The sequence below is a fragment of the Phyllostomus hastatus genome, unplaced genomic scaffold (assembly GCF_019186645.2).
Source record: "Phyllostomus hastatus isolate PE091 unplaced genomic scaffold, TTU_PhHast_1.1 phas_contig_80, whole genome shotgun sequence".
NCBI classification, from domain to species: domain Eukaryota; kingdom Metazoa; phylum Chordata; class Mammalia; order Chiroptera; family Phyllostomidae; genus Phyllostomus; species Phyllostomus hastatus.
In genome coordinates, this window is record NW_025333960.1 from 41,042,711 (window position 1) to 41,114,799 (window position 72,089).

The 72,089-nt window shown below is 41.3% G+C and overlaps 2 protein-coding genes across 2 annotated transcripts in view; both read left to right on the plus strand.

Moving 5' to 3' along the window:
* Positions 1-8,484: 8,484 nt before the first annotated feature.
* On the plus strand, positions 8,485-54,973 carry ME2 (malic enzyme 2). The gene is made up of 16 exons (XM_045850308.1): positions 8,485-8,959; positions 20,993-21,112; positions 23,644-23,777; positions 25,930-26,079; positions 28,627-28,702; positions 29,830-29,991; positions 30,303-30,406; positions 33,072-33,181; positions 33,281-33,378; positions 33,671-33,784; positions 36,860-36,974; positions 39,530-39,672; positions 45,604-45,706; positions 48,373-48,443; positions 49,095-49,193; positions 54,117-54,973. The coding sequence occupies exons 2-16, from the start codon at positions 21,005-21,007 to the stop codon at positions 54,279-54,281; spliced, it is 1,752 nt and encodes a 583-aa protein (XP_045706264.1). The 5' UTR covers positions 8,485-8,959; positions 20,993-21,004; the 3' UTR covers positions 54,282-54,973.
* A 7,490-nt stretch (positions 54,974-62,463) lies between these two features.
* ELAC1 (elaC ribonuclease Z 1) overlaps positions 62,464-72,089 on the plus strand; it is a 13,206-nt gene continuing 3,580 nt past the window's right edge. The window contains exons 1-3 of the mRNA XM_045850226.1: positions 62,464-62,560; positions 66,543-66,707; positions 71,555-72,022. Coding sequence (XP_045706182.1) covers positions 66,551-66,707; positions 71,555-72,022 — 625 coding nt within the window. The 5' untranslated portion in view covers positions 62,464-62,560; positions 66,543-66,550. The remainder of the gene's footprint in view (positions 62,561-66,542; positions 66,708-71,554; positions 72,023-72,089) is intronic.

The window sequence follows — 72,089 nt, forward strand, 5'->3', positions numbered from 1 at the left end:
CATTTAATGCCTGTTTCTCCCGTGCAGTAGACTGTAAGCTCCGTGGAGGCAAGAACAAGGCCCCTCTAGGCACTCTTACAGTCTTAGAGCCTGGCTTAAAACTAGTACATAATAATAGGTCCTCGCTACTGTTTGTTGCATGAACATTAATTAATGTTTGTTGAATTAAAGTTAATGAGTTTCCCCACTCCCAACCCAGATCAGTTTGGTGTCTCTTCTCTACAGCCCCATAATGCATTGCAGTTCTCACCTCTGTTGTTGCACTGACTTAATCGTTTGTAGAAGCATCTGCCTCCCACCACTCTTCACTCCTTTACCTGCAGCCTCTCCACCACCCGAACATTCCTTGAGTGCAGTATGTTGTGCCAGTCTCTTTCTATAAATAACCAATGTGGCTGGACCAGCCCTGGTGGTTCGCATTAAGATTGTGAAATGCCCTTCAGCATTCACCATATAGAAACTTTGAATAAATAAAGAGGTTGGGAGCCTATGATTTCCCAGGCTCACTCTTTACTGATGCATTTAAAACACAAGAGTGGGTATGTCAAGTGTGGCAGGCGGATAAATGGCCCAAATGGCCAGTTACTGAAATCAACCAAGATCTCTAAAACAGAGCAGCCTCGGTGGGAGAGGCGGCCTTGGCTCTTTACCTGGCTGTGCCGCTGGTGATGTGTTTATCCAGGTAGCCACCCTTGAAGTGGATGCCACAGCTTAAGTCAGGCACTTGCATTACAAAAAAAGAAAAAAAACCGTCAGGGTTTACAGCACAGGCAGAGACTATCAAACGTTTCAGAGGATCACGTCTAGGGCTGGACCGTGGGGCTCGCCCTTCATTATGGGGCAGGAGGGAGAGGAGATGTCCCAGGCGAGGACAGGGATCCGGAGAAGTGTGCAGGGACACGGCAGGAAGCATTTCAGGGAGCAGGAGAAGGTCAGTTGTGGCAAATTTTGCTCAAAGAATAAGGAAGTTGGGGACTGACAAAAGGTTTAAATTCCACCAACAAAGAGGAAGGTTTGCACAGTTTTGATGAGGTTGTGGAGTTGGAAGCCAAGTCGGACAAGAGGAGGGAGGGGCTGGTTTCCCGGCAGAGACCCAGCTGCAGGCTCTGTGTCCGAAGCGCGTGTAAACTGGGAGGTGAGTCAAGCTCTCCCGTTGGGCAGAGTGAAAAGAGCTCCAGAATGTTCCTTCTCGTATTTTCTGCTCACTTCTCCTCTCTGCCCTAATAAAAACAAAATGGGCTAAAATTGTGACGGAACACTTCAATTGTCATTTTCTCACTGTTAGCATAATGCTTTTTGAATGTAATTTCACAGCTGGCATGAAATAAAACTCCATTCCTTCCTCAAACTTACACAAAGATCACTGTTGCTTTTCATGCCTATTCAGAGAATGTAAATGAAATATAAAAATACAAAGGCATTTTTCTTCATGAGTTAAAATACAGGGTCGGGCAGAAGTTAAGTCCTGCTGGAGCGTGGTTGGTAGGGTAATAGCATGGGTATAATAGTTTATAGTTTTAACTTGAACATTTCACCTAAAATGTCATATGGTGTGCTTGAGTGTGATATTGCTATGTTACAGCATTACATGCTTATGATTTTGTAATAAAAGATTTTGTAATAAAAAGGGCCGTTATTTGTACCAGACCTTGTACATTATTCTACCAAGAAAAAGTATAAAATAACTTAAAAAAATCCTCATGGTAAGCTTTCAAAATGTATTCTACAGCAAATACTTCAAGAGTCAGAATGCTGTGTAAGACACTGCTTTCCTACCATGTCTAACAGTATCTGCCCCTGGCACAAGGAAAGTCACCAACGAATTCCTCTTAACAAGGAACTGAGGTAAAGAAGAGAGATTTCCTGAATCATAAACCTTGGAGGCTGGGAAATCTGGCCCACTGTCAATTTGAAAGCAACCTCTGCAATGCTAACCCGCAAACTTGCATTTGTGTCAGAACACTGAGTCACCGGGTGACAGGAAAGCCCAGGTAACGCTGCCCCAAGCAAAGCTCCGTTAAGTTGAAGCCGAGTAGAATTTACTGGGAGTCGCAAAAGACCTGATGCCAGAGAATGTCTCCACCTAACCTTAAATATAGAGATCTGACCAAACGTTTCAGTATCAAAAGCTGAACTCATAAATTGCTGATAGGTAGACCCAGGTTCTTATCTGAACTTAGATAAAAACAGATAGCCTAGGACAGGGAGTAGGTGAACTTGGATTGAGAAAAACATATTTATATTCATTAATCCCTAAAGGGAATTTAGCATTTTTCTTTGATCATGAATGTAGGCAACAAATCTCTAGAATTAACTGAAATCACGAATTTTTCTTATCACCTCATGGTGGTGGCAGAAACTTTGAAATAGCGTTTATGCTTATCATTGCTAGTTAGTGTATCCACCATTAGAATTTGATTTCATGCATTGCAAAGTAGCACGTGCATTAGTATAGCAGATGTTTGGGGTTCAAAAATATTTGGATAACATCATTTCATTACAATTGGATTCATCGGGTATTCTGTGTATGCTGTTCTATGCCCTTAAAAAGCCAGCCCGTAGTCTTTACCAGACTGTCAATGGTGTCCATCGCACAAAAAAGATGAAGGAGCCTCGATCTGGTATTTTATAAACAAAGCTCATGGTTATCATTTCTACTTGCAGGCATAAAGATATGCATATAGATAACAGATTCTGTCTGCACCATTTGGTACCTTTAATAAGTTGGAATCCATATGTAATTTTTGAAAGGTTGTGTTGTTTAGGACTAATCATTTACTCCACGTGTGTGCAGTATAATTTTGTTTCAGGTGTAAGGAAGTAAAGGTATTCTACTTCCTTTTGGGTGCCTCTTAACACAGAATGTTCCTGATTAATCGCTGTAGCTGGTGCAGACTCCAAGATGGCCAGGTCCTCATGTGAACCACTGGAGCTGAGTCAAACTTCCAGGGGGGCCCTAGCTGTGTAGCTGAGTTGGTTAGATTGTCGTCCCAATGTGCTAAGGTTGGGTTCAGTCCTGGTCAGGCCACATAGAAGAATCAACCAAAGAATGCATGAATGAGTGGAACAACAATTTGATGTTTCTCTCTCTTCCTTTCTCTCTAAAACAAACAAACAAACAAAGAAACCCACCTGGTAGGGGCTGGAGGTCCCTAGACATTCCTAAGGAAACCAATGGCCACAGAAAGCATATCTGGAAGAATTCCCAGCCCAGAGGTGCAGCTTGGTGTGGGACATGATTCACTTTGGAAAGTGTTTCAGGATGCTAGCAAGTCTAAAGTCAAACAGTATTGGGAGGAAAAGCACATCTGTGAGATTTCCTTTGTGGTTAGACCATGTCTCCTTGATGTAAAGGATCTGAAATTTTCAACTAAAGCTCTTTTTAGGATTCGGATACCTCATGTATACCAGAGAACCTCTCATGTATTGCTCAGTAGGAAAATATGTTGGATAACCTAAGCCAATGTTTCAACTTAGTTCCCTTAAATTACTGTATCAATTATAGCTATTCTCTTGGCAGAGAAATCTTGAACACTTTATAGAAAAATGCCCTTGTACTTCCCCCAAGAGACAGAATCTCAGGGGTAGCTTACACAGTCTTAGAAACATGTGGTCTGAGAACTAGGGAGCCCGCAGGGTCTATTAAGGGCCTATATGTTCAGTTCTGCTCAAGATAGCAGAAACTCTAGTTGGATGATCAAGGCAAACATTCTTGGGAGTTTTTCTTCCCCAGGCATCAGCCAGAGACTTTGCATCCATTCCATTTGGTGCAGACGTTCTATCCGGTGTCTAAATCATAATGACACATGCAGTGAATGAATGATAAAATTATTGCTCATGGTTTAAGCATAACATTCTCAGTGTGGAAAGGAAGGAACAATTGTGTTTGCCTTGGCACAGGGATTTTTTGAAAGTAAATAAAGTATCATGGGATTCCTATTATTCTATATCTATATGCAAAAACCCATTCTCAGAAGCATGAGTTCACAGCATCTAGAACTTTAGGGTTCCTCCAAGCTTCTCAAAAGTTTATGGGCATGGAACCCCTGGGTATGGTGGATTCTAATGTAGTAGGTCTGGAGTTGGGATCCAGATTTCATTTTTCTAACAAGCTCCCAGGTAATGCTGAGGTGGGACAGTAAGAAGCTAGGAAAATTCCTTGGCAAGTGGAGGGAGGAAACAGACAGGTGGCTGATTCAAACTGGCCCCATCCAGCACGCTGTGTCACCTGCCTCTTCTCTCGTGCAAGACCCCCTCCCTTAAGCATTAAGACAAAGGACCTAGTGTACATTCTCCCTGGAACACACCTAGCCCCTGCTACAACCCCCCCGCCCCCACCCCCTGTGCGTATCTTTGCTTTTCTTTCTCCTAAGCTCTAACAGTTCCTAGACTTAAAGCCAGGGGAGCGGCTCATCCTGGGCCAACCCCTAGAACCTATCTCCATGGGCCCTCCTGTTGCCTCTGTAAGTTGTTTCCTGAGTTCACGCAGCCCAGCTGACTCATGGCTTCTGCCTCTGTGACCTTCTTTTTAAAGAGCCGAGGCAGCATGCCTAAGCTCAACTCTTCCTCAGGTCTCTAAAAGGCCAAGACAGCTCTCCAAGCAGCCCACTCAAATACTCTCTTTGAGTGTACTTTTGCTTTTCTTGCTACATAAACTTCCTCTTGCGCTAGAGTTCTTGGCTCTAAATTCTTTCTTTGCCAAACTCTTGAACCAAAGTCCAACATTGCTGCTAACGATGCCAATGCTGATGTTCCTTGAGTCTTCTCTTAAAGATAAGAGTCTTCTCTTATCGATAACGATGGAGCCAGAACTAAGATTTAAAATGACCAACACCGCCTTGGCTGGTGTGGCTCGGTGGTTGGGTGCTGTTCGCCTTAACTCTTTCCAGGTTACCTAAAAGTCCTGCAGAAAAATCAAGTGTGGTATACAGTAAGATCTACAAATACCAAAGTGTTAGTTTCCCCTGGGGAGTCAATGTTCTACTGTTAACAAATCTATGAAATTAACTTCTTTGTTCTTCACAAAAATTTCTAGAACTTTCCTTAAAATACTTGCCAATGAAGACATGGCTTATTGTGGTATTAGTTTACACTGTTAGATAGCCTGAAAAGTTATATTTATTTTAATTATATAAGGAATTGTTAGTACTTTTTGGATGTAATTATCATTATTAGCGCTTCATTGTATTTCGGGAAGAACGAAAACATTATTGTTTCTTAATGATAGTACTAACCTACACCAGATGCCTTTATGTGTCACTTGCACATGAGGCTGACAGGAAGTTTGCTTCTGCAGCTCAGCACAAATGCCCTTAGATATACTGTTTCCTTTCTCCTGTATTTTTAAAGAGTTTGCATTTTTAACGACCCTAACTTATTGGAGGGCAATTCCCAGCGGCGCAGTCAGCATGCATTATTGATGTTTTCTATTCTCAGGCAGATGGAGTTGTATAAATCTAAGCATGCGATTAGCACAACCTCTCTGCTTTTGCTATAGATGATGTGTGGGCCTCAAGCCAGTGATCCTACTTACTCATGGGCACTCTCATTAGAAAGAGAATGACCTCCCACAATTCTCTGAAGCTCAATAATATGGACTTTCCTTAAGGAAACATTGTGGTGTTTGGATGGTATAAAGCTGCTCTATTTTCATGGCAACTGATATGAAAGTTTTTCCAAGTATCTTCCTTTGAGTTCGAGAAAGGTGCGTGAACGTGTGCCCATCGGAGCTAACTGGCATACACATCACTTTAAACTCTGCTCATTGAAGAGTTTTACAGGGAAGTCACGTGGCCAGGTGTGCGCCAGCAGCACTCCATTCAAGGATCCTCCCACTTCACAGGTGAGCCAGCCAAAATGTAGACAAAACCTGAGATGGCAGCCTCAACTCTCAACAGTGCAGGACTCACACAAACTGATCCATACTGACATCCTTCCCCAGAGCTCCCAGCATTAGTCAGTAAAGTAATTAGTTAAGGGGGAACGGGTGGGTAAAAAGAGGCACAAGGAATTTTTTGTATCTCCCTCTGGGCAATGACTACACAGGTGTGTGCGTATGTAAAATATCATCAAGCTGAATGAGGTACTTTGCACATCTCTCTGCATGAATTCATCCATCCCAATCCATTTATAAAATAAACTGTTTGCATTGTGCATTGCTAGTGTTTTTGTTGTTGTTTTGTTTGTTTGGGTTTTTTTTTTTTTTTTCAGTAAATGGCCCTGAAACAGTTGTAGATCCAATGACTTCCTTATAGGCTTCTCCCTTAATGCCCTCCTTTGGACCAGCTCAGAAAAAGGGGGACCATTCCTGGCTGCCCAGAATGCATAATAGCTCCCCAGGCCAGGCAGACAATACAAACAATGCTGAGCCAGAAAGAAGACCCAAGCTCTTCCTGAAAGGATGAACTACATGGAAGGGATCATGTAAAACAAGGTATCAAGGTCAAATCACCAGAAAACTGGGGTGGGGGGAGAAAGAGGCATCAGGTTTGGTCACTGAACCAATCAGACCGACCACCAAAGTGACTAAGAATAAAGTGAATGGGGTGGATCAGCCAAATAGCAGCATCTGCCCCTTTGACATTAACAGATACTTCATTTAAGGAATGAATTGACCTCAATTTCACCAAAATAAATCCCATCCACCATAGCTCTCTACAACCCTTCAAGCTGGAATTATTCTAATGTAGGATAAACTGTCTTTCAAAGGCAAAATACTTTTACCTCTATTAATGATGCATTTATAGTGTAGTATTTGAAGTCTCCTTCACTCAGCCTGCTGCATCTTGACAATTTCTAGCCTGCAAGGTTATTGTAGGTCACGCTTATTTATAGTCCCTCTTTTACTGCAGTGGTTATAGCGGCCATACCTATCATTTATCATCTAATTACAGTGTTCACCAACATGCCCTGCCCTTCCATTCTCAGGCCAGCACTGTTGCTTCAGATTTTACATAATTGTCAAAGTGTTTAGGAGGGGGCAATTCCCTTTTCTCTACCTCCACTTGATTTTATCTTATATTTTCATCACTTTCAATTTTCTTATTCCATTTACTTTACCTCTCTTTTATCCTTTACATGTTCATATTTAAATTATCATCACCATACATTAAGAGTATACAAACTTGGTTAAAGAATTTTCGGTGATAATATTTTTCTGAAAAAAAAAAAAAAAAAAAGCAAAGAAATAGCCTCCAATATCATAACCGTGGGTGGGTATAAATGTATTATATTGGGTTGGCCAAAAAGTCTGTTCAGTTTTGTCCATAAAATGAAAGACACATTTTTCGCCCTGGCTGGTGTGGCTCCGTGGATTGATTGCCAGGTTGCAAACCAAAGGGTCACTGGTTTGACTCCCAGTCAGGGCACACACCTGGGTTACAGGCTATGTTCCCAGTGGGGGATGTGTGAGAGGCAACCACACACCGATGTTTCTCTCCCTCTCTTTCTCCTTCCCTTCCCCCCTCTCTAAAAATAAATAAATAAAATATTTTTTTAAAGTTTTCATTTTCACCAGTAACTTTATTGATCTGGATATTTTGAGTGTGTTGGCTAACTCCCACTATTGGCTTCTAGTGGGTGGAGGCCAGGGGTGCTGCTAAACATCTTCCACACATAAGACAGCCCCACAGCAAAGAATTACTTGGCCAAAATGTCAATGGTACCAAGAAACTTCACAAACCACTTTTGACACATTTGATCAGTTACAGCACAGTCTCCATACACCGCACAAATCTTTCTGTGTTTCCATTACATTTTTACCTTTCTTGAAATACTCAAGCATAATACACCAATGATGTCGCATTTCTTCCATCTTAAATATTAGAATGGCTGCACAAAAGTCCACCAATTTTGATATTTTTTAAATGCGCGCAGATATAACAGCTGTCACAATATAATCTAACAAAATTGTTTCAGATGAAGTTAATGACAACTAAGCACTACTAGACCATCATCCAGAAAACACTAAACAAACTTTTTTCAACCAAATGTTGTTACGGTCCCTGCTTCTTTGAAGATGACAATTTAGTGTTCTATTGCTTCCCTGAGAGAGACCACTGAATGCCTATTCATGGTGGCTGTGATGGTAGGGATCATTAGTGAATTCCCTGCCGGCCATTAACTGTGCCAGCAACAGTGGAGGTTGGCGAAGGATTATGCAGAAGAGCAATCCTAGACACAAAAATAGCTCAGGAGCAGAAAGCGTTCCTAAAGGGCGGAAGCCTCGCATTTCCGGGGTCCTCCCTCTTCTGCCTCTCCATTCTCTGACCTTATCCAGCTGCTAAATCTGTCCGCCATCCTCTCCCAACCTCTACTGGCTGTCCAGGATGGTCCCAAACTCCCAGCCCTACTCCCGCTGGGCTGGGAGACTGGTACCCGCCACCGCCTTCTCTCCCGCCCCACCCGCGCCTGCGCAGAACTTCTCGCGCGAATGTGCAGCCATCACCAGCGACAACCCCTCCAGTCCCAGGGAGGCGAGGTCCGCTGTAAGCCAACTCTGGTTCTACATGACCCCTCTCACATTCCTGGGGATCGCGTACACAGGGGAGCGTGTTGGCCCTGCAAACAGTAACTTGAACGATCCGGACGGAAGAAAGGTCTGCGATTCAGGACTAGAACACGCGGGCTGGAAGCTCAGAGGTGGAGCCCCGCCCCTCAGGGCCAACTTCCTGCCTCCGTATTGGCTCGCGTGCCCGTCAGTCTCCGCCCCTGGGTCCTGCCGGGTTTCCTCGCGACCCCTCTGCCCTCGGATCCCACCCTCTCACTACGTTGCTTTACTGCCAGCGTCGCTGGCGACTAGCTAGCTGCTCCTGCTAGTCCGATCCTGAGCTGGCGCTGGCTCCGAGAAGCTCCAACAAGGGGAGGGCCGGGCCGGACGAGAGCTGATCATTGCCTGGTAGAACGGCAGGTCCTCGGCTTCTTTGCCAGCAGCACCACCTGTCGCGGAGTGAGACCTGGGGTAAGGCTCCTTGCAGCGGGGCCCGAACGGGAGCCCTGGAAAGAGAGCGGGAGTCGGCCTTCTGCCACTTGGCCCCGGGCACCGAGCGCAGACCTGCTGCGGGAGTCCGCGCGTGCGGCCGGGCAGCTCCTCGCTTGATGGATGCGGCAACGGAGTGAAGGGAAGGGGCTCACTGAGGGTGGGGAGCTGGACACGTCGTGGAACCCCATTTCGACCGTTCGAGGCTCTACCCCGGCGACCGGTTTGGGGCGCGACTTCTCCGTTTGTCCTCTCGCTTGTCCCAGGGCAACCCCTTTCCAGTCCCGTATGGAGGCCCTGTGGCCTCCGAAATGCGAGCACCTCTTCTTTCCCCCTTTTCCCTCCCCTTTACAGACTGATTTTGTGGCTCCAAACCCCTTTGGCAAACAGATCTCCTTTTCTGCAGGGATGAATTGATCATGAGAGGCATTTGGTGTGTTTGTGTTCATTCTCGCTTAAAAGAAGTTTGTTGCAGGCTAGAAAGTTCTAAGATGGGAACGGTTCTGCCCTTTCATATGAAATGGCATCTGTGGACCAGGATTGGCAGGTGTTTGACGCTGATGGTAACCGTGCATCTCTGCTTGTGTGTTGTCGCACTCGAGGTCTTGAATTTGACTTTTTTTTCTTGGTTCCGAATATAATTCTAGAAAATATGTATTGCTCTTTGATGAGAAGCTTATTAAAATATTAAATCTCAGCAGAAGTGCCTTCTTATGGAAATTATTTCATGTCTGATTTATACCTTTCTAATACTTGGGACAGTCACTTTTAAGCAGAGAATTTAACAGCATTGTTACTTCTAGTGTTGCAGTTGATGATGATAACAATTAGAAGCGCATATTGTTAATTATGGGCCGGGTACTGTTCAATGCATAAATTGTCTCCAAGTTATGCTTGGAGATAGTACTGTTATTCTATCCAGTTTACAAATGAAGAAACTAAAGCTTAGAAAGGTTAAGTGACTTGTCCAAGATCACAGGTTTTAAATGGCAAAGCCTGCATTCAGACCCAGCCCCCTCTTAACCCCATAAAGCTAACAGCAATGTTGTACTCATAAGTTTTGCTCTTTAGTTGCCAAGCGTTCTGGAAGTTAGAGAAAACATTCATATATATATATATGGTTTCATATACACACACACATACACACACACTAGTTATAGTAGTTACACAAAAGGTAGATAAACATTATTTATTGTGTAACTACTTGAGTTTCATGTTGCTATGTTACATGGTTTTCAGGAATACATAAAGAAAACAGTTTAACTATATTTTCTAATACTGGACATTTAAAAATCAGTGAGCTTTGATTTGTGACCTGTATCTGACAGTTTTCTGGTAGTCAAAGACTTCGGAGTTAGACTTAAAGACCAGAAATGCTGATAGAACCTTTGTCATGAGTTAGTAGGAAATGTTGGGCTATGCTTTCATAGAAGTTCTTCATTCTTTTGAGAATTAAAACATACTTTGCTCAATAGTTATTCCTGAGAAAGAACTGCTTATGGATTTCACCCATAGAAGGTGTTTATGTATAATGTCTTTGTTTAAATATTTGTTATGAAAGCACATTAACATTCATAAAGGAAAATGTCATTTATTATTTGAGAATTTTTTTTGTAAATTAACTCTTATTATATAAACTAAAATCAACTCTATGTTGGTGAATTTCAGAAAAACTTAACAGCCATAGTTTAAAACATAATTAACACTAAAACCTATAGTTTGTTTACTAAGGATCAGTGTTGGAGGAATAAATTGATACTAAATACAAAAATTACATTTGATTTTATAAAAGGTAACTTTTTAATTTGAAAGTCACTATTTTGATTATATGACTGTATATCATACCTCCTTTCATCAATATGTACAGATTTCAAAAGTAATGAAAAACATCGATATTGTTTAGGATGACATTTGATGGTGCCTGGATCGGTATGTCATCCAAATTTTCATTCTTGACTTACCGATTTAATTTGAAATAGTTTGAATAAATCCTCATAGCCTCCTAATAAGTATTTTGCATTAAAAGGTGTTAATGCAGAAAGTAACAGGCATTGAATGCACTTCTGACCACCTTAGTCTATTACTAATAACAATAGTGCTTAGATAACATTTATAGAGCACTTAGAGCATGCCTTGATAAGTATTTTACATATGTAATCTAGTTTAAATCCTAAAAAAGCCATAGTTAATCGGTTCTGTCATTTATCATCCTCAAATGAGCGATGAGATTGTGACTGACTCTGATTTACTCAAGCTCACCGAGCTAGCAGTGGCAAAGCCAGGGTTTAAATAGATCAGTCTGATTCCATAGCTTGCTTTTAATGATTGTGCTAAACTGCCTGGATATGGATTTTATTGAATGCATCTTCAAGTCAAGTGGTCAGGCTTCCTATCATGATGACAAAGCTGTAAGCAGGGGTGTCCAACCTACAGCCCACAGGCCGTGTGCAGCCCAGGATGGCTGTGAATGCAGCCAACACAAAATCGTAAATTTACTTAAAAACATTATGAGATTTTTTTGTGACTATGTGTCGCAATGTATTTAATATGTGGCCCAAGACAACTCTTGTTCTTCCAGTGTGGCCCAGGGGCACCAGAAATATGGACACCCCTGCAAGGCTTGAGGCTTTATATGTATCATCGGCACTACACACCAACTCTGCAAAAGAGTTTCCCCTCTCCTGTTTTATTGATGAGAAAAATGAAACTTCTGAGTCAGTAGTGCCCAGACTTTTGGACTTCATGGGCAAGTTAAAAGAAAAAAGTCTGTGTATAGGGAGCTGTTGTGACCAGACATAAGACTACTAACTTAATTCTATTAAAATTTTTAAAACAACTAACAATTTATCACCCCCATCGTTTTGTAAAAGAAGGGACATTTTTACCACCCAAAAAAGTAGGAACATCATAATTACAACATGAAAACAAAGGCATATTTAGTCTTATGAAAAACTATATTCTATTGTCCTAGCTTTTCTCATTTGGTCACAGACCAGTAAAACACGTATTCCAGATGCACACCAATTCAGAAAGTGTTTGGGAATGCCTGGGTGGCACCGCTGATTCCAGACTGGCAATTACCTGAGTGCAGATTCAAATTCAGGTCTTTCTGACTGCAGAGTTTGTGCTCATTGGAACAGTTCATGACCTCTCTCTAAGTTGGCTTTCCAGTGCATTGACCTTCTTCCTTCACCCTCAGGTAGGGGGCAGGGAGATAGCCTCCCGCAGACAGTGGCCTAGCAGAGTCAGTCCCAGTCCCATTCATAAACAGCACCTGGAGAGTAAGTTCTGCTGCTTCCCAGGGCAAGGCACCCGGAGTCACTACAGGTGGGGGGAGAAACTACAGGTATGTCTCAACATCCAACACATGCTCAAGGAAGCAGCTAGACTTTACTTACTTATTCAAAATTAGAAGCCCCGCCTTCTTTTGTTTCTTGTGCTTACATCATTTATTTTCACAGTTCTTTTTACATCATATATCTGTATAACATAAGGAATTAGGTGTAGTTTCCTGCCTCCCCCCCCCGCCGCCCCATTTTATCTTTTATCTTATTCCTCTATCTAGTCTTAAGCCTGTCTGTCTCAGTTGTTGGTTCTGATTTTGGCAGGGATTGGCTTTTGCCTTAAGTTATTTGTTTTTGGTTATGCCTGCTTGTTTTAAAGACACATAAAATTACAGTTGACCCTGCCGTGGCTGGGTGGATCAGTTGGAGCGTCGTCCCGTACACCAAAAAGGTGCCAAGTTCGATTCCTGGTGAGGGCACATGCCTAGATGGTGGGTTCGATCCCTGGTCATAGTGCTTATGAGAGGCAACCGATAGGTAGATATTTCTCTCACCTTGATGCCTGTCTGTCTCTCTCTCCTCCCTCCCTCTCTCTTCCTTCCTCTGTAAAAATCAGTGAACATGTCCTCTGGTGAGGATAAAAAGTAATAATAAGTTTTTAAAATTATAGTTGATTCTTGAATGACTTGGGGGGGTGGACCACCCACACAGCTGAGTATCCATGTGTAACTTAAACTTCACAGAAGCAGGTTTTCAACCACAAGTCAAAAATAACAGTTGACCCTTGCTTGAACAACTCAGGTTTCAACCATGTGGGTCCAGTTATAAAAGCCATCATGGATTTAGATAAGTTTGTTCAAGCATCATCTGTACTTTTATATGTTATTTTGCTTTCTATCACTTACTAATAAAGTAATAATTTGAACGATATAACAGTGCTCTTTGCCTTTAATTCTGTTACTTTTTTGCATATATTCTTTCATTCTATCATTACAGTTATGAGGTAGATTTGACAGGTAGGGTTATCTTTATTTTACAGGCTAAATTCAGTATTCGATAGAAACAAAATTTTAAGCAGAGCTGAAAATGGAAGATTTCATATCTCAGAATGGTGATTTAATTTACTTAAATTCTCCCTACCCACCACATATGGGTGTTTTCCCCACATCTAATAACTCTTTAGTTCTCAGCAGACACTGGCAGGGTGTGCTACAATTTAACTTAATTCCAACACTTTCTATCTGGAGATAGCTTCAGATTCTACAGGTTAAGAGCTCAGTCTCCACAGATTCCCTCACTTCAGATGCCAATCGCAAGTCCCTGCTCGCGGTCGATGCTTCCAGCCCACCAGCTCTGAGTCAGGGCTTCCCACCGCACCCTCCTCAGCTGGGGTAATTTGCTAACATGGCTTCCAGAATGCAGGGATACACTTTACTTATGGTACCAGTTTATTCTAAAAGAACAACTGTTAATCTAAAACTAAAAGGCCATTTTAAAATAGCCCCTAGAATTATAAATGAAAACATTATATCAGGACATTTTGGATTTTCAGAAATTATATGTAATTTCTGAAAGATTTATTGTAATAACAGTAATTTCCCCTTAGGGAGAGGGGGAGAGAGATCTCTTTTGAAATGGGGCAGGAGTTAAGAAAAAGACTAATTTTTGAATTTGTTGAACATATAAAAGTTTTAGGAAACTTGATCAAGTAGCATCATAGGTTACTGTGAAACAGTACTTAATTATCATGATGACAAAGACCTCACTGGCAAATATAGAAAGTTAAATAGTTGTAAGCAGTTTTACTCTTTTGATTTAAGACTTGGTTTACCTAAGCAATCAAAGATTTGATGATAAAAGCACGGGAAATCATTTTTATAAAACAAAATTTTTGCTTTCTCTTTTTAGTCTCTTATTAATAGCATATCAGTTGTACAGGAAAACTTTGTCCTTTTTAGCAGATGAAATAATATTGAGGTTTGATTTTATGTGTTATAAAATAGTAGGTCAGAGTCCTGAGGGGTCTCCTGCAGTGGCCAAGCTGATGGCAGGAGGAGGTTCTCAACACTGAGCGTGGGAAAACCTAGCAAGATGATTGATAGACCCCCTCTGCCTCGCCAGATTACCAGATGGGGGTGGAACCGGGGGAGGCAGGCACAGGCACCATAGAAGTGAAAATGGTGTGGAGGGGCAGGAGGGAAAGAGAAGCATCATTTGGTTGCCTCCTGTACCCACCCCAACTGGGAATTAAACCCACAACCTTTTTGGTGAACAGGATGACATTCCAGCCAAGCTGAGCCACGCAACCAGGGCGACTCGACTAGCAAAAATTCCTAGTATTTTTAATTGGCGATTCAATATAGAAATTTTTAACTCTCAAAAGTCTCCATTTCTTTTGAAAAGTAAGTAATTATAAACTGTTATATCAGAATTTTTTTAGATTGGCAAGTTAATACATTTCAGAACCTCTAGAAACATGGGTTCTTTTACTGCAAATATGTTTCATAATTTTCAGAAACATGTTCCCTTTTTAATAGTCCAGGCTTTCAATCCAAATTTATCTTTTAGATTGTCTAAGAAGCCAAACAGTAGGTAGACTTTATTGCGCAATTAATGTTTCAGGACTTTATTTTATTTGGAAATGATCTAAATATTCAGTAAATTTCCATTGTTCAATTTAGCCAGTAAACTTGAAAGTTTCAAGTCACCAAAAAATTCTAGGAAACTAGTTCTGAGCAGCAACATTTATTTGAGATCCAGAAGAAATACAGCTGCATTACCAAGGCTTTGACTGAAACGGTATCGCAGGTAAAATCTGGTGGCCAGTCATTGACTTTAAGAGTTCACTGAGATTCCTTATGAAAGGATCCAGAAAGCAGTCTCAGGAAGAGATTACTGTATTTTGCTGTGTATAATGTTTACTTTTTTGCCCAAATTTTTGAAAGAAAAATAAGGATGCATATTATATGTGGGTATAATGATTACATGCCATGGGTATAATAATCCTGTGTATAATGGGCACAAAACCTTGGGTGCGCATTGTACACAGGAGTGCAATATACACGGCAAAATACAGTATATGGTCAATCACTATTTTTGCTGCACTTATATTAACTATTTAAGCCAAGTTTAATGCACGCAAATTAGTTTTATTGTGATTATCATTGCTAAAAAATGGGGGTGCTTGTAGAAAGAAAAATTATGTTTGCACCTTTGTAGATACTAGTTTCTAATCGCGTTGATTATCTTTGAGGTTTTGTTATATACCTGCAAACTGGGCTGTATCCTGAATTCTCCTGGTTTCATCTGGCTGTGATGTGGCTCCAAAGTGCACTCCAGAGAGCGGGAGCTACTCTGCTCCTAGTAACCATCCTGGCACTCTGCATTCCTGCAAAGGCTTTACTGCATGTTCTCAGAGGCTCACCACCAAGCAGGTGATCTTCCTAAGACTGTAGCATCAGAAAAGGATTGAAGAGAATGACTGACTTAAAAATCATGAACCTGAAGTCATGAGCGTGACCCTGGATGTGAAACTCATTTTCACTGGGGGCCACATCAGCCTCGAGGTTGCCTTTAAAGAGCCCAATGTAATTTTAGGGCTGTATAGGCGCTGCTGCCAGGTAGAAACAAGGTATCAGGCTGGATAAAACAAGGTGGAGGTCCGGATTCGGCCTGCGGGCCTTGTGTTTGCCACCCGTGCTAGAGAATCAGCAAAAAAAGAAAAGAACACACACACACACAAAGAACCAGTAAAAGCTTTGAGAACTCTCAGAGTGGTCACTGAGAGTGGGGCAAGTGCCTTACATTTTTTAAAAATATATTTTATTGATTATGCTATTACACTTGTCCCATCTTCCCTTCATTCCCCTCTGCCCTGCACAGCCCCCCCACCCACATTTCTCCCCTTTAGTTCATGTCCATGGGTTGTACATATAAGTTCTTTGGCTTCTACATTTCCTGTACTATTCGTAGCCCCTGCTTTCTATTTTCTACCTATCATGTATGTTACTTATTCTCTGTACCTTTTCCTCCTCTCTCCCCAATCCATTCCCCTGTTATTAACCTCCATGTGATCTCCATTTCTGTGGTCCCTTTCCTGTTCTATTTGTTTGATTAGTTTGGTTTTGTTTTTGTTTTAGGTGTGGTTGTTAATGATTGTGAGTTTGTTGTCATTTTACTGTTCATATTTTTTATCTTCTTTTTCTTAGATAAATCCCTTTAACATTTCATATAATAAGGGCTTGGTGATGATGAACTCCTTTAACTTGACCTTATCTGAGAAGCACTTTATCTGCCCTTCCATTCTAAATGAGAGCTTTGCTGGATAGAGCAATCTTGGATGGAGGTCCTTGCTTTTCATGACTTGGAATACTTCTTTCCAGCCCCTTCTTGCCTGCAAGATTTCTTTTGAGAAATCAGCTGACAGTCTGATGGGAACTCCTTTGTAGGTAACTGTCCCCTGATTCTCTCCTTCATTTTCATCTTGGCTAATGTAATTATGATGTGCCTTGGTGTGTTCCTCCATGGGTCCAACTTCTTTGGGACTCTCTGAGCTTCCTGGACTTCCTGGAAGTCTATTTCCTTTGCCAGATTGGGGAAGTTCTCCTTTATTATTTGTTCAAATAACTTTTCCACTTGTTGCTCTTCCTCTTCTCCTTCTGGTACCCCTATAATTTGGATGTTGGTACGTTTAAAGATATCCTGGAGGTCCCTAAGCCTCTCCTCATTTTTTTGAATTCTTGTTTCTTCATTCTTTTCTGATTGGATGTTTTTCCTTCCTTCTGGTCCACACTGTTGATCTGAGTCCCAGCTTCCTTCCCCTCACTGTTGGTTTCCTGTACATTTTCCTTTATTTCACTTAGCATAGCCTTCATTTTTTCATCTAATTTTCGACCAAATTCAGCCAGTTCTGTGAGCATCCTGATCACCAGTGCTTTGAACTGTGCATCTGATAGGTTGGCTATGTCTTTGTTGCTTAGTTGTATTTTTTCTGGAGCTTTGATCTGTTCTTCCATTTGAGCCATTTTTTTTTTTTTGGTCTTGTCTTGCCTGTTATGTATGAGGGGCAGAGCCTTAGGTGTTCACCAGGGTGGGGTAACCCAAGTAGCTGGGTTGTGACTCTGTATGTGGGGGCAGGGTCTGAGAGGGAACGATGGTGTTTGCTCTGCTTTCTGCGAGATTTCAGTCACTTCCCCCACTTCCCACAAGCAAGTTGGGCCCTTCTGGTGCTGATTCCCATGTGGGTGGGCTTGTGCATGTTCTAGGACCCTGTGGGTCTCTCCAATGAACTCTCCTGTGAGACTGGGAGTCTCTCCCGACACCTCAGCCCCCACAGGTGTTTTCAGTTGGTGGTTTGAGCCTTTATTTACCTGAGATGGGGCCCTGGGTTGTGTAGTCCGTCCCAGTTTTCCTTCCTGGTTTATCTGCACTCGAATGTGGGACTGCTGGGTCCGCAGTGCTGCCTTGCTGACCAGCTGCAGCCTTGTGCGCCCTGCTCCACCATCTGCCACCTCGCTGGGTCCGCCAGCCACCGCCCTGCCATGAGTCCTCTCTGCCCGGCTGCCTGGCTCCACCCCCCCTACCGGTCTGGATGAATGTGTCTTCTTTGACTCCTTGGTTGTCGGACTTCATACAGTTTAATTTTCTGTCAATTCTGGGTTTTTTTGTTTGTAAATTGTTGTTGTTTTTCTTTGGGTTGTTCGAGGAGCAAAGTGTGTCTACCTATGCCTCCATCTTGGCCAGAAATCTCCAAATGCCTTAAATTTTAATCACATTTCTCAGGCTGAGACTCTGATCAGAATGGGAGAAATTGTTAAAAAATACATAAACAAAGAGACCCTTACATAAGCAAAGTGACTCCATTCACTTGCCCCCAGGACAACAAACTAAGATTTAGTTGCAGTTTCAGTCTTTTCTGGGAACATGACCTCTAATTAGTCAATATGGCATTTCCCAATTCGCATTAGTGAGGTGGTCTGCATGGTAGACCTCCTGCCCTTTCCCCAAAGGAAGGTGACCTTGCCTAAAGTAATCCTTTCTTTTCTTATTTAGATTATATTTATTTATTTTTAGAGAGGGGTGGCGAGGGAAGAGGAGAGGGAGAGAAATACTCATGGGATAGAGAAACACCAATCAGTTGCCTGTTGTATGCGCCCCAACCTGAATGAACCCACGAAGAAGGCACGTGCCCTGAACTCGGAATTGAACCGGTGACCTTTCACTTTGAGGAACAGTGCCCAACCCGCTGAGCCACACCAGTCAGCGCCCTTTCTCTACCACTTCCTTGTCCCACCCGCTTTCTGCCTCAAACTCCCCCCACCCCCCACAGCTTTGTACACTCCTCAGAACCTTTCTGTTTGCTGGCTGAGATGCTGCCTGATTATTGAAGCAATTACTGAAGCCATTCGGAATCTTCAGATTTACTCTGTTGAATTTTTGTTTTTTTAGCATGTCCTTCATGACATTAACATTTTTTGAAGAAAGGCAGTTATTTTGTGGTATGTCTCATGACTCTTTTATTGTTACTATTGAAATAATATTTGACAAACAACATTGTGTAAATATAAAGTGTGCTACCTGTTAATTTAATACATTTATATAATATGATTACAATTATAGCAATAATTAGTATCTCTGTCACATTGCATAAATACCATTTCATTTTAGTGGTTGGAATAATTAAGTTATAGTGTTTTTGCAAGTTTGATGATTGCAATACAGTATTGTTGTCTGTATTCACTGTACTGTGCATTAGCTCTCTGGTTTACTGCTTGTTGCAAGTTTCTACCCTTAAACCACATCTGACCTATTCCTTACCCCCCTGTCCCCATTTCTTGTGATTCTTTGTGTGCTTATGATTACTTGCTTTTGTGGCCATATTTGGGTATCACATTTACATGAAATATCCAGCATGGTTAAATCCATAAAGACAGAAAGAAGATTGGTGGTCACCGGTGCTGGGGGAGGGAGAAAAACTGTTTAATGGGTAGGGTGTGTGCTCCTGGGATGATGAAAATATTTTGGAACTACATAGAAGTGGCGGTTGTGGAACCGTGCATCCTGGGCTTTGTCGCCCTTCTATATGACCTGACAATTTGTGTTAAAGGAAACAGGTTTTTATTAACAGGGTTCCAACCTTCAGGGGGCTGAGAGCACTCCTGCTCAGAGCCCTTCTCTCCCACAAGACCCAGAACTTCCCCTTGCTTCTCAAAAGACTGCAAGCTGAAACCAGGCCCAGAAGTTCCCCATTTCCTAATCTGTCTTTAAGCTGGTCATGCAAACAGATCCTCATCCTCTCTGGCACGTGCACTTGTGGGTTTCAGAGCTGACATCCTCTCTCAGCAGCTCTCTTTCAGGACCTGGGTGTGCCGCTCCCAGTCTTCATGTAGTATTGCAAAAACCATGTGCCCTGCACAGTACCCCAGAGGCTGGGGCCCAGGGAGGCACGTGTCCCAGCGTGGGACCCTGCCTTCAGGGGTGGGCTCCCATCTATGCGGGGTCTGAGCTCCTGGGGGGCCCGGCGTCTGCCTGGTCTGCTCTGCTCCGACCTACCCCATTACAGTTGCACAGCCTTACAGATTTTCTAGATGCCTCTGAATTCTTCACTTCAAACTGGTTATTTTTATGTTATATGAATTTCACCTAATAATTAACTTAGGAAAATCCCAGTGTTTAAATGGCTTTGCTTGCTGCACCCCCACATACAGACCATAGATTTCTCAGCAGATAGAAATTCCATTTAAAAACTTATTGCACTGTGGCTGGTGTAGCTCAGTGGATTGAGTGCTAGCCTATGCAGACTGAAGGGTCGCTGGTTCGATTCCCAGTCAGGGCACATGCCTGGGTTGCAGGCCAGGTCCCCAGTTGCGGGTGTGGGAGAGACAACCACACATTGATATTTCTCCCCCTCTCTTTCTCCTTTCCTTCCCCTCTCTCTAAAAATAAATAAAATCTTTAAAAATAAACTTATTGTATGACAATTGCAATGATTTCTAAGGAATTGCAGATTGATTTTTGATGGGAGAATTGATATGACAGAAAACCTATATATTCCCATCAGTGAATATTTAAGGTTTAATGTATTATGTACAGTTTTCTATTTTGAAAAATTCCCAAGTTTGGGATGGATGTGAAAAGACAAAAATATGTTTTCTATCAAGTTTGGATGATTTTTTTGAATACTAAAAAAGTTTTCTAAAAACAGGAGAACTTCACTACGTTACATTTGGACATGAACTACAGCATGTTAAAATTCTAAGTCTAGGGGAAATCTAGATAGCTTGTCTCCCTCTGCACAGGCAGATTCCAGGTTTTCCTGTTGTTTACTTTGCCAGCTTCAAGCTGAACTCCCACAGTCACTTACCCGGAACTCACGTCACTCTTTACTAGACGTTGCCTTTCTCGATTCCTTTCCTGCATCGGTGGGAGATGCACATCCTGCCACACTCCCGCGGATTAGAAAAAGGGAAGTGTTCGTTGAGTGCGCTGCAGCAGAGACCTCAGAGAGGCAGTGGTGGTCACCAAGGACCTAGAGTCTGGTCAGGAAAAGTCAGTCTTTGCCTTTGCTTCGTTGTCACCCTTCAGTCACTGTCACAGTCTGCAGAACACGGATGTGCTTTGAAAAGATTTCTCATGTGTGCGAAATGAAGCTTTCTAAATCTGCCTTTGGCAGCTGACATCCGATGTGCATGCAGTTCTCTCAGCAGTGGTTTCTTTGCTTCGCTCCTCCCAGGCGAGAGGAAAGATGCTGTCCCGGCTAAGAGCGGTCGCCGCTCCCTGCGCTCTGGCGCGCCGCCACGTCCACACGAGGGAGAAGGGCAAGCCGCTCATGTTGAACCCACGCACAAACAAGGTGAGTGACATTACAGCCAACACGCCTTTTCTCTTGCCCTGGTAGTGGTTTGGTTTGATGTATTTTAGGCTGATGAAGTGAACTTTCCTGTTTTGTGGCTTTATACTAAAACTATTCACTGGTGTTTGCTTTTTCTGCATGAACTTGTCACTTTTCTCCATATGGCGAGAGTCATGGCTGCTTTATAGCTCTCAAATTTTGCCCCTGACAATTGTCTGCCACCAGGAAGGGGCTGGCTGTGTTTCCTAGTTCTAGCTCAGGAAAATCCACAGGATAGCGGTCTGGCCAGGACTTCTGGCCAGGACTTCTGGCCAGGTGTGGAGTATTTCGATTGGCCCTGCTCAGATCAGCTGCTCAGCGCGGACCAATCAGTTGGGCCCTTGGAAGATGAGGTCAAAAGTGTAAAATGACAGTTAATCTGAGGCCCACCCCAGCTCCGCGCAGCTTTTTGGGCACAAATCAATACATGCAGTTAATTGTGCCCATTAATCACACTACTGCTTCAGAAGAGAGAGACCTCTGACCCTTGGTGCAGTCTTGGGGCAGAGGCGATGGACAACACTGAGCCTTTATTCCTGTGCCTTTATTACTTGTGCCTTTACTCTCCTTGTCCGTGCCGGGTTCAGTGGGCAGTCCATCTGTGTTCTTTAGGAGCAGCAGTAAGTAAACACAGTTGTGGAAAGAGATTTCTTACAGGAAGCTTGCAAGAGGATACTCAGGTTTATTACAATACATGAAGTTTACCTTTTGAGAATGGTGCATTCAGGTGAAGGTGTAGCTTATTTTAAAACCACAGTAAAAAATGTGCCAATCCCATTTATTTATCCCATTATGGGGTGGGGGGATAAATACAGGAGTTGGATAACGTGATATGTTTTGAGGGGTTTCAGGCCTAGAAAGGGGAACTGGACCGAGGGTCACATGGAGCACCCTGTCTTTGCACTTTTGGTACCTGGTCGGAATGGGAATTCAGCAAGCAGTCGGTGAGGGAGATGAAGCTGAATGAGGGGATATTCTCACTCTCTCTTATTTCTACCTCGTCTCCATAAATCTTACCTGCTCTTCAAGGTGCAGCTCACTCAAACTCCAGTTCTATAGAGCCTTTTCACACCACCATTGACGGGAATAATTGCTCCCTTCTCCGAAAGCCTGTAGCAGCTTTTATCTTCCTCTCCCTGTGGCAGGTAGTCTGTGTTGCTTCATGCTTCTTTTTTCCTGTCTTCAGCTGCCATTGAAATAATGGCATTTACATTTTCATGACTTGATATTTCTTTTAACTGTATTTCCAGTTCCTTTTGGGCAGGGACCATTAAAAATTTCTTTGTCTCTTTTATAATGCCATGGGTATAGTAAACCTTTGATAAAAATATGTTGGTTTTATTTTATTATAGAAACTGTATAAAACCTACTTTGTGGGGGTTATAAGAAATTTATAAAGTATATTGTGGGAAATGAACTTTAAGGAGGAGGATAGTCTAGATGCATTACAGTATTTTTTTTTAATAAAAATCTAATGCCCGGCCTTCCGAAATCTCTAAGGTTGAAGAGCATCTGTTTGGCTACCTCACTGAAGGACCACTGTTGGAAATCCCTTAAGCATTTTGCTGTGGTTGTATGTTTAAGGAGGAACACAGACTAGTGATTCCCAGTTGCAGGGTCATGAACTCCTTGGGGACTTTCATGTAAAGAAGTCAGGTTTGTCGTGTTCCAAACATTGTAGACTAAATTAACAATTTTTTAAATGTTTATAAATACTGTTTTAAGAGTATGCTGCTGCTGTTATTAATAAAATAGTGATTAAAGGTAGTAAAGAATTCCTAATTCTTTTAAATGTTATGTCTGTAATCACCATCTACTCAAGGCATACCTGTTACTCTGTCTGTGAGGAGGCCCTGGGATCCTCCTGAACCCTTTTCCCTTGCCACAGTCCCTACTCTCCAGGTGTGACGGTCAAAGCCAACTCCTTCCACGGCAAGTTCAGAGCTCCAAGAGAGGCCAGGGTGGGGTCCTGCCTTTTTTTTCTTAACTGCGTGTCTGGGAGATCTTTCTGTGACACACAGATGTTTAGCTGTGATGGTATTTCATGGTATAGAGATACCATAGATTCCTAAACTGTTCCATAAGTGAAGGAGTGGTAGTTTGTAATAGCCAGGAGAACCGGAAACAGTGCTGGAACAAATTTCTCTGTATACGTGTCTTTACTCTGTGTATGAATATTTATCTAGGATGGCTCTCTAGGGTAGAATTGCTTTATTATAGAGTAGGTAAATTTAAAAGGTTAAGATTACTTTAGAATTGCCTTCCCAAAAGCCTAAATCTGCTTACATTTCCAGAAATGGTATGTGAAAGTAACTCTTGACCGCGTCTTCTCCAATACTAGACATGATCAGTCTTACAAGTTTTTGACAGTGTGGGCGAAAGTGATACCTCACTGGTTTTTTAAAACATGTATATGTTTAAGTTACATCTTCTGGGACGTCCCTCCTGCTACCCTAGTAACACTTTTTCATCTTTTTAACCCTCCTTTTTAGGGAATGGCATTTACATTACAAGAACGACAGATGCTTGGTCTTCAAGGACTTCTGCCTCCCAAAATCGAGACCCAAGACATTCAAGCCTTACGGTTCCATCGAAACATGAAAAAATTAAGTTCCCCTTTGGAAAAGTAAGGATTAATTAGATGTGTACTTTTCACTGGTGTTCTGACCAGGAAAATGGGGAGCGTGTGGTTATTACAACCTGAGAATCTTACAGCCTCGTAATGAAGTTTGTGCTGCAGTCAGCCAGCTGTTACTTTTGTAGTGATGATGCCTTCTTCACCACAGGGAATACTTCGCTTGTTTCCCCTGTTGTAAAGTTTAGCGGAAATCAGGTTGTTATGCTTAAAATCACAGAGCATTTCAGGTTTGATTGGAGTGTTAGAAGGAAAAGCTGTCATCTAATTTGCACCCATTCACTTCAACAGCTTTTATGGGTCACTTACTTTGTGTGTGCCGCCATCCTAGCCACTGAGGATGGAAAGTGGATAATAGGGTGGCCATATACTGGGTGGCCATATACTGTATCATTTAGTCCAGGGCACTTTGGGAAGTGAAAGAGGAGTAGCTGAACCTGGCCCAGGCACACTGGAGTGTGCTGTGTCCATTGTTGCACTGAATCCTGCAGTATGCAGGGCGGTGAGCCAAAGCTACATGCAGAGGATATTGTGAAAGCTCAAAGATGGGCACCGAATCCAACTTGGAGAATCAGTGACAGCTTCCCGGAGGACGTGATGCCTAGCTGAGTTTTAATAATATGTTACAGCTTTCCAGCAAACTGAGAAAGAGGGGCAAGGTCTTGAGGGTAGAAGGATCAGTTTAAGTATAGGCTTTAAAATGTCTGTTGGGAGTGAGGACAGAAGCATGGCCCTGTGAGAGGCGCCCCCGGTCTCTCCCCTTGTAGTTACAAATTGAGCATCTGCAATTCAACAAACTTTCCTACTCAGCACAAACACATCTGGCAGATCTGCACATTGTAACATCTGAAGGTGGGCCATCAGAGTGAGGGTGGGCTGGGGAGCCCTGGAGGCAGCCCAGGGCTCACTGGGGGTTTTGGGAGAGGGGAGAAATCAGGTAGCAGCAAGCACTCTGTGCAGCCCTGAGTAGAGAAGTAAGAGCAGCGTTCCTGCCTGAGTGTGAACCCAGTGACGGGGCAGAGACAGAGAGCATTCTACCCTGGCTGCTTTTAGAGAGCATGAAAGTAGGACTGTGTGTGACTACAGGGTGTGACTCCAGGCAACTGCGAAGCAGGAGTTGTGATGCACTGAGGACCTGAAGTAAATTCATTATGAAAATAAGGGTGAAAAGTAGAGATCTCAATAACTATTTTAGGAGCCTAAGCCTATTTAACTAATGTTCAGAAATTATTCAAGGAGAATAGAAATGGTTAGAATTATGTTACAGTAGACTGGGGAAGAATAGATTGTGTGTATAAAGAAAGTTCCTGTGGCAGTCTAGGTGAGAAATGGCGGTGGCTTGGACTGGGTGGGATTGGAGGAAGGAAATAGATATGTTTGAAAGATCTTTAGCCGGTAGACTCTGTAGGACTAGATGGTTTACTAGATGGAGTAGGGAGGGGGGGCAGGGAGGAAACCGAATGGACTTTGCAATTCCCATTTGTTCAGATGACAACAGTAGGAGAATCCGGTTGGGGGAAAAGAGTAATGAGTCAGTTATAGACATATTTAACTCAAGATAATTACTGATTTTTCAAGCCGACATTTCCCCGTTTTCTAAGCTTTATTCTTTAGAAGCTGTCATTTCAATATTTATGAATTGACCGCTGTCTCCTTCGTGCTCTATCTAGACCTGATAATGTTGGAATTCCCTGGGGACAGGGGTCCCTTCCTGCATGCCTGGCGTTAAAATAGTGCCTGACGCATAGTTAGTGTTTAGTAAATACCCGAGTGGATGCCACTTTATTTTGCTTCCTTATTTACATGTCAGTCACCTCCCAGGTTAGTTCCTTGAGGTTGGGTGCTGGTGGTGATCTTTGCGCTGCCAGTGCCTGGCCCAGAGCCTCACTCGCGGCAAGGACTCAGCAAAAGTTAGCCACAGTTTCTATAGTTACTCTCTCAATCGTTGTCGTTATCATCTACCATTTAAGTACATTTCAATTTGTTACTTTTTACCCCTAAGTATTATTAAATAATGGTAATTTAGGGTTTTGCTTTCCAGGAGGGGGTAGTCCTCAATTTTAGATAGTTACATTTAACTTTTGAAGGACAAAACTTTGTGATCCTGGCTGATGCAGACATTGCTTACTGTGCTTAATTTCAGATTCATCTATGTAATGGGAATACAAGAAAGAAATGAAAAACTGTTTTATAGAATACTGCAAGACGATATCGAAAACCTGTTGCCAATCGTGTACACACCCACAGTTGGTCTTGCCTGCTCCCAGTATGGACATATCTTTAGAAGACCTAAGTAAGGCTTATTTTTTAGAAAATATATTTGAAAATGATTATTGCGCAGGAAAAAACATCATTCCATGACATCGATTACATTTCTGTTTTATTTGTTGCAGTCTTAATCTCAACCACATTTCCCACCTCACAAAAGCTTACTTTGAACAAAAAGGGATTAATGAAAACCCAACACATTTTTATCTTTTATTTTTGTAGAAATAGCATCATTCTTTATTTATTTTCAGAGAAGGGAGAAGGGAGGGAGAGAAACATCGATATGAGAGAGAAGCATTGATCAGTTACCCCTTGCACACACCTGGACTGGGGACCAAACCTGTGAACCAGGAGGCGGGTGCCCTGACTGGGCATCAAACCAGGGACTCTGCATTGTGCCGAACGACACCCAACCAACTGAGCCACCTCTGTTAGCGCAAGCGTCATTCTTTCTAACCTTCATTAAATTCCGGTCGTTGGAGGAAATTTGCATTTTTGTGCCAAAAGTAAAAGTTCTCTCTCTTATTTTTAAAACTGATGGCAGAGTCTCCAGAATTACCATTAATGTTTTTGACAACCTGGACAAATTAAGAGATTGATTCTAGCCCTGACCGGATAGCCACGGTACACCAGGGCCGCAGGTTCGATCCCCGATTACAGCACACACAAGAAGCAACTGATGAATGCGTAAATAAGTGGGACAACAGATTGATGTTTGTCTCTCTCTCCCTCCCCAAGCCCCCTTCGTTCCTCTAAAATCAGTTTAAAAAGTTGGGAAGAAGTCGATTCTCACTTTTTGTCAGCTTTCATTTCTGTTGTTTGTCAATTTTATGAACTTCTATAAATTTTAACTTTGCATAATTCTGGCACCTCCAGATGGTTTAAGTGGAAAGAGACCGAAATGAGCATTGACCCAAGTCTTTGCATTTAGTGGCTTTATCCCCCCGAACCTGTTTTCTCCTCATAAAGTAGCAAGACCAGCGCCCGTCGAAGAGCTGATGAGAAGGTCAGACGAGGAAACTGATGTGACTGATGGTTGTTTGTCACGTTACAAGCATTATTTAAATGCTCTTTTTACTTAATTTGAGTTTTCTGATCTTGTTGCTTTAACCTGTTGTTTTCCTCGATCCTGATGTCTTTCCCATGCCCTCCTTGCATGTGGATACAACTTCAGGACTTCAGACAGTGTGTGAGAGCATTTGTCTTCAGTCCCCCCTCGTCTAGCCTAGGGGCTGTCAGACAGCAAGCGCCTGTGGGACTCACTGAAGTGTCGATCCCCGCCAGCTTTCTCTCCTTTTCATTCCCGAGATGCTGATGAAAGGAGAAAGGTCAGAGGTCCGGATTTTACGACCACCACTGGTGGCCGTGTCGTAGGGGTTCCCTCAGAGACTCTCTGAGAACACGGTTCTGTCCTGTGTGCTGCCATCGGTTGATGTGTCTGAAACATTTCTGTGACATTATCCAGCTGTTTGGCTCTTTCATAGTTCCTTTTTCATGGAGAGCAGTGGTTCTCAATCCAGACCAGAGGCCAGAGGGAAACTAAAAAACAGTGGTGCCTGGGCCTCACGTGCAGAGACCCTGATTTAGTTAGTCTAGAGTTGGGCCCAAGCACCGGCGTTTCACAGAAGCTCCTGGGGTGATTCTGGGGTGCACCCGGAGTCGGGGACTGGCATGACACATAAGGCGCATGGCTTTTGGGTGAGGACAGAACCGTCACCTATCATTGTAGTGTGCTGCTGCAGTGGTTTTCTGTTGGTCGGTAAGTCCGATCTAAAACTCACCCCAGGCAAGTTAAATCAGGATCTGTGGGGGTGGGACCCCAGCATTTTTAAAAAGCTCATCAGATGATTCTGTTAAGCAGCTGTGGTTGAGAAACTGTTTATAAACTGATCTGAGCTAGGACAGTGATGCCAAAGTTAAGATACCAATGAGGAGAGGTAGGTGTAAGAATCAGTTTGGAGGCCCTCGGCAAAGCTGTTGGTCCTCATCTCTACCCGGACCTACTTCTTAGAACCTATATGTTTTGTTTTGTTTCCCTCCCTCGTTTCCTTTTCTGAAGTCTGGATCAATTATAGTTGGATAACAGTATGCTGTGTGTTTAAAATAACCCCACTTTCTCCTGATGCGTCAAGGATGGCAACTTTTATGTGAAACTACTGTAGTTTTCTTTCCTGTTCTTTCAAATTTTAATTTTTTCAGTTTCAGTGAGTTTTAGCAGTAGTTTATTTAGCCTTATTATGCTGCATTGGTGTTAATTTTTATGTTGCCTTTTTATTGGGGGTATATTTGGTTTGTTTGAAAATGACATGCGGATACATTTTTTCCTTGTGTAAAATAATCACATCATTTACTAATAATCTTTGTTGCAACTACTGTGTGAGCAATGCAATTACAGTTTGAAGTAGTTGAAAGTGTTTGAAAATAAACCAGTGTGACTTTGCTAAATCTGCCTGGAAATTATACTGTGTCTTGATGTTTTATTAAAATATCTAACTATTCCAGTTATGAACAAAGACTTAGAAAAAACAAAAAAACTCCTGTGAAATGCAAAGGTGTTTTTGTTCTGTTGCAGGGGATTATTTATTTCAATCTCAGACAGAGGTCATGTTAGATCAATTGTGGATAACTGGCCAGAAAATCATGTTAAGGTACTAATAGCACAACCTTCCTTTTCACAATGTTATTTCTTTCCTTGTAAGTTACCTCTAAATTTCCAAGAACAGTTTTTCATTGTTGCTCTGATGTATTTTGCACTTATATACATGAAGACTTAGTGCTCTGAGACCATGATGGTAATAATTACAAACTGGGTTACTGGTACAGAGTTTGACTTTGGGAAAGAAATTGGAGCTACTACACAAGATGAGCCTGCTCGCTGTCATTACCACTGGTATCTCCTGCCGTTTCTCTATTTCTTTTCTACTTGGATTTGTATTAATATTTTCTATTTTAATTAATATGAACCAATTAATAATACTACATTATTAAAATGACATAAAACTTTTATTTGGTGAGCAGTGGAGAGGATTCATTGGGCCTTTTTTCTTCTAAGTCTGATAGATTTAAATCCTTAAGCAAATATAAAACACTTGGCATTTCAAATTTAGCAAATATGTTGGTCAATCTGGCTGTCTTTCATAAAATAAAATCTAATGACTTAAGATCTTCTGTTAGGCTTTAGTGTTTACTACATGCAGTAATCTTACTTGCCTTTATTTTATCTTCCTCACCTAAATAATCTTTGATGAATAATCATTAGTTCTAATAATCTAGAAAAAATTTGGCCAAATAATTAAACTCACAGTATTCAGACCTTATAGACAGGTGTATTTTTTATTCTAGATCTTTTTCTCTTTCATCATTGCTAAGGTTTTTCTTGTTTGGCCTAGATTATTATGTTGGAGTAGCATGTTTATGTTTAAACTCTTATTTTTTCTCTTATAGTTAATCTATCAGAAGTTTGTTCTCTGCCCGCCTGTTTATTCTCTGTGAGATGTTTAAGTTGATTCTCCAGTCAGGAGCATTCTTTTCCTAAACCAAAGACAGGAAATCAAATCTAGTTCATTCTGGTTTTGACATCTACATTCTAGAAATCCTAGAATTTTAAGTATGCTTGGCTTGTTTATTTTGGAAGTTAGTCAAGAAGTAATTTTATTTTTAAAAAGTGAAAATAAAACTATCAAGAAAATCTTTGTAAAATGCTTTTCTTTAATATCCCATTTTTTTACTTTTAATTAATTGATTATTTTTATTTATTTATTTTTTTGTAATCAAGGCTGTGGTGGTGACTGATGGAGAGAGGATTCTGGGTCTCGGAGACCTGGGTGTCTATGGCATGGGCATCCCAGTGGGCAAACTCTGTCTGTACACTGCCTGTGCAGGAATACGGCCTGACAGGTGCCTGCCCGTGTGCATTGACGTGGGGACCGACAACCCGGTGAGTAAGGCCGTTTCCCACTCTGATCCTCCTCCCGCACTAAAAACTGTTTCTTATTACATTCCTCTTGTGAGGACAATACAAGGAGGGAAATGTTTGTGATTAGATGTTGGTCTTTGTCTTAAACTCTGCTTTTAATATTTATGTAAATAGTAGTAAATGAAACCTATTAAAGATTTCTTAAAGAAGGGCAATAAGGTTTAAAAGACTATGTCAGTAATTTTTTTATTTTGTAATTTTTGTTTTAAAGATTATATTTAAACTGATTATGAACAAAATAATTTTATTTCTGCATTTGATCTATTTTATAGGCACTGTTAAAAGATCCATTTTACATGGGCCTGTATCAGGAAAGAGATAGATCACAACGTTATGATGATCTGATTGATGAGTTTATGAAAGCCATTACTGACAGGTATTTTTTTTTTAAGTTCAAGTATATAAAGGCATCTTTAATGTATAAAACAGCCCTGGCTGGTGTGGCTCGGTGGATTGAACATTGAGAAAGGTCGTGGTTCGATTCCTCGTCAAAGCACCTGCCTGGGCTGTGGGCCAGGTCCTTGGTTGGGGGGCGTGCAGGAGGCAGCCAATTGATTTCTTTTTTTTTTATAACAAATCACAGTTTTGTTTTATTCCTTTGTCTCTTATGAAGATAGGTAGGAGATTACATAAGGAGATTACATTTTTAAGAACTTGGGTTCTTTCCTGCGGATCGGATGCGCTGATACGTGGCGATGGCTAGTCTGCCCTGCTATCTCCCTGAGTTGTCCAGACATCTCGGGGGCAGCCTGCGTTCACTGCATCCGTCTTGACCTCAGTGTCCAGCTCGCTCAGCCCTCGGCATCAGGCTCGCTCCCACCATTCCAGTGAAGTTCTTGCGCCGCTTTCACATTGTAAATTCACTCACCATTCAGTCCTCCTCTCTCTCTGCCTGTCTGCAGCATCTGACCAGGTTTTCCACTCCCGCATCCTGGAGATTCCCTCTTCTCTTGAATACTAAGATTTTCCTCACTTGCTCTTTTCACCCACCTTTTCTTTTCTTTAGCCATCCTCACTGGTTCTTGCTCAGTTTTATTAAATGTGAATGAGTACATGGTTCTCTTCTCTTCGAGTCATGTAAGCTACGACCTTTATGCATGTGACTCCTAGCCCCGTGGAAACCCACCTGTGTAGTCTCACTCACTCTGATGCCCGTCTTTCCAACACCTGGAATTCCCCATCCAGACATTCTCTGCCATGTTCATGTCCAAAACTCTTCTCAACTGCTTATCTTCTAAACTGCTTATCTTCTGTGTGTGCAGCCTCTATTAATGCAGTGACATTGACCCGGTTGCCAAACCTTTGATCTTGGTGTTATTTTTGACTCTTCCTCCTTCTCCAGTCCTCAGATCCAACTGGTGGAACCGCTTAAGTGCCTCAGAAATAGTTCTCTTTTCCATTGCCACAGCCTTTCTGCAGATTCTCATCTCTCTTCTGGAATTTTCTAAAGCTTTTTCCTATTTCTCTCTTCTCCAGTTCATCTCCATGTTAGATTAATTTTTTTAAACGTGTATGTACTTCATTATGTCTTTTTTTGCTTGAAGTCTCTCATTTGTTTTCTATTGCCATTAGGGTAAAGTGCAAACTCTACTTTTACGACCTAGCCCTTCCCTACTTCTTAAGTTACTGATACGTAGAAGAAATTAAAAATTAATTTCTTTTCAGAGTCCAAGTTGACATATCTAAAACTAAACTTTTCATCATCCTAGAAATTGCCATCTCCCTCACTTTTTTTAAAGATTTTATTTATTGATTTTTAGAGAGGGGGGAAGGGAGGGAGAAAGACAGAAACATTGATGTGCTTGAGATACATCAGTTGGTTGCCTCTCACATGCCCCCAACGGAGGACCTGGCTGGCCCACGACCCAGGCACGTGCCATTACTGGGAATCTCAAACCAGCGACCTTTCAGTTCACAGGGGGCATTCAATCCACGGAGCCAGCCAGCCAGGGTCCCACTTTCTCCCGTAGACTGTCACATGGTATCTTCTTAGTGATCCAGGTTGCCTTGGTGTTTTAATAAACTTTTTCCTTACTTCCCCATTGGTCCTCATCATCAGGTTCTGTTTATTTATTCCAATGTCTCATAATTGCCTCTTACTTCGCGTAGCTTCTGCTTCAGATCTTTTTGTCCTCATGCTGCAGTAGCCTCCTGGCTGCCTCTCCTGCCCCTCTCGTCTCACCCCACACCAATACGTGCTACGCATCAGTGGCAGGCTTTTTGTTTCTAGCGGGAGTCTTAGGTGAATGCTTCCCTCTTCTGAAGCCGTCACTGATTCTGCATCAGATACAGAATAAAGTCCCCATTCCCTAAATTGGCATTCAAGAGTCTCCCTTATCTGACCCCAACTTACCTTAACCGATTTCTCCTTATCTTTTTATATACGCTCTGAAACACATAGCCAGATTATTGAAAATTTAGGGTCACCTAAATAGACCCTGATTTTCTTCCTACCTCTTGACTGTTTTTCTTTCAGGGCCCAAATAAAGTCCCGCCTCCTTTTCAACCCTTCGCCTATTATCCCATCTCACTAAGATGGTTGACGTCTTATTCTAAATGCCCATGAACTCATACGGGAATCATTTTTTAACCTTTTATTTGTGTCCTTCATGTGTTGCTGTTTAACTGCTAGTGAAATGAGAATATACATAGCCAATATATACTTTTTTGAGACTCAGAGACAAAAATTTCTTTAGGAAGTTCTTTAGTGCTTACATGCGCTGAACACCCTCCTAGGCACGTGGAAATAGTTTATGCGGTGGTACCATGGTGGGTCTGATGGTGGGTCTGATATTCACAGACCCACCATGGGTCTGAAAAAGAATAAATATACATTTATTTTAAGCACCCCCAAAATTTTTGAAATGAGAAGTAGATTTCTACATTTTGAATTTAGTCTTTCACAGACTCTAAAAATTGCCAGGTGGCCTTAAATGAACTCCCAGTGTATTTTTTAATGCTATCATAAGGAATATTAGACAGGAAAGCTTTTTAGTAGTAGCTTTTCAACACAGCCATTATAGATGTTGCTATTTTTTTAGATATGGGCGGAACACACTTATTCAGTTTGAAGACTTTGGAAATCACAATGCCTTCAGGTTCTTGAGAAAATATCGGGAAAAATACTGTACCTTCAATGATGATATTCAAGGTAAAGCAAAAAGAGAACTTGAGAGTTTTTGACTTCTACTTTTTAAACCCTTTTTATGTGACCATTTCTTACTTTTTGAAATCTTTCTGTTTCTTGTAGGGACAGCTGCAGTAGCGCTATCTGGTCTTCTTGCAGCGCAAAAAGTTATTGGTAAATCAATTTCAGAACACAAAATCTTATTTCTTGGTGCGGGAGAGGTAAGTTTTTATAAGCTTTTTGAACTTAAAACCCCCATTCTTCTTTAGAATTGCAAAATGGGGCATAATGAGCTTCTAATTTTGTTGAGATAGGTGGGGAGATCTTATAATTCAAGACCTCTGCTGTAAAGTAGTTTAAAATATGCTTAGAGAATATCACAAAGAATCAACTTTTGTGTGATTTGTAAGGGAAGAATAAACCAAATATTTCTCAAATATTAACATGTAAAGTAAGTCAAGCATTGCAACATACTCTAGTCTTTACTTTTTAAATCTTTGATCCGTTGGACAGGCTGCTCTTGGAATTGCCAATCTTATCGTCATGGCTATGGTAGAAAGTGGCATCTCAGAAGAAGAGGCAAAAAAGAAAATTTGGATGGTTGACAAGTTCGGTTTATTATTTAAGGTAAGCTGTTTAAACCTTGGAGAGGAAAAGCACCGCGACTGGCGCGGCGGGATAGGTCAGGTCCCGAGGGAAGGCGCTGGGGGATTGAGAAATAAAGAGATGGTGTCAAAGCGGGGTCTGGTGGAGTGCCTTCTCTGGGGTGCAGAGGAGGGGACTGCTCACTGGTGAAGTCAGGCTGGACATATTGAGCCAGCTTTGAAGCAGAGCGTGAGAAAGACAAGCCGTGAGTCTAGGCACATGGTATTTTTTAAGAACATGTGCTGCTCCTCCTTGGCGGTGCTATAGCAGGCAGCCAAGGCGTTCTTTTCTTGCAACAGTCTGCCAGGCATCCCTCCGCGGCCTGGGGCAGTGGTGCCGGGCCCGAGGCCCGCGTCCCGCTCCCTTGTCACGCCTTGTCCTGCTTGGCCCTCCGCAGAAAAGAACGTTGTCATAACGACGTTTTCAGTTTGATTTTGAAAACATTATCAATTTTTTAAATGGTCTCTCAGTGGACTCTCCAGATTGTACTAGCTGGGGACCTTCCCATATATTCTTGACAGAAATCTTGCAGTCTCGAACTTCTGTCTTTCAGAAAGCCTCTTGCTTCACCTTCACATCATAATCTCTGTGCTGGCACCAAGCCTGTTCTTTCTTGCTTCCACCTTTGATTCTTCAGAGATCAAATAATCGTGCAGATGACATTGTCCTTGACCCTTCTAATATTGGGTTTTCAGTGGGAACTCAGAAGATTGTAATTCACCTGTTACCAGGACATCTGATATTTGAGCAAAAAATTGTTAACCCTTTGGCAATCATAATCCTCTTGGCAGTCATAATGCTCTTACGAATCTAACAGAAATCTGTGCACACTTTCCCCAGAAAAGGGCACGTAACCTTAAAGCCTTCATGGATAATGAAGAGCTTCTATCTCAGACTGATGTAGTGTCCTTTGGACACGCCTGCCTCCCTAGCACTGATTGCCTTTTTATTACCTTAAGAAATGCCTTACAGCAGCCCTGGCTGGTATAGTTCAGTGGATTGAGTGTGGGCTGCGAACCAAAGTGTCGCAGGTTTAATTCCCAGCCAGGGTACATGCCTGGATTGCAGGCCATAACCCCCAGCAACCGCACATAGATGTTTCTCTCTCTCTATCTTCTTCCCTTCCCTCTCTAAAAATAAATAAATAAAATCTTAAAAAACAAAAACCCAAAAACAATACTTTAAAAAAAAAAAAAAGAAATGCCTTACAGCTTCTCCTCTCACACAGAGAACATAGGTAAACTGCTTCATAACCGGACCCATCCCTGTCCACGGTGCTGTTGCATTTTTGCGTTAGGTGATAATACAGCAGTTGTCATTTACATCTCCGGAGCAAGCATATCTTCTATGGCAGTTACTTGTCATTTATATCTCTGGATCAAATGTACTTTGCTCCAGCTCTGAAATCTTTTCTTCCTAATTAGTAGCAATGTTAGCACAAAAGAGAAAATGAAAAAGTTAAAGTGTGTGAGTGAAAAATCTTGAGTTCTTCAATTATACATAATATAAAATAATAGTTATTTAAAACATACCAGACATTGTGCTAAAACTTTGCATTTGTCATTTCATCAAACTTCTCAAAAACCCTATGGAATTTTACAAAAGAGGAAACTGAGGTTGAAAAAGGTCAGTCAGGTGACTTTTCTAAGGTGATCAGCTTCTAAGTGACGGAGGTAGGATTGATTCCGAGGTACCCGTGAAGCCTGTGCTCTTCACGTTTCCGCCGAGTTCCCTCTTGGCGAGCTGTAACTGCTGTATTTGTATAGAAGGCGCAGGGACCGTGAGACCTACTTCAGAAGGCCATTGGGAGGGTGTGTATTTTTATTGGTACACAAGTAGTTTGGTGTTTCTTTTTGTGATGTTGGTTTTCACAAATGTTTTGTGATTCTTTACGATATTTGTAATCGGTCAGGTTACAATGAACATAGTATTGGTTAGCGCTAGTGAGAATCCCGTTTACCTGCAGATTTCAGAGTGAATTTTCCTTTTAGTCTGTAAGTAGCTTGGCCTATAGATTCTAGGCTTCCAGTCTCTCCTGGTGACCCGAAACACTGCCCTGCTTTTTGAGACCTTCCTGTTGAACCCCACTGTATTGGAGACTCCTGCAGACAAGCATGAGACGCTGTTGTTTTGAGAACCTCGATCTGGTGAGGCTGTATTTCAGTCCTGTAGTTACCTTCCCAGCCAGCCGATGGTGGCGTGCAGCTTTGCCCAGCCCCTGCTGGTTTTTATCTGGGGTTACTCTGCAGCTCTGATGGAAAAATTCGCCTTTGCAGGGGACAGCTTCTCTTTTGCCAAAATAAGAATATGGATTTCTCAGCCTGGTTAGTTTATGCATTTAATATGCTGAGAAATATTTCATTGTTCTAATTGGTCATCAGTACCTCTCTTGTACTAAGGATTTGTTTTTTATGGTTTTTGACTTGAGATTTGGGGAGGAAAGCATGTTTCTTCATTGAGCCATACTGAACCAGAATTCCCTGTTTCTCTTGTTGCTGAGCCCTTGGCAGTACACGCACAATTCAGAAATTCTAAAAGCTCTGAAATCCAAAAGTGTTTTCTGAAACTTACTCAGTAACAGATCTGACTGACCTCAGCTTCTCTGCTAACCAAACTGGAGAGTCTGTTTTCAGTCTAACCATGTGCACTTGGGGTGACTGTTCATGAGTTTGCTTCCGTTGTGGAGAACCCGTTGGGAACTATTTGTAATATGTGATCTATTACCATAATAATTTCTAAAATATGAAAAATTCTGAATTCCAAAACGCGTCAAGCCCAGTAAAGGGATTGTAGGACTTTCTGTCATACTGAATGTAGGAGGACTTCACAGCGTTTTTAGAGGGATTACGAAGTTTCTGGCCGTAAGAGGATTTGATTTATGTTTCATGTTTGGATTTACGGACACAATGGAAGTAGATTTGAAGGTATGGGGTGAAGAGAAAAGGAAAGGAAAATGCATTCCTATTGTAGAAGCAATATGTGACTCATAATAACGTCTTATCAGTTAATCCTCAACACGCATTTACCAAAAATACTGTATTTTATGTAAAAATTCAGGGGCGAAAAGCTAAAATAGAGAGTCATCAGGAACCATATGCTCACTCGGCCCCTGAGAACCTACCTGATACTTTTGAAGATGCAGTGAATGTACTTAAACCTTCAGCTATAATCGGTAAGTAAAGTTGCTGACCTTACTTAACTGTATGTTGCCAGTCATAACTTACAGACAGGGTTATTAAAAATGAAGTGATAGATTTTACCTAGCTTTTAGCATTTATGTTTTCTGCACTAGCTTTTCGATTATAGTGTGTAAAGAAAGTTCAGTTAATGCATGTTGTTGGTGTTTTTAAGTGCGAGAAGCTGTGGGATAGGTCGTGTTTTGCTTTTAGAGTTCGTATGACTGATGGGTCAAATCCTAAAGAGACCAAGCACATTTGACACACTGTACCCAGAGAATTCTATGCAGAGTCAAGGGTTTTCATTGGCAACAAAGCTGAAAGCTTTGAGTACGTTTTGAGTCAGGCATTGCATAGCTGACGTGAGACTCTGCCAACACGGCAGTAAGTTCACGGCGGAAAATGGGACAGTCTTTAAAAGGGGAGCTATTTCATTTCCAGTGTAGCTGTAAGGTTTGAATGCACAATTTTTCTTTTAATTTCATCTGTTTTATGTAGGAGCCCTATTGAATGCTAAATAGCAAAACAGTCACAAACCGTCAAGGAAAAGTATGTCAGTTTTTCCGTTGATTACAACTCATAATCTTTAGAGCAAGAAGAAATCTTAAAGGTTGTCCAGTCTGAGAACCTGTCCATTGACTCCATCCCTGGAGGGTCAAGGAAACAACAAGAAAGAATGTAATTGTGAACTCCTAAGAATGTGTCTATGAACCTCCACGTGGAGAAACACTGAGTATAGATTCCTTTTTTACACAAGAAAAGCAGGCATGGAGATACTGAGCAAACTGCTGAAGGTTTGTGACTATTTCAGAAAGCTAGGAGTGACAGCAAACATTAAAACTGGTCTCCAGCCAGATCAGTATTATTCTGTGTTACATGTAAAACAGAATTAAAGTGAATTATTTTGACTGTTGAATGTCAGGCTTCTCGCTGGATGAACTGGGTCAGAGCTTTGTGGAGGCGTCACTGAGTCATCCCCAGACTCCCACCGTGGGTTAAGTCTCCTTCCTGCACGCCATTGTGCTTCCTTTAACGCTGCACTCTAGGCGCGGTACCAGTTTTCTGATTGTTTACTTTGTTGTTTTCCTCTCAACGCTAAGCTGAAGCTGCCTGCGGTGTACTCATTCTTATGTCCTGATGGCCTGATACAATGTCTGAGGCATTGTAGGTGCTTAGGAAAGACAGCAAATTGAACTGTATCAAGAGAGTGGAGGAGTCCCAGGAGTCCCTGAAAAAAAAAAAAAAGAGAGAGTGGATTGCTTTAGTCAAGATGAATTCCTACTATTCAGTCCTTCTGAATTCCTATTATTTTGTAACGTGGACCACAGATTTTCACAATTTGAATTGCCAGTTTTTCATCATCTTTTTAAGACTTTTTCATTGTAAAATATGCTTAACTTAAAGTTGGCCATCTTACTGATTCCCGAATGTACGGTTCAGTGGTGCTCGGTGCGTGCACACTGTTGTACAGCCGTCTCCAGAACGCTTTTCATCTTGAAAAACCGAAACTCCGCACCCCCGGTAAACAGCAGCCACCTTACTCCAGCCCCTGCCCCCCGTTCCACTTTCTGTATCTATGAACTTGACTATTTTAGGTACTTCATGTAATTGGAATTATCCAGTGTGGGTCTTTCTGTGACTGGTTCATTTTACTTAGCATTATATCCTCAAGTTCATCCATGTTGTAGCAAGCTCTGTCTTAATTACACATAGTGATGGAGGTAGTCTCACACTTTTTCTCTCTCACAATTTACTATAGCTAGTGTGGACAATAAATATTTGAAGTGAGAACTCTGTATTTTATTGTGTTCCTTTTCATATCTTTATTATTTTGTATTGTTGTCCTATTACAGTTGTCCCAATTTTCCCCTGTTGCCCTCCTCGGCCCAGCCCAGCCCCCCGCCTCTCCACCCCACTGTCACGGTCAGTCCCCGCACTGCTGTCCATGTCCATGGGTCATTTATGCATGCTCTTTTACCAGGCCCTTCCCTTTCTTCCCACCATTACCTGCCTCCCCCTCTTCTCTGGCTGCTGTCAGTCTGTTCCATATCTCTGCTTCTGTTTTGCTCGTTAGTTTATTTTGTTGATTAGATTCCTCTTATAAGTGAGATCATATGGCATTTGTCTTTCACCAGCTAGCTTACACTTAGCATAATAGTCTCCAGTTCCATCCACGCTGTCGCAAAAGGTAGGAATTCTTTATTTCTCTCTGCTGTGTAGTACTCCATTGTGTGATTGTACTGGTTTTTTGATCCACTCATCTACTGATGGGCACTTAGGCTGTTTTCAGCACTTGGCTATCGTGAATAGTGCAGCTGCAAACATAGGGGTGCATGGGTTCTTTTGAACTGGTGTTTTGGGACTCTTAGCCTTTTCCCATTTGAGATCGTTTTTTCCGATAGCATTATCTCAAGCAATGCAAAATCTGTCTTTGTAATGGGAGTTAACCTGTGCTTTTGTTATGTTAAACCTATTGTAGAAATGTTGTTGGTAAGACTTGCTGTATTTTACTCCTAATGAACTTGGCTGGTTTTCCTCTTATTTATCACAGGAGTTGCAGGAGCTGGCCGACTGTTCACTCCTGGTGTAATCAAAGCCATGGCTGATATCAACGAAAGGCCTATAATATTTGCATTAAGTAACCCTACAGCAAAGGCTGAGTGCACGGCCGAAGAAGCGTATACCCTTACACAGGTACTTAATCAATGATAACAGAATGAATTGGTTGTGTCTGTTAGTTCCCTTTGTTAGCCTCTTAGTTACACATTCTTGCAAACTGTTCATGGTTACTCTGGAGATCACAGCATGTGTCTACGGACCATCAGATTCCGATGTTAATTATTGCTGACAACAATTTCAGAAAGTGATCGCCTCATTTCTTTTTTAGCACCTTCATCCCTTTTGTGATGTTGTTGTACATTGTAATTGTCCATTTTAAACAAAAATTATTTATTTGGATGTACCTGTATTTTTTTTTAAGATTTTTATTTATTTTTATTTTTAGGGAGAGAAGCGAGAGAGAGAGACAGAGAGAGAGAGAGAGAGAGAGAGAGAGAGAGAGAGAGAGAGAGACATCAATGTGCGGTTGCTGGGGGTTATGGCCTGCAACCCAGGAATGTACCCTGGCTGGGAATCGAACCTGCGACACTTTGGTTCCCAGCCCGCGCTCAATCCACTGAGCTACGCCAGCCAGGGCTTGGATGTACCTGTATTTTAATGTTTTCTGTTCCCATTTGCTTTCCCTGCACTTCCGTGTCTCGGTCTAGGATCACTGAGCGAAAAAACCTCCGAGCGGAGCTTTCCTTCGTATTTGTCTGATGAATTTTCTTGATAAGGTCTCTATTTTGCCTTATTTCAGTGCACATAAAAGTAAACGCTGGTAAATACTTTATTTCAGCACTTTGAAGATATTCCGTTGTTTTCTGACTTCTGCTCTTTTTGGATACATCATTTCATCTTGGGTTTAAGCAGTTTAGTACAATGGACCTAGGCGTGGTTGTCTTTGTGTGTATTCCACCTGAGGATGGAGAGCTTCTGGATCTGTGGACCGATGTCCTTTGGGGGAAAGTGTTCCTTTGGCAATCTCTCTGCTCCGGCCACATTCTCCCCCCTCTTGTGTCGCTCCATCCGATAATGTGAATGTTGGACTTTGCCTTACGCCATACATCTCTCACCCTGTTTTCTCTGTGTCCCACCCTGCTTGCTCATACATCTCAGTCTGGCGATCTTCTTTGTACTTACCTCCCAGTTTGCATTTTCTCTTTTTAGCTGTGCTAATCTGTGGTTAGGTTCTTAATTTTATTGTATTTTTTCATTTGCAGAATTAGCATTTCACTATTTTTATAGTAATTTGTTTAATGACAGGCTTAAAATTGCATATTAGAGAAATAATCAATTTACAAATACTGCTTTCTTGCCCACACATTTCATGATATAATTCTTCTTATCCTCTTATTTCTTCATTAGTGTTTGTCTTTATGACAGCCTTTTTCTTTCTTTCTTTTTTTTTAATCATCTAACAGCTGTCTGGAACAAATTTTTAATTTCATCCAAGTTGTTTAAGATTTAGTTCTTTTCAATTCTTTGGCACATCTGCTCGTTGGGTTCTATCCCAGTTATAAGTATCTGCTTATGGACCATTAGGACAGTTGGCTTTTTTCCTACTATTCTGTAGAATATGTTTGTCATCTCTACCATGTAATCACTTTCTGTATTTTTCTTGTTGGTGATCTGTTTTTTAAAGACTTTATTTATTTATTTTTAGAGAGAGGGGAAGGGAAGGAGACAGAGAGGGAGAGAAACATCAGTGTGTGGTTGCCTCTCACGCCCCCTACTGGGAACCTGGCCTACAACCCAGGCATGTGCCCTGACTAGGAATTGAACCAGTGACACTTTGGTTTGCAGGCCCATGCTCAAGCCACTGAGCTACACCAGCCAGGGCTGTTGGTGATCTTTAAGTGGCTCTAGGAAGTGATTTTTAAAGGCTTGTTTACAATGGTATCCTGTAGTCATCATTGTTACCTAATGCCCCTGGGAATAATTAATAAATTGTTATAAATGTTTTTGTCTCCGCCCTATTAAAAAAATTTTTATAGAAAATTTCAAAGGCATATAGAAGTAGAGAGAATAGTATAATTAACTCATACCAACACCTAGCTTCAAAAGTAATCAAATATTCAACAATTTTGTTTCTTATACATTGTACCCACTCCAAATTATTTTGAAGCAGATCACGGACATCATATAACTTCATTATAAATATTATATCTCTCAAAAGTTAAGGATTTTTAAAAAAACATAACCACAGTATCATTATCATACCTTACAATTTTAACAGTAATCTTTTAAAACTTATATGGTCCTTTTGTTTGACTTACAGTTCCATGCTAAAATTTTCTATCTTGCCATTTAATTTCTTAAATATATGAATCATAATTAAAGTTAAAGCCTGGTAGTAATAAATATCTAATTCTCCGTCAGTTCATTTGTATCATCATTCTTTTTTTCTCTTAGTTACCCAGTTCTCTTTTTGTAAGCCTAGTTTTATTTTTATTTTTTGTTTATTGAGTTCTAGATGAAGAATTGTTGCAATAATTGAGTCTCTGAATGAAATTATCTTCCTTCAGAGGGACTCTAACTTTTCCTCTGGGGGCTGTAAGTCAGGGACAGCTCCTCCCAATCCCATCGGACGGACGGACGGACGGACGGACGGACAGACAGACACAGTCCTGGAGGCCTAGTCTGTTTTCACAGTTTACCCTTTCTCCCAATGCGCACCCCTGTGGGGAGGAGCCAAAAGCCTTTAGTATTTATCGGCACCCCTCATCCCCAGCCATCCCTGACCTTTACTTTTTCTCTCTCTGACCTCGTGAGACTCCTGATAGCTTTGTTGCTTTGTCACCTAGACTCTCAGCCACAGGTTTTGTTTTCAAAATCAGTAGTCACCTTGAAGGGGAAGGCTTCAGATGCTGTGCTTTCCCATCTTGCTTTTAACTTCTTTTGGATCTTAAATGTTTCCCACCTCCAGACTCTCACTATCTTGGTAGCACTCCCACTTCCTTGAAAAATACTTTTAATACTTTTTTTTTCAGTTTTTCTCATTGTTACCAGAGGGAGAGTTGGTGTGAAACAACCTAGAAGAACTTGCCAAAGTGGAACTCGCCCTCAGAACTTGCTGAACTTAATATTCATGCACCTGATAATCGGCATTCTCTTTTTCTCCCTGTTAAACATTTTATTTTGACACCTCTTCTCCCAAAATTTCTTTGCTTCTCTATCGCCACCCTGTGTTAGTCAAAATGAAATCTCTTAAATATTCGTTTCCAACAGTTATAATCAGTATTGAAATCTTTTCTTTTGAAATCTTCCTCAAAGTCAGCATATAGATATTAAAATAAAAGTCAGTCTCTTTAGTATAGTCTTACCTTTTACCAAAGCATGGTATTACTTTGAACTTGATGGCTCATCCTGTTCACTGGTCTTTACTACTTAAGACTACTGGTTACTGCTCCCGCACCCCACCCCCCAATTACATCTTGGTCTTATACAGTGACTATTGGATAAATACACTCAACGTAGCACGACTCTGGCATTTCCAAAACACAAAAACTTTAAATGTTTTGAGCAGTAGTAGTAAGTCACTAGAAGATTGTTCAGCCATTTAAGAATTTTATTTTTTGAAAGAATAAATATTGTTTTACTAGATACACATTATTGGAATGAATGAAAACTCCCCAAGGAGACGAGTACTGTTTCATGTACTGCTTTGAAAGAACACTTTTTTCACAGCTTTTATAACTTTGAAATTGTGTTATCTCTTAAAAATTATAAAAAGCATTTCATTGGAGGAGGGAGTATAAGGGGACTAAATGGTAATGGGGAAAAATACAATAAAGATTAAATTTTTGAAAAAACATTTCATCATAGCTTAGTTTTATGTAATTTCTGTCTTAGTGTTACATAAAATAATGACACGTATTTGAGCATTGGCAGTGCCCTCTTACGTTTTTAGCCTCCTCTTGTTCTCAGTGGGGAGACGTCATGGTGTCACTCCGACACTCCCGCTGCTCTGTGAGAGCCGCGGCGGCCAGAGGACAGACAGGCCAGCTCGGCCCTCGGATTGGGAATGCTGTTTTCATTCAGATCTGGCCACATCTAAGCAATAGGTGCATTATGACAAAAACAAAACAAAACAAAAATCAACAGCTTGGAGAAAATGAACTGCTGTAGAATATTGACATTCTAGAGAACATCCCCAAAATCTTTCTAAATCTCCCAATTTACTGGTATCATGGGGACATACCACTTTTCCCATGAAGTACTATATTGAATAATTCACTTTATGAAGCTATTAAAATTAATGGTACCACCATAATCTTTATTATTATATACATTATTATTGTTGTGGTAACATGTATGGCATTAACCACGAACTAATGTTAATGTTCAAAGAAACAAAATTTTTGTCACAAGTAGAGCTATGCCTAGAGAAGTTGTAAGCCCTGGCTAGGTAGCTCAGTTGGTTGGAGCATTGTCCTATAGACCAAAAGGTTGCAGGTTCGATTCCTGGTCAAGGCACATGCCTAGGTTGCCTGTTCGATCTTTGGTTGGGGCGTGTACAAGAAGGCTACCGGTTGATGTTTTTCTCTCACATCAGTGTCTTCCTCTCTCCCTCTCTCTCCCTCTCTCTCCTTCTCTCTCCCTCTCTCTCTTTCTCTCTCCTCTCTCTAAAAACAAACACACAAAAAGAAAGTCTTAAGGTGAGGATTAAAAAAAGAGAGAATGATAAGAATTGTCTGTAGAAAACAATATAGTTGCTGCTCCAAACTAGTCCCCCAAGCCCACCACTAAGCATGTAGCTAACTTGCCTCAACACCTAAATCTTGTATCATTTTGAAATTGAAAGCATGTCCTGTAAAAGTTGTAATTACCGTACATTGTGGACCTTCAGGTCATCCCACGGGCCAAATTCTTGAGTGTTAAATGCACGAATGCCAGGGCCTGCTATATCAAGTGGTGATACTGAGGCATTACACTTTTGGTATAATTTGTATTTTAGATTGCTAGACAATTCTGTTGAACATTCAAGTTTCCATGGCAGTTTGTCCATCCTTCCATGTGGACATAGTTCAGGTGATTTTTTTGTAAATCATCTCTTAACTTAATCCAAGAAGCTGTTTAAACATGATGTCTATATGTTACATATTATTGTAAGGGGGTACCCTGTTAGAGAACTGTTGTTTTCTTCTTCACCTTTATGTTACTTTTTGCCAGGGAAAGGCAGGGGTGATGGAGTTCACTGGGGGGAAATTATATAAAGGAGTTTGTTTTATAAAATAGTGTTCAGATACTTTTCACAGGCATAGACTTCTCTGCAAACTACAGAGTGCCAGTGACATTTATTATATGCCATTATAGAACACACTACCTAAATCAATGATTACAACACATTTGGAGACGTTTTTGTTTTAACAAGGCAGCATGCCTTTTTTTCTTGGATTGATAGTATGGTTGTATCAATGCCTCTTGTCTAAACTGGCTTACTTTGGGAGCATTGTGGCATAACAGAGAAAGACCGTGACTTTGAAGTTCTAAATCTCTAGATTCCAGTTTGACTGCTACAGCTGTAATGTGTGACTTTTTACAGAGTACTTGGAAGTGGCTAAGCCTTAGTTTTCTGATTTTATTTTATCAGTGAAATCAAGGTAGCGATGGTCTCCTGAGGTTTTATGCAGGCTCACTGAACCGAGTTAACACTCAGAGGGCCCCTGGTACCAAGCCAAAGACAGCAGATGTCCAGTGAACAGTAGCAGTTTAAAGTTGGATGCTTTCCACTTCATTCAGAGATACTTACACACGGGCCGTGTACATTTTAAAGTTGTTTTAAAGGAAATGGAAGTAAAGGGCTTTTCAACAATTATCAATGGACATTTTTTTCAACTTGCATAAAATATACTTCATTCTAATAAGGATTTTTATGATGTGATTGTGTTATATAATAAATTGTTCCTGTTTGCAAACGACATGTTGCTCTACTTTACCACAGGATTTATTCTTGTTTAAGTTAACCCCCATGTTTTAGAACATGCAGAGTAACAAAATCGAGGTGACATTATTTCTTAACAGGGAAGGTGTCTGTTTGCCAGCGGCAGCCCGTTTGGGCCGGTGCAGCTGAGTGATGGGCAGCTCTTCACGCCAGGTCAAGGAAACAACGTGTATATTTTTCCAGGTAAATGTCACTGTTATGTATGTTGCAGAGTAGTAATTGATGACACATAAGTACTTCGTGAAATTCTTTAGAACCTAAGGTTAGAATGGACCAGAGTATTCATAGGATTCTGGTATGACCACTGTACAGGGAAGCCCAAGGAACTCAGCAAACCCATCTTGCTCTGCTTCCCCTGAAAATTTATTCATATTGTTTGTTAAACTTGTTCTTATTATAGAAATAATGTAGTACATGGCTCATAAAAATGCAGAAGAAACAGAATGGCATAAAATGCTGGAACCCTCCTTATTTCCCCTTGGTACCACCTTACCTCCGCTCTCAGCTGTAACCACTGCTGGTGAGGAAACACAAGTAACAGTACACACAGATGTTCTCATACTTGGCTTCCTCTCTCTACCACTAATTTGTATCATCACAGCTTTCAGTTTTCCTAGTAGCTACCTTTATCTTTATGGACCATAGTCAAAGAGGTTTTGTGAACAACTTTAGCTTGCCACAGTGGAAATGCAAAAAACCTGTGTTTCGCATTTCATCCCTCACTTTTGGTTAGTTAGTGCTGCTCATGGTAGAGAGCTTTTTAGACTTGTGTGTTGTGTGACGCTGTCTTCCATGTTCGTCTGTGGATTGGCTCTGAAATTCAATGATTATGTAAATTTTATTCACATCTAAACCAGAGTGTAATTTGATAAATATTATAGAGTATGGGATTCTCTATCACAAAATTTTAATACTTAATCTTTCAAGGGTCAGATATGGTGGATTCTTTCATTTCTTCCCAGTTTGCTTCCTTTTTACTGGGTGCTACTCCGCGACAAAGTATTCCCGGGTCCCACGCTTCCTCGTTCTCTGTTTTGTACGTGTGCACTGTTCTCTCTGTCTTGATGCTATTTCTCTCCGAATTAGTCTCCTTTTGGGTTTTTTTTTTCTGGGATGCATCTTTATATAAAAGTTTTTTTATAAAAGCATGGAAAAAATTTTGTGAGTTTTCACTTCTCTGAAAATATCTTTATTTTGTCCTGTTCGTTGGGTAGAGAGAGAGATGTAGCTTCACAGTCATTTTCTGCAGACTTTTAAAAGCATTTCCTCCTTCCACCTTTAGTGGCCAGTATTGCTAATGAGAAATCTGGTATCAGTGAGATTCTCATTCTTTTATACGTACCAGCTTTATCTCCCTGTAATGTTGAAAACTTCTGTCTCTCTTTAAATTTCTGAAAGGTTCATGGGGATGCATTCCGGTTTGGGCTTCTTGCCAGTTATCGTGCGTGTCTGTGGGCGGGCCAGTTTACGCTGTCTTCTCCTCCAAAGGATTCTTTCAAACTTTTATCCCCCCTCATTTCTTCCATTGTTTCTGTGTTTTCCATGTGGAACATGTGTTAGACTGGGGTCCCATCCCTCCATTGTCCTCGACTTGTAAATTTCATTTCACGCCTTCCCCTCTGCCTGTTTTATCACTTAATACGGGGGATTTCTGTAGTATTCATTTACTCATCTGTATCTGTTCAGTTTTCTAGCACCTCTAGGTGTGTTTTGTTTCAGTTTTTTTCCTTTTATTATGGAAAATATTAATCATATACAAAATCAGAGGGAGGGATGAAGTCCCATGTTCTCATGTCCCACTTTTTAGCAGTTTTCAACAGGTAGCCTGTCATATCTCCCATACTTGACCTTCACTGGGTTGTTTTAAAGCAGGTCAGAGACATCACATAATTTCATTCAAACCTACTTCAGTATGTAGCTTTATAAAAGTAATTTTTATTAAACATAACCATATTAGTGGTTTCATATCAAAGGAAATTAATAAGAATTGCTTAATATCATGTCCTCAATTCAGTCCAGCAATTTTTTAAATTCCCAACACCCTTTTCATCCTAGAATCACTCTTTTTAATAAAAGCTTTTATCTTTTTAAAAAGTTGCAGTATTCTTTCAAATGTCTAAGAGTTAAGATTCTTTGCAGTATTTCTTCCTTCGTGGTGTTTATTTTCCATAAATTTCTGGTGATTCTTAGTTGCTTGTTTTAGTGAAAGACTCTGTTGAGTAAAGCAGGGATGACACAAGTTCCCCCTGTGCTTACGTCTTCCTCCTCGCTGGCCTCTCCTGGAGTAGCTGCCAGCAGGCTCTCGTTCAGGTTCTAGGACAGATAGACTCACTGCGTGTGTAGCTGTCACCGGGTAAGCGTGCTGTAATCGCAGTTCAAAAAGATTCTTGCCTGCGAATATCTGAGTGCTTTTGTATGTCAGCTTTTCTCCTTCCTTCCATGCAGTTGTGGTTGTGTAGAGTTCTACCCTGCTGGTCTCCTGAGACCTATCATCTGTGATAGAAACTGTTCCATCACTGACAGTCTCTTTCTAGAACTTGATAGTGTTCAAATTGATCTGTTCTATCCAACAACCTTTCTTTGGCACAAAGGCATAAGGGCATGGAAAAAATACTTTGCCGATTTAACACAGCCATTTTTTATAGCATATTTGACTAATAAGGAAATTGGCAGTTGATAACTTTTATACAACACTTCTGTTTTTTCTTGGCTGCTTTGCATTTTAGCGGGGTAGTGTTTGGGGTAAGGGGGAGTTACCGGTGACTTGCTTTCAGTCTGGGAATTTATTCCGCTCCTTTCACAATTTGAAAAGTTAACTTGCTAAATAAACTGTTTAAAATGTATTCTAGGTGTGGCTTTAGCTGTTATTCTCTGCAACACCCGGCATATTAGTGACCATGTTTTCCTAGAAGCTGCAAAGGTAAATGTTTTAAATATTGTTTGGTTATTTTATAAAAGATGAATTATAAAGATTAAAAGCAGAAAGAAAAAGAGAATGGGTTAAATCTGCCTTATGAATGGAAAGGAAGTGACTCATCCATTGCTTTTTTGATTTGCCCGTCTACTTTTGCATAAAATTTTTTATCATGGTTTTTCAAATGTTTGATGGTAACCTATGAATCCTTTCATGTTTGCAACACATCTACTGTACCTATATTACATGTATGGGACGGCAACATTGTGACAGCATAGGTAAAGTACAACTCCTTGTGAGCTCTTAATGACAATTACTGATTTATTTGAGTAATTGGAGCTCCAAACTTGGCAACACAAGTTTTGAATAACTCACTTTAATACAAATGTTGATGTCCATTATCATGGGAACTGTTATAATTATGCCAAACTCTGTAAGTTAAGTCAAATGTCAGGACGTCATTAAATGTGGTTATTTTTTCATTGTCTGGTGGTGAGAACAGTATTAATTTCTGCAGTGGTATAAGTGCATTCCTGCTAGAAGGAGGAGAATTATATTACCTGTATTGTTCTCTGCTCCCCCAGCCCTTTTCCGTTTCATAACGTCTTCATTATCCTGTGTTACATGAACAAACGGAAGTGCTGTGTTTCTCTTTAGGCACTGACGAATCAACTGACGGATGAAGAGCTGGCTCAAGGGAGACTTTACCCACCTCTTGCTAATATTCAGAAAGTTTCTATTAACATTGCTATTAAAGTAAGTAATAGCTTATACCTCTTCATGTACGTTCTCATGGCGTTTTCTGATGTAACACAAGCTTATTAGAGAAAAATTTGAAACACTAAGGTTGCAAAGAAGAAATTTTAGGCCACCCATATTCTACCAAAATATAGCCCCATCATTATTTTGGGCTTGTTGCCTTCTAGTCTTTTTCCTTCATAAACACATACAGTGAGTGCACACGGGCCCATCACCTGTACTTGTTTTTGTAACTGGTTTCTCACTGCACTTTTTTCCACTTACTGTGTTGTAAGCCTTTTCCCACATAAATCAATAGTAATTCTCATGTGTGATCATGAATGCTGCTTGTAATTCTCATTACATCATAATTAGTTTAACCATTTCTGTTTGGACATTTAGGTGTTTTTCATTTTGGTAGAAATGATTTATCGTAGTGGACATCCATACATAAGACTTCATGTGCATTTGTGATTGTTTTTCCTTAAGATAAATTGCTAATCATAAGGACAACAGTTATTAACATGCTAAGACTGCTGATATATATTGCCAAATATTTCTCTGGAAAAAAGTATTGACTTACATTGTACCTGTTTGATATGAGTGTATTTGTTTTCCCCACACTTTGCCAATACTTAAGAATTATTATTTTTAAAATATTGTATTTTTTAAAAGATTGTGTTTATTTTTAGAGAGAGGGGAAAGGAGGGAGAAAGAGAGGGAGAGAAACATGGACATGCAAGAGAAACATAGATTGATTGCCTCTCACACACCCCCACCTGGGGACCTGGCCTGCAACCCAGGCATACGTCTTGGCTGGGAATTGAACTGGCGACCCTTTGGTTCACAGACTCGTGCTCAGTCCACTGAGCCACACCAGCCAGGGAAAATCTTATGTATTTAATAGGCGAAAAATGAATCTGATTTTTATTTAAAATACTCATTTTATTATAACATTGGAGATATTTTGTGTTTATTGAACAATTATATTTCTTCCATGAATAGCCTATTCATGACCTTTGCTTGTTTTTATATGTCTTTCTACTTTCTTTTATTATTATTTTTTATTCTTACCCAAAAACATTTGTTTCCATTGCTTTTTGATGAGAGAGAGAGAGAGAGAGAGATGGCAATGTGAGAAACACTGATTGGTTGCCTTCTTGTATGTGTCCCAACTGGGGATCAAACTCACAACCGGAGTATGTGTCCTGACCAGGAATCGAACTCATGACCTTTTGGTCTACAGGACAGTGCTCCAACCAACTGAGCCACAGTAGCTAGGGCTGCCTTTCTACTTTCTAATACTGATTTATAAGAGCTCTTTATTAAGAGAAATGATTCTTCTGTTTGCCATGGTGGAAGTATTGCCCTGTTTGTCAATTACTTTAACTCTTGGAATTGTTTGATGTGGCATTTTTTTCAAATATTCTTTCATGAAATTGTCTGTCAATTTTATGGGTTGTTTCTCACCTTTTATGAATGTTAATGCCTTCTCCCACTCCAAAATTATATAAATATCTACCTGCATCTTCTCATAACATACAACTTTTTAAGCCCTCTGAGATTTACTTTAGAGTATGATGTGAGACAGAGAAACTTCCTGAGTACTTAACCAGTTGCCTCACCACCGGTTGATTGAGAATACATTCCTTTTATGCGTATGAGCATAACGTCTTTGAATCTGTTACTGGGAGTCTGTTCTTGACTGTGTTTGTCTATCATTAGGTACTGTTTGAATTATTATGGTAATATGTATAAAGTGTATTATTTGATACTATGTGTTTTCCATCATTACGGTTTTTCAGTTTTTTCAATTAGAAAGTCCTGCAATTATGTATAAAAGTAGGTCGTATGAATCAAATAGGTGAAATCGAGTCTTTCAGTATTGACTCTCTCCCACTCAGTACCTCTCTCTACTTAGTGTTTTTGTGGGTTTAAGTCTTTCAGTATAATTCTGCTGTTTTCTTCATCTAAATGCAGCATGTCTCATTACTTATTTTCCTAGATATGTAAAACTTCTTTGTTATTTCTTTGTTATTCTTGGCCCTGGCCGGTTTGGCTCAGTGGATTGAATGCTAGCCTGAGAACCAAAGGGTTGCTGGTTTGATTCCCAGTCAGGGTACATGCCTGGTTATGGACTAGGTCCCCAGTTTGGGGGCGCTCAAGAGGCAACCATACATTGATATTTCTCTCCCTCTCTTTCTCCTTCCCTTCCCCTCTCTCTAAAAAATAAATAAATAAATAAAGTCTCTTAAAAAATAAAATTTGGGGTTATCATATATATTCATGACCTCACTGGTCATTTCTGATATATAGGGAAGGTATTAATTTTTATAAACTTACCTGATAACTAGTTTCTTTGTTGAACAATCTCAACTCTTTTAATGGTTTCTCAGTTATTTTTTGGAATTGTTGAGTTTTGAACTATCTGCAAATAATTTCTTGTTTAAAAAAAATACATATAACTTGCCCTGGCCGAGTAGCTCAGTTGGTTGGAGCATCATCCCGATACACCAGGGATGCAAGTTCAGTCGCCGGTCAGGCCACACATAAGAATCAACCAATGAATGCATCAGTAAGTGGAATAACAGATTGATGTTTCTTTCTCTCTCTTAAAAATAAAATCAGTTTAAAAATATGTATAGCTCTTTTCTTCCCCTGTCTTGCTAAATTAGTTAATACTTGAGCAGTTTTAAGCAATTGGGTTGATATGGGTATTCCTTAATATCATATGTGATGCTAGTTCTCATTGAATAAATATTTTTTAAATACTTTACATGTTTATTTTTAGAGAGAGGGGAAAGGAGAGAGGAGAGTGAGAGAAACATTGGTGTACAAGAGAAACTTCAGTTGGTTACCTCTTGTATGCCCCCAACTGGGGAGCTGGCTCACACCTCAGGCATAAGCCCTGACTGGGAATTGAACCGGCAACCTTTCAGTCTGCAGGCTGGCACACTGAGCCACACCAGCCAGGGCAATAAACATTTTTTAATCTTTTTAAAGAAGTAAGCTTTTATCTCTAGTTTACTAAGATTTTCTTAAACATTAGGATTAGATAAATTCATCAACTGCATTTTCAGCTTTTACACCGATGACCATAAGATTTTACCCCTTTGACTCTTAATTTGATACTTATAAACTAAGCAAAGACTGGGATGGAGTAAAGGATGATATATTTAGGAAATAGTAACCAAACCAGTCGAATTGGAGTCTTACAGTATAGGTAGGAAAATGGCCTCAGATAAGATCTGAATGTTATCTTAAACTTGTGTAAACACCCAAATGCCAGACTTCAGAGTCTGACTGAATACCTTACTGTTGCAAAACAACCGAAGATTTTAGAGCCCAGATCTAGCATGAGTGGAGTTCAACTTTAGGACTTAAGAGCGATATTACAGGCATGACAGAGTTTAGAAGATACCAGTCCATTCAGAGGTTTGCTGGTGTGTCCAGATGAAAGGTACTGCATGAGGAAGGAGATGGGTGTTCGGGGCTGGGATAGGCGCAGAGCCCCAGGATCACGTCTGTTCCCCTGTCCCAGGGTAGAGAGTCCTTCTCCATTGGTTCAAGGCTTTCCTTCCTAAGAGCCAGGAATCAGGAGAGTAAGCAGTGCTTTGTATCCGCGCCCCCAACCCCAACCCACAGCCACTGGGCATTTTCTGAGAGCTGCCAGTCACCTCCTGCTCGCCCGCATCACCAAGGAGAGCTCTGAGCCCGTGCCTGCCTCCAGTCTTTCTGGTGGATGCAAGTATGTTCCCAGCAGTAGTCTAGAAAATAACTGAACCATTTCCCATCACAAAATTCAGTGACCCTGAGCTCCTGGGACCAAGGGTTATTTTTAATAACCACCATTTTTTGGTTAAGTTTTTCTTTTAGGAAGCTGAAATAAACTTTAATAGTGGTCACCATTTGGAATGGGAATTGGAGGAGGAGGAGGAGGAGGAGGAGAAAGACATGCTTGTTTGGATGTCTCTACAATGTGTGGCTACACCTTTAAAGTTAAAATAAAGTCATAACGGGGGCGTACTGGATGACAGACAAGCGCCGTGCTACCCTGTGAGGAGCCTGTTCCTTCCACCTCATCTTACGCTAAAACGGAGGCTCAGTGGGTTTGCGCTCACCAGCTGCCGTGGTCTGCAGCTTGGTCGCAAAGATCAGAAATTCATTTACGTGGGAAATGGCCTAGCTTAACTGCTTAGAGTCCAGGATCTAAATTCAGAATGTTTTGGGTTGAAAACACAGCCCACGTAACTATAATACCTTTGGCAAGTTGCTTAAACTCCTTATACTTTGGTGCCCTCATGTACAGTGGAAGAATAATAATAGCACTTACGTCGCTGGGTTCCTGTGAAGCACACGGAACGTGCCCGGCGCTCAGGGATGGTGGGGAGCTGCCGTGCGTGGGTGTCAGGCCTGCCTTTCTGCGACCCTGTAGTTCTAGTGTCCAGACTTGATCTACGATAGTTTCTATGTCTCTTTCTCCTAATTCGAGAGCAAAAACATCAGGCGCACTTGGGTTAGGTTTTCACTCCATTCCAGTGAGCTGCAATTAAGTAGACTCCTACACACGGTTTCAGCAGGACCCTGGGGAGAAGGGACATGGGCGGGACACGTCATCCAAGTGGGTGCACTTGACCGACACAGTGTAGCTTAACAGTGTTGTTGGATTGGACTGTTAAGGCAGTGCCAGTAATTCAGGGTGAGGAGGTGACTTTAAACACGTCAAACTTACAGTAAGATAGCAGATGACCTTTACTTCATCTTTTAAAAACTTTTGATCGTCTCCACATGGTTTGAAATGAGTCAGAGTAATGTCATGTTTTATTGTGAAAAAAGAAAAATGCCGTTCTTTTAAGTTCATTTATCTGTGTTTTAATAGTCCTTTTTCTCTCAAATAGGTTAATGCTCAGAGTCCACCCAGTAATCTTATTTCCTTTTCAGGTTACAGAATACCTGTATGCTAACAAAATGGCCTTCCGATACCCAGAACCCGAGGACAAGGCCAAGTACGTTAGAGAGAGAATATGGCGAAGTGAATACGACTCCATGCTGCCCGACGTGTACGAATGGCCGTCCTCGGCAAGCCCTCCCCCACTAGCCGAATAGAAGCGGCCACCCATAAATACTGTCCAGGCTTCAGGAAACCCCTTTTTTCAGACAAAAATATAATGTTCTCAAATGTGTGGGGTTTTTTCTGTGTTTTATTCTCCCCCACTGCTTTGTTTGACTTGTTTTTCCCCCATGAATCTTCTGTAGGGGGCGGATGTGTTGAGCACATTGTTAGCGCCCACCAGCACCCTGCTGTCAGATAGTCACAATGCTTGCATTCCGATTTGTAGCTCGTACCACGTGAAAGGGATGTTACAAATGTATTTGCAGATGTCTTCACCTGTGCTCTTGTTCACACTTGCCAAAACGTTCGCTCTTTACTGTTGTCGGCAATAACCTCTCACCCCATCCTTCTAGGGCTACCAAAGTACGAACTTCTGTGGAGAAGAGCAGAGAACTTTGAGAAAAAGCCAAATCTAACCAAATTCTAAGGACAAATTGTCTATCGAAAATGTTCTTTTGTTTGTTCTTCATGCCCTGAAATTCCTTTCTGGTGTAAAGATCCAGAGAAATAATGAAAAATCTACCCTATTATTTATTTGTTAGACTGAATTAAGGCTTAACTACGGCATTGTGAGAGAGAAATGGGAACTCCTGCTGCCTTTAGATGAATTAAATAATATCATTTCGACAGTGTATAAAAATCAGTGTAACTTTTTTATTTAATAAAGGTAATAACTTAAATTTAATTGCTTTGGTTATACTTTTTATTGCCCAAGTAGAAATTTAGCTTTGTTTATTAGGAGAAACACATATTTTTATCTTCTTATTTTCTAGATGATTCTGAGGAGGGGGTATAGGATGCCTAATGCATAACTTATGACTGATGTCATATGACTTTTAAGACGTTAGCGATTGTTTCACATCTGAGTCATAGTTAAGTGAAGAGGTCGTACCCTGATTCCAATGGTGATGCTCCAATACTTGAGATCATTTGGGGATAGTCCTACAGGACATTCCTTTGAGTATCATTAGTGACAATTCTTTCTCCATTAAAGACAGATTTAATTTTTTGAAACCACCCAAATTAATTTAGAGCTAAATGGGGATGAATAACATATTCAGATCTTTTTTGTTAGTCCATTTTCGTGCCATTTTTCATCCCAGTAAAATGGGTGGTAACTGGTTAGTGAAACCAGTTTTTTATGTGGCTTCCATATGGAGAGTTCTAAAGGAAGATCCAAAATCATTTTGAGAAGTAGTACTATCTCTCTATATATGCCTAACTTAGTTGCTTTGAGGGAATAACATTTTTAAATGCTAACTGCAAAAAAATTATTCACAGCTACATATCAGCATGCACATTACCTGACATTTCTCTCCACAGTCCTTGATATGTTAGATAGAATATTCTGTAGGGAAAATAGTGGGGCTCTGTTTTTAGTTTCATCTTTTCTTCTACCTATAGGCAGAAAATAAGTCACAATATTTTTTAGTATAATTCAGCCTTTTAAGAATGCTCAAAATGGTCCTGGCTGGTGTGGCTCAGTGGATTAAGTGCCAGCCTATGAACCGAAAGGTTGCTGGTTCGATTCCCAGTCAGGGCAAATGCCTGGGTTGTGGGTCAGGTCCCCAGTACGAACCTGTGAGAGGCAAACAATTGATGTATCTCTTGCACGTGGATGTTTCTCTCCCTCTCTTTCTCCCTCCCTTCCCCACTCTCTCAAAATAAATAAGTACAATCTTTTTAAAAAAATGCTCAAAATGGCATTGCCATTCAGAGTGTGGGAAAACGCTATTGGTTAATTCATTTAACAGATGAGTAAAGTCAGAAGTCTGTTACATAAATCTATTTCATAAAGTAAGCAGCTAGGTCACAATTTGTTTCTTTTAATTAAATATGAAAGGTTTATGTGTTTCATATTGCCTTTGTCAAAACACAATTACTCCCAAAAATATTCTCTGAAATCTTGATTTTAGTTTAACGTTACAAGTAATAATAGTATGATAACTACAAACCTGATTTTGGCTTGATGCTTATTGATGGTTGGGACATATGCTGAATTTTACTTCATAATTTTACAAGATGTTTGCTTATTAACGTGTCTAGTACGGTTCTCATGGAAATCATAAATATTTCAAGGAAAAAAACAAGGTCAAATACCATATAGCTTATTTGAATAAGAGAAAGATTATATGCATATATATTAAAAGCTACTTACTCTCATTCTGTCTTATTTACCAACCAGTATTTTAACAAGTAACAATGAATGTAGGTAAGTGAAAGGAAAATAATATTAAAGCTAAGAATACAGGAAGGAATTAGTATGGTGGTAGACGGTGGGCGGGGGGGGGGGCCGGGGAGGGGGGATAATGCACCAAATTGGAAAAGAAATGGACACATTTGAATTTCTATGGAAATGTTTACCTAGCAAGGTAATTTATTTTGAAAAGCAGGAATGGAGAGTCATTTTAATTCTTTTGAACAAAGAAATGTTGCAGATTAGTCTGTCAGAAATCATTTCTTAGGGAAAAGTGAGACTACCTGTTTTTCTAACCTGGTACAAACACCTGTGGTGTAAGACAAGTTGGATAAATAATGATTTTATTTATTTTGGTATATTGACAATAAGGGGAAAAGTGTTGAAGATTTTGGCTAAAGCCTTTCTGAAGAATGGATTTTTACCAGAAGTTTGCCTCAAAATCACCACGAACCTCCTTTAAAATGCGGAGGCCTCTGCCCCCTTCATCCAGGCCCCCTGGACCGCCTGCGGCAGAGCGCTAGCAGGAGTCTTCTCAGCACCCACTTCCCCGACTCTCCCAAACGCTGCTTTAAAGCAGGTATCTGAATCACGTGGAGAGCTACCTGTGCCTCCTGCTGATGCAGAGGGTCTGGGTGGAGCCTGAGATTCGGCATTTTTGACAAGCTCCCAGGTGATGCCCACGCTGCTGGTACAGAGAACACACGGAATGGCGTTGCTTCAGAGTACCCAGTGGTGTGCAGTTTAAGTTCAGTGCTCATGGGGTATGTACTGTCTATGAAGAGAGAGAACTGAAATGTTCTCACAAAGAACTGGCTCCATCTATTTTTGATATGTACAGTTTTCAACAGATGTTTACAACAACAAAAATTAATACAGAACTTTAAAGCAAATTTTTCTGAAAGTGCACGACTAGAATACTCTTCAATTCTAAATTATTGATTTTAAATGTATTTATCAAGTAAAACCCAACAGCCAGTTTTCGTTTATAAAAGATTAGCTATCAAATAGATATTTGCTTCTCTGTTCTTGGTTGACTCTTGATATGACTTAACCCTATCCTTTGTCTTTTCTTTAAATTGTCAGCCTCTGGAGAAATAAAATTCTACATTCTTTTTTGCAAAGGATTAGCTAACAAATTAACACCAAAGCATAGTAATCATTAAGGGGTGTGGAGCATTTATTTACTTCTCTCAGATAACTAAGAAAGCCCAACGGGGATGGTAGGGGATTAGGAAAGGATTTGCCTTGGAAAAAGTACTTCATCCAAATGCTCCTCCAGCCTATTTCCTAAACCCATTCAGTATCCCTCAGAGATAATTTCTTCATGCAGTTGAACAGCAACAGTGTTCTGTTGAATTCACCAAAGTGCAGTCAGCTCTGTAGAGCATGCATAATACTTGAGAACATTAATGTAAATCTCAAAGCTCTCTCCTGGGCCTCCGTTTAAAAGGACTGACCCAAAGAATGAAACAGAACGAAGGTCACATTTCCTTCCCAGACAAGATCACCTGTGTTCAGGTGCAGGCACATCGTGACTTCATGGGAAATGGAGTAGATTCATTGTCTGCTTTGGCTCTCAACCGATTTGAGATTTGCACTTTGATGGGCATCTAAATGTTAGAATGAAAAATCCTCTACAGACAAGCTACATAAAGTAACGTCCTTAGTATTTAAAATATTCAAGATAATTCAACTGCAGAAAACTTCCTCGTCATCTGAAGTCAGGATGTGTCTGTGCAAGCAAAGAAAAAGTCAATTCAGCTGGGCCTAATTAAGTCATAACTTTTATTGCCTAGCTCCCTTAATCCTTGCCAGGAGTTACTGAGATAAACTAGTGATTACACTTTAAGGCAATAATTATTTTTCTTTCTTGGACAAGGAAAATTGTACCTCTGAAAGAGAAAAGTCGGGGTATGATACGGAAATGTTCACAGTTCAGTTGCGTAAAATAATACAAATTAAGGTAAATGACTTTTGGATGCTTTGTACAGTATCTGTAACAGATTTTTGCCAATAAACTTTTCATATGACTATTTAATCTTGTTTTTTTTCCAAAATAAAAACTTACTTGCCACTTTGTTGTTTGGGAAGTTATCCCTACATTCAGTGCACTTTTTAAAGTCTTAACACTAGGGGGAAATCTATTCCCCAGTTTTCAGTATTTTCTAGAAAAATTGTTTTTCTTTTCCTAATTTTAAGTGTATGTTCTAGCAAATCATTGATTCCTATATAATCACTGAAATATCATCATGTTAGGTATGTATAGCTAGCAAATAATGACAAATAGACTTTATGGATAGCACCTACTCTGTGCCAGGCATTGTTCTAAGTTTCCTACATGCATCATTACAATTGATCTTCACGGTCACCTCTGTCACCCCCTCCCCCACTGCTGGGTTAGAGCAAGCAAGGGCTCCAGGCCAGAGGCTAAACCCCTTGCGCCGCCCCCCGCCCCCCTTGCTCCCAGCTGGTGAGAGGCAGAGCACAGGCTGTGCGCCTCAGCCTCTCTGGGGAAGAGGGGCCCCTGAGACAGGTGATTTTATCTGGATCCCAAGTACCTCATCTGCAGGAATCATTAATTCAGATGAAAACCTCCACCTGTTCTTGTAAGATTAGTCTTGGGTCCTTCTTAATGCATTTTACCCGGTCATTTGTTTTTTTTACTTTGTTCCCACCGATAATTCAAATATAAACCTATTTGATTCATTAGCCTTCAGCACTTTGAGTATGGGATATAAACATAAAGGATTTGTTCTTGAATACGATAAATTACAACAGATTCTCAGCAGCCAGCTCACTAACATCTTTTGCTTCGGTCATCTTCACAGAACCACAAACTGTCATCATTTCTGGGCAAGTCGGTTTTAAGAATCTGCCCCCATCCATGTGAATGTGAATTGTAAGATATATTTTAAATGCTATCTATTGAATCATATGTATGTATATGACTTCTTCCATTAAAAGGTGAGAACAGTTAGAAAGTAGTAATGGGCATGTGTGGAATGAATTTCTGAGACCTATTTTAGCTAAATATTTGACAAAGTAAAATTTCTACCTAATAATTTAATAAATTATATTTTGCCTAATGACCTTTCAAGTGAACTGAAATTAAAACCTTATTTTTGCAATTGATATTGTGTTCCCTTCGACAACATCCCAAACATTAATTATTGTCATCAAGGAAACCACATGTTGCAGAAGTCACTGCCTAGCCTTTCTCACTTTTGTGTTTAATTTACAGAGTGGAAATACTCTTGCAGTAATTGCTCATGGGAATGCTGGTTTAAAGGAAATGTTTTGTATCGAATATATTATATAAGATACACATGTTATGGGTGGTTCCAAAAACCAGTCTAAACTTCATAATGATGTTATATTTTTCTCTTTTGTAATATATTATAATGAGATGTGTGTATTTTCTTAATATAAAATTTTGCATTACATAAAAAATGCACTATGAGTTTGTTTTTGTTTTTTAGCTTTTTAAAACATCACTGGTTTATTTTTTCTTTTTTATTGAATTTATTGGGGTGATGTTGGGTAATAAAATTATGTAGGTTTCAGGTGTACAATTCCATAATACATCACCTGTATATTATATGTTCACCACCCCATGACCTTGTTTTTAAAGGCTGCTATATATAGGGCACTTTTAGAACTTGGGATTACTATTATTTTTTTAAGATGCTATTTATTTATTTTTACAGAGAGGGGAAGGGTGGGATAAAGAGAGGAAGACAATCATTGCTGTGTGAGAGATACGTCAGTTGCCTCTCACACGTCCCCTAACCGGGGACCTGGCCAGGAACCCAGGCATATGCCCTGACTGGGAATCGAACCAGCGATCTTTCCGTTCACAGGCCAGCACTCAATCCACGGAGCCACACCAGCCAGGGGAAAACTAGGTATTATTAAACCTTAAAACACACACACGCACACACACCCCAGAATACTTGATCCCTTGGGAGTATATTGTTAGACTTAAATTCGTAAGTGGAGCACTAGTTTTGCTTCTCAATTTATATTTCCTTTTGTTCAGCTTTCTATTCGATCCCTCTCCTTATTGAGTTTAATCATAGCAGTAAAGGAATTATTTCTCACCTCTTCTCTCCCCCACACCCCCAGCACAGACACATTCCAAGATCATAATATTAGAATATTAAATCAGGAACAGTTAGAATACCTAGTCAAAATTTACTCGGTATCACCTGTGAAGCCAATTTGAAAAAAGACCCTGAATCAGAACAGGCCACTACATCTAAGTTCCACATGATAAGAAACACAGAGAAGAGAGGAACATGTTAAATGATATGGAAGAGCAATCAGCCAAGTCCAGAATATGGGAAATTTTCCAGGACAAATGACCCCATTTCTTCCACAAATAAATGGCAAGAAAAAAGAAAAAAAAAAAGAAACCATTAAACTTAAAAAGAGACTTCTACCAAATGCAATTTGTAAACCTCCTCTGGATCCTGATTCAAACAAACCCACTACATATGAGATATTTGGGGAATAATTAGGGAAATTTGAACATTAAGCAGTTATTAGATGATATTAATAAATAAGGATGGCATAACAAATTAGACAATATTATATTAAGGAACTGTTAACTTTCAGGTGAGACAATAATATTGTAATTAAATTTTAAGAGCTTTTTAATGTTTTAAATTTTATATTTTAAATTTTATATTTATATAAAATATAAATTTTATATTTTATATTTTAAATTTTAAATTTTATATTTTAAAAGCCTAAATTTTATAGGCTTTAAGGTGATGAGTGGATTGGCCCTGGCTGGGTAGTTCAGTTGGTTAGAGCGTTGTGTTGTGCTGATACCCTAGTCAGGGCACATACGAGAGACAACCAGTGGGTGTGTAAAGAAGTGGAACAACAAACTGATGTTTCTCTCTCACTCGCCTTTCTTCTCTCTCTAAAACCAAAAAATAAAAACATTTTTAAAGCTCTGAGTTGATCAGGAAAATCTGAACAGTGACTGGATTTGATGACATTGTCTTTTTATGATAATGATACTATGGTTGTATTTTTAAGTTCTTTTATATTTATGCACTGAACTGCCTACCATCATTATGTAGTGATGAAATTTTTAAAAAAGAATCCATAAACATGTACAGAATTGTTTATAAATACAATGATATTGTATCTAGAATTTTCTTTAAAGCAATCCAGGGTTTCGTTGCTTTTGGAGGGGCTTGGGTTCTAGGTGAAAGAAGATGGACCACGTGTTACTAAGTATTAAAGGTGAGTGATGATTGTATGTAAAGGTTCACTAAACATTTTCTCAACTTTTGTGTATGTTTTTCACCATACAAAACTTACCATAATGAAAAATTGTAAAAATGAACAAACGTTCTATCCACTATTCTCTGAAGATATAATAACTCTTAAGCTTTGGTGGGTGGGCAGGAACAAGCGATGAACCTCTGGAAGGGGCAGATCTGCGGAGGGTATTGCTGAGGGGAACCCCAAGATGAGTTGTTATCAAGATTTAGCTGTGGGATGATCTGTGTCCTTTAGAGCACTTCTTAGCTAAGAAGTATCAGGATAAAGTTCAAGTTCTTTGTGACATCCGGTGTTTATTACTGTGCTAAATCAGACCCATTGTGACCAAATCCACCTTATTTTTCCTTTACTATAACATTAAGTCTCAACCATCCTACAAGACCCAGCTCAGGTCCTACCTTTCTTACCTCATCTCATGGCTACGGATCCCCTTTTTGCGTATTCTTATCCCTCCTTCTGCCGTTTCATTTGTTCCCTTATATTGTTAGCTGATTGTTCCCTGATACAGCTTATCCCAACTTCAGTGTGTGCTCCCCGAACCAGGGACTACGACATATTTTTAAGATACTCTCAGCATCAAATATAGACTCCCCGCGCCAAAGAAACGGGTGGGCGCCACCGAGCGTGGACCTCCGGCGCGTCCTAGAGCGGACGCGCGCGGACACGGCCGGCGGCGCACTTCCGCCCGCGCCCATCGCCGCCCCGTGGACAGCTGGGCCTCGCTGTGGGCCTGTGCCTCCCTCGGCTCTCGCCGCGGGCCCCGGGGAGTGGGTGAGTGGGGCGGGGCGCGCCGGAGGGGGTCGGGCCGGGGTCTGCGCCGCCGCGGCCTCCCACGCGGCCGCCGTGTGGGCTGGGCCGCGCAAGCAGGCAGGCGCGCGCGCTGCCTTCCGACTCGCGGCCCGGCCCCGCGCTCAGCGCCCAGGCCCGGGGAGCGCCCGGGAGCGAAGAGGCGCCTCGAGCACCCCCGCAGGCGGGAGCCTCCTCTCCCCCGCGCTCCTGCCGCCGCCCACCCATCCTCTAGGGACTCTGATGCGGACTTGGAAGAGAGCCTGGGCTCACTAGTGGCCGGAGACCCGGCCCCTGGTCCTGACTCTGCCTTGGCCACCCAGTCTCTCCAGGCCACGGTTCTTTTCGTCTCTAAAATGGGGGATGGCAGGATCCGCCCCACCTGCACCCTGGGGGTCGCAGGGTGGGCACCTGTTCTCAACCCGGCAGTCCTTAGACTCATTTGGGAAGCCTTCCAAATGCTCAGGCCCCAGAATCACCAGGTAGTTGTGATATGCAGCCAGGACTGAGAACCACTGACCCAGAGGGGCACAGTGTTGTCGTGTGCTGTGTTCCCGACGGAAGGTGCACTTGGTCCTCGGTGGATCGTAGTCTTGAGAAAGCCAGCCCTGTTTTTCTGTCCAAGACGATCAAGACCAAATCTGGTTTGGTTCCTTTTAATAACTAGTGCCTAGAATGGTACATGTCACAAAACATGCACCATCGATGAAATAAATTAATTTCTGATTACTTCCTGACCTAGTGGAGGGGTTTTGATTATGTGGTTTGTTATTATTTCGTTTGTAACTTTTTATTATAGAAGTTTTCAAACATAAGAGGAAAATAAGGTAGTGGTACTGCATCCCTAGGTCATGATCAATCTTGTTTTATCTGTTACCCTCCCCACCCCACCCTCACTGGATTACTTGAAGCAAATCTAAAGGTACCACTTCATCTGTTAGTTTGTTTTTAAAATACAACTCATTTTTTAAACAGAAAGCCAGTAGCAGTCTAATAAGCATTTCATGTTATTTTCTACCCACTCAGCATTTACACTTTACCATTTCCCAAATCTCTTTTTCTCCCTATTATCAGTTTCTCCAAATCAGGATCCAAACATCTCTTGATCCCCTCCCACTTGATTCCAACCCCCAACTACCTCCCCGGCCCCCGCCTCCCGCCCCCCCCAGTCTCGTACTTGTTGACTAAATCGAGTCCTTTGTCCTGGAAAATTTCCTACATACTGGATTTGGCTCTTTTCCCCCAGCCGTATCCTTTAATATAATGGTATTTAGATAACAGCTTTAAAAGATTCAGGTTGAACTTTTTGGCAAGAGAACCTGAAAGGGTTTCTGTGCCCTTCACATTGTCTCACATCAGGAGTTAGATAAGGTCTTGCCTGTCTTGTGGTGTTAAGATTGCTCAATGGACCTCTTCTGTACAAATTGCACCACAGGGTAACTAAATAATTGACCCGGGAATTACGGAAGGGTGCCAGCTAATTACTGCAAAAGGAATGAGAGAATACCACTTTTTGGCAATGTCTAATGAAATAATGGATCCTGGCAAGGATCGTTAGTGGCTGTTTACATCAGAAAGAGAGAGGCAGCCAGACAGCACCTGCTTCCTGATGGATGTACCCAGTACCTCTCATCCGGTATTCTTGGGTGACGGGTAGGGGACATAGATGGCCAACATAAGGTTGGCCATGAGTTAGCTGATAATTACTGAAGCTCAGTGATGGGCATGTGGCAATACAGTGTACTGATCTCTACTTTCCTACGTGTTTGACATACTAAAAAGGTTTTTGTTTTTTTTTTAAAGATGGACTCATTGACTAGTGGGTTCAAGTCAGCCTGATCTATCCATTATAGTTCTGTTCTCCATTATCCTTTCACTAAGTGTTTCTCAAATCTGACTGCATATTAGGGTCCCAGGAGAAGGATTTTTTTTTTTCAGCCTACTACAACACATGTCTCACTAGCAGAATTTCCTGATTAATTGTTCTGGGATGGAGCCCAATCATTGATATGTTTTAAAAGCTGATTCTAATATGCTCCAGGGTTATGAACCACTGGCCTAGGTCCATTATTTGTTAGGGATTACAAAGTAATTATATCCTATAATTCCTTCTGCATTTATTAGTTTTTAATATTTTTAATTTTCTTTTTGTTTATTCTCATTTACCTTGCAAACTGCGATCCCATAAGAAACCTCTGCAGATTAAACTACTTAATTATTAAAGGAAGGTTTGATGTGAGGGGGCTGGGGAGCTGACTGCATCCCCGGTGGAAAGGAAGATTAGGTGAATTGTATTAGTATTTAGAAAAGCATGCTCAGCCTTCTGACACATTTTTAAAAGTCACTGATGTTAAAGAAATATAAAATTAAATAAATGCTGGGTTTTTTTTGCAACCACAAAACATTTCAAAGTTTAAAAGAAAAAATAGCCCCCCTTCCCACCATTTTAATCACCTGTGAGACAACCATTGTTGACAATATGCTGTGTATCTTCCACACCAGACTTTCTCTGTCTCATATAAACCCAGGGGTTTTGGACTCTGTTATAAAGATGAGATCATGCCGTAGCCATCTGTAACTTTTCTCACTGTCTTCTCTCCAGGAGAAGAGTTACAGACCTGACTTAGCCACAGAATAAGTAGTTTATGGTATGAATGTATAATGAAATATTCAATTGTTTTCCTGTTTTTTTTTCAGATTGCTTCCAAATTTTAGCCACCTTAAAACTACAACAATCAACATCATTGTACATAGATCCTTTATTTTTGTAGGGTAGATTCCCAAAAATGGGAATGCTAGATTAAAGTGTGTTATTAACAGCATCATTATTATTGGTAACATATATTGCCAGATTACTCTCCCAAAATATAATAGCAATTCACACCTCCACCATTAGTAACATATGAGTATCCATTTTCTCTTGTTCTGGTTAGCACTGGTTTTCACTGATATTTGCCAGCTGATGTGTGGAAAATGGTGTTTGTTTCTTTAATTTGCATTTCCTCTCACTGCCTAGAGGCTGAGCACTTTTCATGCTTATTGAACATTTGAATTCTTCATTGAATTTCTTGTATATACCCATTGTTCTGTTGTATCAGGGTTTTTGTTGGGGTTTTTTTGTATTATGAATTTTCCCATTTCTATTTTTATCTTGTTATTACTAGAACTGAGCAGTTATTGGCAATTTTGTGTATTTATCCTGCTCTCTGTCAGTTTGTCTTATCTTAGTATTTTTATTTAACATTTAGCATTTTTATTAAAATGACTTATTTTTGTTTTCCACCCAGCCCTAGTGTGGATAATCTATAATTGTTAATGTGTAAGTTTGAGTTTATTCTCATGTATTCTATATTGCCACACTTTCCCACTGTAGAAGTATATTGCACATAGCAGATGTTCCCTGAAACAGAGAAAGGAAAGAGAGAGATGCCAGGAGTTGGCAGAAATCTACACACTCAACAGGTTATTGCTGATCCCTTATAATAGCAGAAACCCAGATCCTAACCAGTGATGGAGCCTGCCATTCAGGGGAGGGAGGCGGTCACTTGGCAGTACTGCAGTGCTGCGGAGCACTGCCCTGCAGAGCTTGGAACCTCAAATGGAGTGGTTATTGCTGTTCAGTGTTTATTAGAAGGACTTAGAGAAAAAAGTGATGCTTGGAAAGTCCAGAGTTCCTGGGCGCTCCCTCACCCCTTTGCTCCTATTGTTAACATCTTCCCGTAGTGTGGTATCTTTGTTATGGTTGACGAGCCAATATTGATACATTATTAACTCAAGTATGCATTAGGATTCATTCACTCTTTGTGTTGTACATTCTGTGGGTTTGGACCAATGTATAATGTGTCTATCTCTACTGCACATGCAGACTAGTTCCATTGCCCTAAATAACAGTAAACCTCTCAGCAACCTGTCTTTGGCGATTTCGAGTGGTGATGTGAAATAATCCCCAGGTGGTTTTCCATTGCAGGGTGGAAGATGTCCATGGATGTGACGTTTCTGGGGACAGGCGCAGCGTACCCGTCCCCGACCCGGGGTGCCTCTGCTCTGGTGCTTCGGTGTGAAGGCGAGTGCTGGCTCTTTGACTGTGGGGAGGGAACCCAGACACAGCTCATGAAAAGCCAGCTTAAAGCAGGTCAGTGTGCATTCGGCTCTCTCATTAAGGCCATCTCTCGTTCTTCCTTTTCTTGGCTTTCCTTGGGCCTCCGTTCTGGAGCAGCTCTGGCAGCTGCGTCTCACTTCAGCGCTAGAATCCTGGCAAGGTTCGCGAGACCCTCAGTCCTCTGGTGCACCCAACTGACCCTTATTCGTTCATGTATTTACTTTTCCTTCGTCCTGTAAGTTTTAAGAGTAAAGATTGATAGAGGCTCAGAGTAAAGGATGGAGTGAGGTCCATCAGGCGTAGTGGGTAGATACTGCCCAAGCCAAGGCACGGCGTACACACTCATGTCCCCCAGGAGAGGTGAGTGTCATGGAGAACGCAAAGGGCAGTAGACAGTGTTCAGAGGAGGGGATGCCCTTTTCCGCCTGGTCATCAGGGTAGGCATCTCAGAGAGGGTGACCGGTGGCTTGCTGAAGGAAGAGAAGGGATGCCCTGGGCTGGGGAGGAGGGCATTTCGGCCGGAGGGAGTGGACTGAGCACAGGCCCCGAGGCACTGAGACTGAGGGGTGCAGTGATGGGAGGCCTTAGGCCAGAGGCGGGCAGACCTGGGTTCCAGTCCCCGCTGTGTCTCAGTTTGTGACCTCAGCAGATCAGCACACTCGAACTTTACTTTCCTCATCTTGAAAACGGGGGTAAAAACTCGACTTACAGGCATGTCATGAGAATTTCATACAATAATCCCTTCTCTGTATGGCTGTGTCCTTCTCATCAGTTACTTCTCAGCTCAGATGCCGTTTCCTCGGAGGCTTTTCCTGCACCTCCGGGGTTACGTAGTCCCCCTCACCCCAGGCTTTCTACAGCTTCATCCTATTTTGTTACCTTTTTAGCATCATCAGTATCTCAAATGGTGTTATTTAAATGGTTGTTTTTAGATGCACTGTCTCCCTGCACTAAGCTCAGCAATCAGTTGTGCGCTGCCTGGAAAATACCTGCTCAGTAAATGCAGGAATAACATGTTCAGCAGCTGGTGTTGTGCCTCACTCTCGCTGGGTCTTGACAAGTGGTGGTGACTGAAGTTACCGTTCCTCTGACTTGACACACTGCATGGCATTTGATGACTGAAAGAAAGATAGTTCTAGCATCCAAGGACCTCTGGGTATGTTGGTGGAAACCGACATGCAGACAGTCATAATGTGCTATGATAAGTGGAATAATGGAGGTGTTTTCTAAGTATTTTGGAGTATGAAAGAGAGGGACATTGTCTGTGTCTGTGTGTTCAGAGAAAGCATTCCAGAGATGGTGACAGCTGAGCTAGGATCTAAGAGATGAATAAAAGTTCCTCTGGGGAGAGAAGCAGGGTTGGACGTTCAAGGAACACAGAACCAACTGAGCAACCAGTAAGGGAGATTCTAGCCGTGTTGGGGATATTAAGCCATTCAGAGCACTGAGTACTTGGCTCGGGTAGAGAGATAAGAGTGCTGAAAGTAATGAGGGCAGACTGTGAAGTCTTCTGTGGTATGTTAAGGTATTTCGACCTTCCTATTCTATTGGCAATAAGGAACCGTTAAGAGTTTTTAAGCAAGGGTGACATGGTCCGATTTGGGTTTTAGGTTGGAGTTTTCCTGTGGCAGATGTATTGGCAGAAAGAGAATAGCATCAGGGAGACTAGTTTCAAGGCAGCTGCACTCATCTGAAAGGAGAGAGAGGTGGGGGTGTTGAAGCAGGAAGTAGGGACGAGGACGAAGAAGAGAGTCTTACTCTAAGAAACACTTGCAGAGCCTGCAGGAGGTGGCGACGGGGTGAATGTCTAGGGTGTAAAGAAGCGAAGGATTGTTACAAGTCACAGATGCTTCCATCCTAGACCTGGGAGTCATGAAAAGAGCAGTTGGAGGAATGAACAAATGAATATCACTTGGGACACGTGGCCTTGAGGCATACACAGTTCAACCCTAATTATATTCCTCTGGTGCTGAAACCTGGAAGTGGGGGGAGGTGCTGTGCTTCAGTCCCTTGGGTCACACAGGTGTTCTGTTCACGAGAACTCTCAGGGCAGGCACAGACCAGACAAGGCTGTGACATTCAGCTGTTTAGAGAGTAGGCTTTGAGGTGTCAGGGTGAGTAAAGTAGAAGCAAGAAACTGTTACGTTTGGGTGCTAGAGGTTTGGGTATGGGGGTAAGTCTTTCTTTTTATTAACATTGTGTCAGTTAGTAATGCTGCAAAACAGACGATAAATTTAGTGTCCTGTTTGCATGTATTACCTGATCATTTCTGTGGGTCAGGGAGTTCAGGCCTGGTTTACCTGGCGTTTCCGCTTCAGGGTCTCACTGAACTGTAATCTCAGCATGGGCTGGGGCCGAGGGCTCACCAGAGGCTCAAGTGGGGAAGCATCTGCTCCAGAGCTCATGCAGGCTGTTAGCAGAACCCTTAGAATTATAGGCCGGACGCTGCCCTCAGCTCCTAGCGGCCTCCTGGTCATGCGGTTTTCTGTTTCTTGGGAGCCTGGAGTGGTACCAGCAGGGAGAAAGAAACTCGAGAGGAAGTCTGCTGGCAAGGTGGGGTCTTCGAACATCACATAATCACATTGCATCTCTGTGCCACCTTTTACTGGTTAGAAGCCAATCGCAAGCCCCACTCACACTCAAGGGGAAGGACTTACAGAAGGACTTGAACACCAGCAGGTTACTGGTTTCTCTCAATAATCCAATATGGACCTATCACTATTTGATTCACTGAAACCTTTTCAGCTTATACTGCCCCCTAGGATAATAATGTGTTATGAGTTTCGTAAGGAGGTACTTTGTGTGTATCCAAACATACTTCTTTCAAGGTCCTAATATGTAAGTGTCTGATAAATAAGTATAGGTTTGCCATGTCTATTTCTGTCATAGTTTTGAAGACTGAGCATAGCCTTCCTTTTTTTCCTTAAAAATAATTATAAAGAGTATACATGCTCGTTGTAAAAATTCAAACAGAGCAGGAAAGTATAAATAAGAAAAGCCTAAATCCATGTCTCATAGGTGAAATTTCTGTACATATAGATGCGATAATGGTAGGTGTATTCGTGTGTAGGTGTGTGTATAATTTTGCATAAGTGCAAAATTACTTTGTGTGACCTGCTTTTTTTCAACTGAACAACATATACAAGACTGTGTTGCAGACACTTTCCTCGGGCGGTACGTATAACTGCATCGCCATTTAGAGGATGCTTAGTGTTACACTCCGTCAGCGGTGACACAGTCCCCTGTGCCTTCCTGTTCTCGAGTGAAAGGGACTCACGCATTTTTATTCATTTGGTAGCTTCCTCTTGCCTTTGATGATCGTGCCTTCCATTCCTTCTCCCTCTGAAATCAAGTTTCTTGAGAAATGAAATGTTTGTCTCACCTGAAACTGTGACTACTGTGGGAAGAATTTCTTACGTACTTTGTCTCCCTTACTTTGGGCTCACAGAGTGCCCTGGTGTTCAGTCTGGCCCTGTTCAGCAGGAGGGAGGGAGGGGCCCAGAGCGTCGGGCATGGCCCTTCAAGGCCCCCGGAGATCAGGACTCAACAACCTTTGTAGTTCTTCCGCCTGAAGAGACCTCAAGTCACACTTGTCAGCTCGGGCAGAAGGAAGAGAAATCGCAAGGGTTCTAAAAGTAAAAAAAAAAAAACACACACAAAAAACTGCAAAAACAAGCACTGAAAAGAGAAAATAAAAAGGAACACATGGAGGAAACTTCTAGAATGCCTCCTGGGGGTTTTCAAGGTCCAGAATCAGCCTCTGCCCAATTCTCTGCCATGGGCCCGGGCTTGGTGCAGTACCTGGAAGACTCGTTTGGAGAACACTTTTGCCCTGAGATCACGGGACAGATTGCATTACAGTAAACTCTCCCTGTTCCTTTGCGGTGTCGGTAAACTGTCCTGTCCTTTCATGGTAGCAGGTGTTTGAAGTAGGTGTCCATGGGCTTGGACCAGAAGCCTCTGTTAAACTAAGCATGTGTCCCTGTGATCGTTACTTTTAAAATGCCTTGTGGTGCATCTCAAAAAAATGCTGATGTGGCACCCTGCCACATACCAGCAGTAAAGTCGACTCACCACCAGGTGAGTCAGGTCCCAGCCTAACCCAGTGTGCGCTAAAGAGCTGCTGTGTTCCGAGTGAAGCGGGGGGTGGGGAGGGGCTGCCCTCGTGCCTCCACACAGCACTGCAGGGGGGCCGCCCTCGGACCTGCACTGCAGTGTCTGTTGCCCACCTCCTCCCTCTCCGTTCTTCACTCGTGTGGTCTCTGACCTCCCTTTCTCTCTCTTCACTTGCCCCTCCCTCCCTCATCATCCTCCTTTTCCTCCTCCTCGGTGAGCCTCACTCAGACATGCAGGCTCTCACTTGGTTAGTCTCTGTCCAGTGCAGAGATTCCTTAAATGGCAGTTTTGGGTTCAGGCACTGGTCCAGTCCTTTGGAGCCAGGGGAACTTGTTTTGTTAGAAATACGTATTTGCTATTCTCAGAGGGAGCAGTAGGGGGCAGTGTGACTGTCAGATGCTTTTCAGACTTGAGGCCTATCTAGTTACTTCAGTAACTATTTTGGTGCACTTCCTTATTGTAACTTTTTTATTTTCCAAGAGGATATATAGAAAAATACCCTGAATATTGTAACACTGTGTAATTTGAAGATGTTTTATGAAAAAAGTTGTCTTATTGAAATCATCAAGTAAAATAAAGTCTGTCTTTATTTCTTCTGGAATAATATAGAAAAATATTTTTTAAAATAAGTTTATGGTGGTAAGTAAAACTCTAAACTCATTTTACTGCTTTCTATGAAAGTTGTTATGTATGTTTCCAGTAGCTTTGTATGGATCTCTGTTTCTGAAAAATTCCCAATTTTATTTTTCTCCCTCAACTGCAAGGGAGAATTACTAAGATCTTCATCACGCATCTCCATGGAGACCACTTCTTCGGCCTCCCCGGCCTCCTCTGCACCATCAGCCTGCAGAGTGGCTCCGCAGTCACCAAGCAGCCCATTGAGATCTACGGCCCAGCAGGGCTTCGGGACTTTATCTGGCGAATCATGGAGCTCTCCCACACGGAGCTGGTCTTCCCCTACGTGGTCCACGAGCTGGTGCCCACAGCAGATCAGTGTCCGCCAGAAGAGCTGAAAGACTTGGCCCCCACGGAGGGCGCAGACAGCTCTCCCAAAGAGGGGCTAGGGAGAACTATCCTCTTGGACTCAGAAGAAAACTCGTACCTCCTGGTCGATGATGAGCAGTTTGTCGTAAAAGCATTTCGCCTCTTTCACCGAGTTCCCTCCTTCGGGTTTTCAGTCGTGGAGAAGAAGCGCCCAGGTAAACTCAATGCACAGAAACTGAAAGACCTCGGTAAGTGTTGTTTTCTCTTCTCACCAGTCAAGCCGTTGTTAACTGGAGCTCTTATAAGTGTCAGTAA

Coding starts and splice junctions, on each gene's coding strand:
- ME2 (XM_045850308.1), top strand. CDS start 21,005: ATGCTGTCCCGGCTAAGAGCGGTCGCCGCTCCCTGCGCTCTGGCGCGC. Junction 33,379..33,670: donor TATTTCTTGGTGCGGGAGAG/GTAAGTTTTTAT, acceptor TCCGTTGGACAG/GCTGCTCTTGGAATTGCCAA. Junction 48,444..49,094: donor TTTTCCTAGAAGCTGCAAAG/GTAAATGTTTTA, acceptor GTTTCTCTTTAG/GCACTGACGAATCAACTGAC.